General features: G+C 44.4%; 1 protein-coding gene across 1 annotated transcript; it reads left to right on the top strand.

The window, feature by feature from the left end:
• Nucleotides 1-28,371: 28,371 nt before the first annotated feature.
• On the top strand, nucleotides 28,372-71,420 carry srrm3 (serine/arginine repetitive matrix 3; the record flags this gene model as incomplete). The annotated part of the gene is made up of 13 exons (XM_080509142.1): nucleotides 28,372-28,679; nucleotides 42,644-42,745; nucleotides 51,238-51,336; nucleotides 51,911-51,991; nucleotides 52,376-52,444; nucleotides 55,251-55,286; nucleotides 55,492-55,542; nucleotides 55,890-55,997; nucleotides 57,344-57,506; nucleotides 66,450-66,727; nucleotides 66,830-67,075; nucleotides 67,151-67,276; nucleotides 70,470-71,420. The coding sequence occupies 13 exons, from the start codon at nucleotides 28,372-28,374 to the stop codon at nucleotides 70,723-70,725; spliced, it is 1,923 nt and encodes a 640-aa protein (XP_080365268.1). The 3' UTR covers nucleotides 70,726-71,420.
• Nucleotides 71,421-72,089: the final 669 nt, after the last annotated feature.

Genomic DNA, 72,089 nt, shown 5'->3' with positions numbered 1-72,089 from the left:
GTAATCAGTCAAATTTGCCTCAGTCATATGTAAAATTATGCCGTTTCGATTGCAGCATGCTAATGAGGCTGATTAGGCTCGATGAAACAAACTCCCAGCAGATATTCTTTCTGTATTGTTGAACTAGAACGCTGAATAAAGTTCGCCTTTATCTCCACGCGTAGAGACATCAGACTCCGGAGAGTACAAGGCAAAGAGAAAAGAGTGGCCATAATGAGCGAGCCAACTGGAGACCATCGCACAAAGAGGCTGCGGTTCAAATAACAAGGATGAAAACACATACGCAGTAGAAGCAGAACTGTTGTGGGAGCTGGGAGTGGTCCGACACTGACACACGGCTCAGAGCCGGGGAGCGTTCACGGGCTCTGGCTGGCAGCTTCTTTTCGGCCCAATGTTTGGCCTCATCGCTCCCTGCAGACCTTTGCCGGCAGAATTAGAGACGGACGTGCTTGTGGTGAAAGGAGACGAAGGCACATCGGGGTATGGCGCTCCTCGGTGGCTGCCTTTGTTCAGATACGTGTCTTGCTGTCACATATTGGGGGTTTGAGGTCTTCAGGGAGAAAATGTAGATAAAGCAAAACATTTTATGGCTATGTTTGAGTCAGAACATTTGTCTCTGGCAATACAGCGGTGCTATTTACTGCCAGGATCCACTTCTATTAACCAATCTGATAGAAAAGACACACTGACAGCCCTTCTATCTCTCAGGCACCCAGTGGCCATAAAAAAAGCTTTTGTTGACTTATTTTTGTATTTTGAACAGACGTTATTGTGAAACCAGCTTTCTCAGCATTAGGAAGTTACAGGCTTTATAGCCGTCTTACATCAGCAGCATTGGCCGTATAGTCCTTTGATACTGTGCCGTGTTGTTATTGGCTGATAATTGTTTTGGAGCGAGGAAAATGTGCAGTTGGTCTCATCACAGTGGGCTCCCACTTCAAGGGTTTAGGACGAGGATCAAAGAGTGACTGCCACATTCAAGAAAGTGTTTGGTGTCAATGAGTGTTTCCCTCAAAAGTACCAAAGGAGTCCTGGAGGGAAACGTAGCCAATCCCGCACTGCTGCAATACGACTGTGCAACGTCATATTGTTCACAAGAGCATCTATCCATCCGTTCTTCCTTCATTCAGTTTACATTGCATATAAGACAAGGATCGGTATTCGACAGGTCACAAGTTACTCTCGGGGCTAACACCGAGAGACACCCCATCCTTCAAACAGGCATTCCCACTTTCGTCTCTTTTGTGTTCTTCCTTTCTGACTCTCATCTGTATTCTGTCCTTGGGCCTCCAACCTCATCGATTAACCCTACACTGTAGAGCAGATCTTTGGCTGGGTTTAAAGGAGTCAGCTGTCAGGGGAAATTTCATGCCCAATGCCTTTTCCATTAGGGAGAAACAGGAGATTCTACCTCCCCGGGGGCATGTATCTAAAAGTTGCGGAGCATGAATACTATAGGCTCTTTTAAAGCTCACAATACAAATCGGAAAGCGTGCGAGGTCGTACAGCTCACTAGAGGCAGATAGAAAGCAACTCAAGGTTTTATATTCACCTCTCTGCAGCTCACTGATGAATATACAGTTCAAGGTGCCATGAAGGCCTTTGAGCTTTTTCTGCCTTGCAGTTGTTAAAATGGCATGGTTTGTGAGGATGTTACCCATTTATTCAGTGGCAGCGAATGTGATTACCAAACAGAAAGTAGGAAATGTGAGATGGACAAGATTAGAGTGAGTCAGTAGAGAAAGAAATGGGTGTGTGATCTTGTTATTGTCATGCTAAATGTGTTAGAATCTGACTCTGATATCAAGGTGCCAGTTGACTCCAATAGGGAACAGCGAGCCTCCGTGTGATTGGCCGTTGCCTCTGCAGCTCTCCGTGGCGACGAGTTTTTGTTGATAGTTTAGTGTAGGAAGAGTTAAATAATGGAGAATAGTTAAGAGAGAAAAAAGGTCATCAAGGAGAAAAATAATTTCATTTTAACAAGCTGTTGGTGTCACGCAGGGCCTCTGTACTTTCACTGCATGACTGAGAAATCAACAAAAATGTCCCGCCATGAATGTAAACCGTGAACGCGAAGCTCTGAGAAGCATTTCAATAGCAGATCATTTTTGTATGAATCATTTTGCTAAAGGTAAACATAGACATTATCAGCCTGGGGCAAGGATAATTCCCAGCTTATGGCGGTGGTCTATTCTTCCAGATGATTGTGTGGTGGTGAAACAACATCTCCAGAGAGGTTATTTGTGGCTCCCTCTCATCTGACAATACAGAGATTTACTGGCATCTATACGGCAACATCGCCCTCCTGTCAGTCAGGAGCAGAGCAGTGATTCTCCTATGTTTTCTTTGATGTAGCTCTTTATCCACGGATTGCGCTTCTTCTTTCTTCTAAAATGACCTTCAAACCTCCTTGTCATGGTCCACGAGTGAATTCACATTTGCATTTATCTCCTGAACGTTGTCTAATACAACCACACTGCATAGGGTCCTAATACTTAGTCAGATTAGCAACATTCCAGGTGCAAAGGTATGCAGATTCATGTTTAAAGAAGCGTCATATGGTGGAGTACAGGGAGATGTGAATCTATGCAACAGATGTGAGAAATCATAGGAGCAGTACCGGCAGAATTGGGCCAAAGCTTTCCTTTCTTCCCTCCGTGATTCAAGTCAAAATCTGTGTGTAGTATTTCGTCCTCTGTTTCCAGTCTCTCCACAAAGCTGTCGAGTTGAAACCAAGTGCAAAAAGAAGCAAAACGTACACGGTATTCCTTCTGCCTTTTTAATTAACTGCAGCAAACTGTGACTGGCTTGTCACTTTCTCAAATACAAAACGCCGCCGTCCCAAAACGCCAGCGCCTCCAGCTCGAGGACAGACAGCCGTTTATTGAAACATGTGCTCTCAATGCTGAGGGAGGCGGTGCTGAGAGAGCATCCTGAAACGAGATGAGAGGAGCTGCAGTGCGATAGCGTCACAGCCGGGGAGCTGAAATGACCACAACTTACCCCCCGTAGTGCGAGATGGGAAGCGGGCCCCCCTGGAGACGCAAGAGAAGAAAGGGTTTGGATGTGCAGCGTTCGCACATCGCCGTCTATTGTATGAGAAAGAATATCCGCGGTAACTCAGGGCAAGAAGCTGATGATGATAGCAATTGAATATGTACAAAAATGGAGAAACAGATGAATGTGTTCAAAATGAATCCGGGTTTTTGATTACAGCATTACACCAGAACGGAGATTTTTGCCACAGGCACTCAGAGCAACTTTCCCACCCTAAATGTTTTATATTTGGGCTGGAAGACTGCACATTTAGATTGCTGATTGGTAGCAGAGGGGGTGAGACCGAGGCTCAGTGGGGATTTAAGCCAGAGTGCTGGGCAGGAAACAGATGGCATCGGCTGTGGGGGTTGGGGTTGGGAGAGACGCTGTGCCTGGCCAGAGGATATTACAGCGAGCCTGGACACACTCATCTTCTGTCCCACTGCCTCTCAGGGGATTAATAAGCCCATGATGGCTACTGCCCATATGGGGAGCCACAGAGGGGATGTGACAGTGATGGGGAGCGGCTGTGTACCTGGTTCGCCATTTTGTCTTTAAATATTTGGGGAAAATGTTGGCGTTGCAGATCTTAGCATATTTGCTCGTTACAGACGACTGAGGAGGAGTCAGACTGAAGTGGGGAAGATGAGAGCGCTCTGAAAGCTGCGTTTGGTCACGATTTGGTGTCTTTTTGTTGCTGAGGAGACAAAGATGCAATCCGGTGTTACTGTACCTTTTTACCCTCCGCGCCGACCGAAAGGGCTTCGTAATACAGACTCCAGCTTTCTGCTGTCACTATCGACTGCGTCTGGAGCTCCGCTGGTGCTGGTGACATTTCATGTATTCTCATATCACCTCTGGTGCGGCCGAGGGCTCTGTCTAACCTTTGAGGCGCCAAGCGGTAGCCCAGTGGTAAAGCAGAAGCCAGCTCACCTGACCTTTATGATTGCTTTCATAGGTTCGCTCTCCCCTCGCTCCTTCTGGCTCCGGCCAACCCTCTGTGTTCTGGCTCCACCGTTCCCCGGTGTGCGGTGCTGGCGAACTGGATCTGCTGCTGTCCTCGGCTCCCCAGAGAGCTGGACGCCCTCCACAGCTTGTCTCCGGGTATAGGCTTTCAGACGAGGATGGCAAAAGAGAGCAGACACTGCAGCTCCACTCCCAGACAAGGATAAGGGGGGGGGGGGGGGGGGGGATTGATAGCTTTGCTACAAATAGGCCAGGGACTCCTCTCCAATGAGCTATGCTCCATATCACTGGCTCTGTGAGTGTGTGGGAGTGTGTGTGTGTGTGTGTGTGTATGGCTAACACTGTCCTCCCAGCTCATGAAAAAAATAAATGATGTTCTCCTCGCACAAATGCCTTTAACGTAAATAAGATATAAACATATAAATCACACAAATAATCAAGCTACGTGTGAGTGATTTAAATATCACAATGAAAATAAAGGGGGTCGTCTGCTGCTGAAGATGAAACCTCTTAAAAACTGTCCACTTTCTCCATCTTTTCTTCTTTTTTGATAACAATCTGATGCACATAAAACACGTTTTTTTTTTACTATTCTGTCTTTCAACATTGTCAGAAATTCCTCTTCACACTTTTGCATCAGAGCAACATTTAATATTCTACATAAAAGTCATTCACACCGGCAGTAGTGCAATTTAAAGATCTATTGAAGCAAATGTTTAAATAGATTCATGCATGCTCCTTCCCCCAAATACAAATAACGAAGTATGAACTGAAGCTCCACTGTGACAGGTGAGGCGCCAAGCTTCTTGTCTCTGATAGAAAGTGTTCCCGTCTGCACCATTTCTCCAAATATAGCTTCAGATGTCTGTTTGATGCCTATGTGAGGATTCCTGTGTCTCATCCAAAGAGGCTCAAAGCATCAACAGGTCTGCTGTTATTGTTGGGACCGGCAGTTTGTTGTCATTACTCTGACTGGTAGATGATTGTATTTGTAGTGCAAAAGGTTGCTGGATGCTTGTTGGCTACTAATGTTTAAGTGTCATGTTTTTTTTTGTATGGCATTATCATTTATGACACATAATTAAGCCGCGTCATAACCTGGCAAATTAGGCAATGCTGAAAAACTCACTAAAACATAAGTGAGAGTCATTTCTCCGGCTGGCAGCAGTCATTATGTCACCATAAACAAATCCGTATTTGCTTAAATCTTTATGTTCCTATTAAATTTCCACAGATAGGATTTAATGCTTAGCATCGGTTTTTGGTAATTCTGTCGTCATAAAGTGGCCGCTGTGGCTCATTTGGTAGAGAAGGTTGTTGCAGGTGTTCTTAAGCAAGACATTGAGCCCCAAAATGCTCCCAACACAGGTTGAGCACCTTATGTTGAAGTCGGTGTGTTTGAGTGGGTGAAAGTGATAAGCAACGGGGCTGCTGAAGCTGTGGAAAAAAACTGCCACTTCAGTGAAAAATCCATTCACCGCAGAATCCAGTCGATCCCATCATAAGATACTCCCGACCTTTACACTCCTTCAGCTCACGAATCTACATCTCTAAAAACGACCTTCATATGTCAATTTTAGTGTGAAAAGTATGACATTCACCCTGGTATTTTTGTGTTTCAGCTAAAATGTCAGATTACACAGAGGTGACCCCTAGTCGTCGCGGTGCAGACTGGAATGAAAGAGCCACACAGATCTCTGCATGAACGCACATCATTCCGCCCTGAACGACCCCGAGATGGAAAAGTGAAGAAATTAACTTCGCTAGGCCCCGATTGACCAATTAAAATACATTATAAATGTCCAACAAAAGTCAGTTTTAGAGGGTTATTACATGCATTACAAAAGATGGTGTTAATGTTATTCGAATAACCTCCCGACATAATCACTTTCAGTTAGTACACAGAAACGATCCTCGGCTGCTTCCTCTCACAGTCTGTGTGAATAACAAACTGTTGTTTGCATCCAGGCTGGGGGATTAGAGCCGGATGCCTCCTCAGAAAAAGGTGCCTTAATCCTGCTCCCAGCTCGCAGATTAGAAGCCTCTGCTTTTTGAAGATTTTCCCCAATATCAGCTCCTACCGCAGGCATGTAAACACATTTCAACACTGATTAGCCTGCAAGCAAGTGCGTTGGACCCTCCCTCCACCAAAAGGCAAATGAGCGGAGGAAAAAAAAAGAAAAAGAAAAAAGAAGCAGCCTTCATGAGATATCAAAGGAATTACTGTGTCCATACATGCATGTATGTATCTCCTCCGGGTGCAGTGCAGTGGAGCCTGCGTTAATTGAGGAATATCTGCCGCTTCGTAGCCCACTAGCACGCAGTTCCTTCTGACAGATGGCCTGAGGAGATGTGAAATGCGAGCAGGCATGGAGAGGTGGGATGTCCATTACGGCATCGCTGTTTGCATCGTGTTCGCTCTCCCTTTTTGCCGTGACGGCGGTGTTTCACGCAGATTAAGATGTTAAAGCACAGAGAAGAGGCAGGTGACCCAGCTCACCTTGAATGGTTGGGAAATGCTGTTTTAATTTTTTGCTTTTGTAAACTCTCCTCCCTCCAGCTGCAAGGCGTGTGCACACGTGTCGCCGTACTGTCCTCAGCAGGGCGCCGATGCGCCTGAGGAGCTGAAGACAGATGGTCACCGGCGACACTTCTGTCAGCGCGTCCTCGTCTCCGACTCTTTCTGTTTTTCCTCCCTATGATTATTTTTATTTGTTGTTGTTTTCTTGCCGCGATATGCGCACGAACTTGAGGTCACAGATCAGAGATGATAGCGGTGACCCGCCTGTTGTCTCAGTCCTCCATTAATCTATCAGCTCTTTCACCGCTCCCTCCTCTGTTTGACATTCTCTCCCATTCGTCCTATCGCTGTCTCCTACTGTGTCTGTTTCCAGCCTGTCAATATCTCTGCCAGATTAATTTTGTTCTCATCTGTGCTTGTTTGGTGCCGTTTTGTTGACCGCGCTGTCCACAGGCTCTGTGCACGTCTATGTCCATTCTTGATAAATCCCATCAGAACTGGGCCCCCCCTCCTTTTTTTCCCAGGTTGAGCTTGATTTAGTGCAAACCTGCTACCCTCTGGCGTTAGTTAATCACTGTGTGTCTGCTCGCTATGAGGAGAATTCTTCCTTATCGCGACAGCCAGTGGCCCTATCAGCCCCGTGAAGGCAAGAAGAAGGGGTGAAAGAGAAATACACCATCAAAGAACCACAAATATTATTGTACGGGGAGAGGAAACGAGAGAACCTCGCCCTAATCACTCTCCTGCGGTGAAGCGGCAGCCAGCATGTCTGATCTGTCAGCAGTCTGCAGCACTGGCTCCACAGACTCGCCTCCATCCCCGCTTCTCCTCGCATGCAGAGCGGGAATCCAGAATGTGCGGACCAAGCACAGACGCAGGGAGGGGAGATTGCACGGCAGACGCTGCAAATGTGGCAGGCGAAATATGTGCACAGATTATAATCCAAACCCCGTGGGTCTCTCCCAGATAAGACCCGCACACCCAAGTGTCAACATTTCAGAGCGTACATTCCCAAATACCTGCTCCAACTGCACATGCAGGATATGTTTCATCAGATCGATCCTGCTTCTAAAATACACTCATGGTGTTATCTGTTTGTTGCAACCTCTGTGGTTGCTGTTATCCTGATGCATTTATGTTGAATAAGGATATATGCATTACATGGTTATGAGCCTCATGTAATCACCTCAGGATATTGGAAATTTGAGTCGACCTGATAGATGAAATTCTACTCTTTGTTTGTTTTGGGACTATTAGCAAGTAAATAGTATGCATAACTTTATAGCTGCTGCATAATAAACTGTGTGGATACATGGAATGCTTCAGAAATAAGATTAGTATATCTTGAACTTGGGAAAAAAAAATCATTATATTGTTTCAACATTAATTCTCCACATTTTCAATGGTGTTATGTCTCTCCATGCACTCACTGCTTGAATTCATGTGATGCACATTTGGTGCCAATCGAATCTGCAACAAACCCGCTCTTTAAACGATTCCACATAAGTGTACTGAATTAAATGAAAGTAATGACGATAGGAAGCCTTTAAACGACTGTATGGGTGCTGAAGTGCAGTTAATAAAAAATATGTGCCGGGTCAGGGGTCTCCAACATTTACGACCAAAAGTAAATTTCCCTCCACTTTCCCCTAAATAAAACTCGTCTGGAGACGGAAATACATTGAACCGTCCTAATAACCATAACACAGCGTGGATAAGGAGTTCTACCAATTTGTGAGTTTAAGTATTCATCAAATTGTTAAACTGAATCAAGAGTCACTGACATCATTTGACTGGTTAAAGGTGTTTTAACGGTTTTCGGCATTTGAGCTTTTAATGGTTTCATCTGTTCTACAGATTATTTACGCCCGTGTTTGCTCGTGGATCTCTAAGAGCCTTTAAAAGACTTACCCGGTGACACTTGTTCCCCTCTCATATCACATCTGGTCCCTTATTGTCATGGGAGCAGGACCTGGCTCCTTGATATCGCCAGCCATCATCTCTAATTGGAGAGTGCATGCAAATTCCAAGCCCCTGTTTATTCTCATAGACGATTACATCCACAGGCAGCCAGCCGTGAAATGGAAACCTTTTTGCAACAGGGTCATGCAAGACTCCTCAGGAGAATTTCAATGGACGGGTTGCCTCCCGTGGTTGCCGCAGGTGTGCGACCAATGCACAAGATATGCTCTGCTTATTTATGTTGTGAGACTCACAAAAATGACCGCAGGTAATACGCAGGCTTTTTCCCGTCACCGGGCAGCCACAATCAAATAAATCACAGCTACATACCAACAGGCGCCTCGTGATTTCAAGAGGCGCACAGAGCGCAACGCTCTTTAATGGACTGACATTTTGCCCCGTGTCCCTTTCCAGATGGAATGGAGCCTCCGCTCTCTGCTCGATTTATAAAAGTGCTACTGTCCAAATTAATTTGAGCTGGAATGACGGGGTTGCCTTGGAGACACGCAGAGGCGGCAGCTCGCTATTGTAACTCACCTGAGCTGTCAGAGGAAAGGCCGCCTCTGCATTTGTGGAAATGAAAAGAAGCATTTCATTGTAGGGTGCGGTGAGGAGGGTGAACGGTAGGAGGAAATAGTTAGGATTTGTGATTGCCATTGATTTGTCAAGGTCCACGGGCCTTCGGAGGCCTTTGTTGCACAAAGCACACAGAGTTCCACACTGAGTCACTGGAACATCAGAGGAGGCGATTTGAAGCCCTTGAAATCTAATTTTCCCTCTCAGGGTTTTTACCATGAGCAGTGAGCTCCTCCATCAACATAATGCAGGTGACATCTCTCTTTTCCTCCCTGTTCTTCTCCTTGGCTTGAAAAGAGTCAGGCTCAGTGAAAACATCTCATCACCAGACACAATTTAGAGCCTTCTGAACGAGAGTCCGGGAACAGTTGGTAGACTGCTTTGTGTCTCTCAGCTATTTTCTTCATTAACTATTCTTGTGATGAATTGTTTGGTCTGCAAAACATCTGAAAACAGTGAGAAATGTTCATCTCGATGTGCCAAAGTGATTTCGTCACGTAAAAACAGCAAATTCGCACACAGACCTACTCCACATGCACTTCATTGAAACAGATTCCCCATCTATTTGTCCTCCGTGTCCCTCCAGGGTCTCATACCATCTGAAAAGCTCTTGTAAAAACACTTGATTTAAAAAAAATAAAATAGTTTGCCATGTTGCATAAGAAACAGGATCAACCCAGTAAATCACATTGCAAAAATGTTTTCACACATCTAATTAGTTTACATGACATGAAGCTCACTGAGATCTCCACTTGCCTCCTTTTTGTGAATCTTTATGTTTTCACGAGACTGGACAGACGTGACAGAGCCAGTGCTCATCGACCACCAGAAGTCAAACATTTTTATCCACTTATTCATACATGTGTTGTTGCATCTCACTCAACCATTTATTCGTCTTTCCATCCATCCATACATGCAATCATCATGGAAATTTGGCTTTATTTTCATAGCACATTTAACCTCCGCAGCGCTCTCAATGCACTTAACATAATCCACCACATTTAACCATTTATGCACACACTCACACAATATGGGGTTTAGTGTCTCTTCTGTCCAATGACATTTCAACACATGGTCAAGAAAGCGATTGGAAGATAGCGCACCTGTACCAACTGAGCCTCATCCATCCATCCATCCATCAGTATTGATCACGTACATAAACCCGAGCCGGTGGCGTCATGCAGTTATAAAATCTGAGGCTGTTGCTATGCCTCCTCGCTTTGAAGAAATGTAAAGTATGCATGTTGTCACACTGTGTGTGGGCTGCACTTGTTCACAGTGCTGATCAAGGAAATCTGCCTAATGAATCATATAGCACTCATTCTAATGAGCTAATGTTGCTTCGTCCCGTCTCATCGCTGTGCTATACCTCACGTCCCTCTCGAGTTTCCATGCTGGGAAAAGAACTTTACGCTAATTAGGAGGAAATGCAGGTTCAGCTTGTTCGATCAGACACATTCTCCTGCTAGAGCTCGCTGGTGATCCAGGTGTCGCCGTGCCGTTGCAGGCTCGCCCTGACACGCCGAACATCTTCCTGTGTGTAGCTGTCGCGCCATCCCCATCCCATCTCGCTGTTATCCAATTAACTAGCTGTCTGTGCAGCGCCACCAGCGTTCTCTGTGCACTTGCTTTAACTCTGACAGCCGTTGGTTAGTCTTAAACGCCTTTGTGCAAACTGCTCCTGTCAATACACTTCCAACGATGTAGCAGTTAGCAGTAAAACTCGCTCCCTGAAGGTGTTTCGCAGGAAAAGCTTTCCTCTTTCCTTTTGATTCCCAGTTTTTAGCCGACCAGACTGACACTTGCTTTTCCTCCTCTTCCCATTAAATTGCTCCAACTTGTCCAGCAAAGCCCGTGAAACTCATCTTGCATTGTTATCCTTTTCTCTCATGTATGGAATGTCTCGTTCAGCTCACACTTTTCTCCTCATCCTCTCCTTTCCTTTGTCCAGAGAGGAGCTCGTTCAGCTTTGCTGTTTTGGCCAGCGACACCACTGATCCCACACCAGTGTGAACCTGAACAACACCTTCTTTTATCTCCCGCTGTTTGAAAGCTGTCTGTACACAGTGCATGTGATTTGTGGCTGACAGCTGTGGATGCCATGACACACCAGATCGACAAACGACCCATGCCTCTCTGTACCGTCTTTATTTCAGCCACCGAGCATTGTGATCCGGCGATCTGCGTGGGCGCCCGTAATGAAAAGAAGAACGGTCTCTATAATTTACTTGATTGTGGGATTAAATCCATCTTTATGGAAACTGATGTAAGAGTTGATGGTGCCTTTGTTACATTTGCAGAGGAAATGATTAACGAAGAGTGAAGCTGAAAAGAAAAGTGCTTTCGTCCCTTCTGTCCCTTTTCATGAGGAGTCTTTCAAGCCTCTGTGCTGTGGTTGTGTCAGAAACTCTTTGGGAGAACGTGTTTTTAAGCCAACTTGAAAATTATCAGAGACGTTGTTGTGCTTCAAATGAACATTTTTGTCTTTGATTACCATAGAAACCTGTGCACAGGACTTAACTTACAAGTACTGTGGAAAAAAGAAAAACACGCACACAAAGTATAATCACAGTTAATACAATGACAGCAACTCCATGATCAGATATTGTCTAATCCTTTCATTGTGATTCTGTTAAATTACTTCAATTCATGAAGCCTGTTCAAACCGCTTGTTTATCTGCCTGTTATTTTCATCTCCTTTTACCAAAAATGGAGATGTATTCTCTCCACTTTAAGATGCTGCCGTGGAGGCGTCCGGCGAGGCATTTTCACACGCTGTCCTGTGATAAATGGTGTGTGGTTACCCTTGTCTAACCTGGAATTCACCAGCAATTTCTTTTTCTTCATCCTCCCTCTATTTTTAGCCATCCTGGGCTGTTCCTGTGCGGGGGACTCTTGTTTTCTGCTATAAACTCCTGTGACTGTGACTATAGTGCCACAGGTCAGTTTGACAAGTATCAAGATGGCCTGTAGGAGAGATGAATTTAAATAAATAAGATCAATCCCCGGATGGCTCAACAGCAGGTGGTTATTGATCGCTGAATTGATTCTGGGCTTAGTTTTGATCAATGTTAAGACCTTGAACATTATGTGCTGAGGGGGATCCCAAATGCTCCAGCACTTGTATTCTTCACTCCTCAATATATAACTGCTTGTGATCAATGAAATGCCAACAAATGGTTGTATTTACTATCTATTAAATTATATGTCTTGCTCATAGATCTAATAATGCACCTTATAGGGTGAAAATGGCAGGCCCGTGGCGACTGGTAAACACGTTTTAAGGCCAGCAAGCTATCTAATTAGTCAGTACCAGAGACGGGGCACATATGGACGGCACGCACACGGCGGTGGCTATAAATAAGAATGCAGCATCTCAGTCAACACACCAGATTTAATAAGGACTGGAATGCATTGTTGGCTTTTTTCCATTTGGAGTCATATGTTACGATCCAGCAGCAGATGTGACTTATTACAGTCTTATCAGGGAACGAAGACGCCGATGTCTCTGCCATCAACTGGAAACATCAAGCGTGAGGTGAAGGCTCTGATCTGAACCTGTCTATTTTCATTTAACACATTCACTAATTACCCTCTGCCGAGTTTTTTCAGCTTCCTTTTGTGAAAGAATGTTTCCCCCACGATGACTTTTCTCCTAACCGAGTGCGCTCACTTTGGTGATCCCTTGGCTACTTTATTGCTATATTTGGATTTGGCTTATTACCAAATCCCAGCAATACTTTTGGCATTCACAACATGCCAAGGTGCCGTATCAGTCATATAGCTTACAACTTGCCTCTGTTTACAATCTGCTGGAAATGGAATTGGTTTTCCATTCATGTTTCAGTAAAGTTACACGTGCAAAGTATAACGCACTGAAAACACTGAAAACACTTCACACGAATGTGAGAAAAAGTTAAAAACAGGTACCTTTTTTTCTGGAAAGTTGCATTTTATTCAGAGTGGAGACAAAAAGATTTCATAGAAATAACAACAGGTCATCTGCATAGAGGAGAAATTTCTGTTCGACTCCAAATCTGTTGACTCTTTTTATGCTGGGATTTAATCTGAGAGTAAAGTTGAGTCAAGCAAGAGAGGAGAAAATAGTGTGAATGAGCGTTCTGGTTCTGAACTGAGTCATGTGACAAGAGTGCAACAGTTTGACATTTGTAATGAAGGTTTTAACCAAACCCAAATGTCTGTCTTCACTGCATCCAGTGAAATTACAGCACTTATGACAGAGACTATTTTCTTTGTAGTTCAAATGTCTGAGCGATGAGAAAGATGTGGCTTTGTATACTGTTATACTACATCCATCCTCAAGGTCCTCAAGGGGATGTTGGAGGAGAGTGCGCTCTAAAAGAAATCGAGAGATTTCACTTGAGATCCATCTTTTTTCTTCCTCTTCCAACTATTTATGAATCTCCATTGTGCTCACACCTTCAAACAGCATGTTTTGATTAATAGTTGCCTTTATCTCAAGGAAGCAGAGCTCCGCTTCTTTCTTTCTCACTGTCTTCTTCTATTGGACATTAATGAAGGTACTGCTTCTTGTTCAAGTAGAAAAGTGCTTTTCTTTATTGAAGTTGGAATAACATGGTGCAGAAAGGAGACAGTAAAATACCAAATCAGACCTCACTGTTTGGATTGGATATGGTGACGGTGATGTTGCTTCGTGGCTTTACTGTAGTTGTGTTGCCTTGTGAAACACAAGGAATGTTGGTTGATATCACTAAATGTATTTATTTTCTAAAGATTGACTATGTTTGTGTTGAAAAAAATCCACAAAAAATCCCTGTCTAAGTTTTGACATTTTACAGAAAATTATTCCTCACTATGTTTATCATAACAATTATTGCATTAAAGGTTATCTTTAGATTAGAAAAGCAAAGAGCATTATTAAAAAATTCTTTGTGACAAAATGATTTGAGTCAGATGGGTTCACTGCTGCTGAAGCGTTTGCCGTCTGAGCTGACTATAATTACAGCTCATAGCCTCCACTGTTGCAGGGATTTTTTTTCCCCCTCTGTATTATAATATTGCCCTCTCTGTCACATTGTCGGAACCTGCTGTTTGTGCAAAGCGGAGTCTGTAAATCAGCTTCCAGTGTCCTTTTAGCTCCTTGCCGTTGTAATCGTAGATGTAAAGCACCCGTTAAACAGCGAGCCAGTAAATGCAGCCTCTGTGTCATAATTCCTCTCATAAGTACACAGCTGTACCGGGGCCTTTTGTTTTCAACTGCTGGAGTAACACTGTTGTAAACCGAGAGAAAACAGAATGACATTTGGAATTACTAAATCGCATGACTACTGGAGCTCCGAGCAAGCAAGAAATTATTTGATAGATTCCTCGATTGGTGGCAATTAATGAGAAATGTCATCAGTGTAAAATGTTTGCATCAAGCATTTGAACCCAACAGAATTGGGTGTTACCTCCTGGGGAGCGGAGTAACAGAATCATTTGGTTCATTCACCTGGAGCTAAGAGCCGCAGTCCCGGCTGTAATTAAGCAGAGGTTTGAGTTAGTGACTCGTCAGCCTGCTCCAATCCCGTTCCGCTAAAAGCAGCGGGAAGGCAGAGGAGCGTTGCTGGCGGCTGGTTAATTTTGATCTCGGAAAGACGCGAGCGAGCCGACCTGTATTCAGGAGGCTGCGGTGAAAAGATCGATTCGTCTGTGAACTCCTGGCAAGTCTTCTTCCCGTCACGATTGAAAAGAGGCCCATTGTCTGAAGCTTGAAGACGTCTCGCTGTCCCTTTCTCCTTCACTGGTCGAAGGTGATGGTGTGGGATGAGCGAAGGCACCTGCTGGAGGTCTGCGGGAGATGGGGGGGTTGGTGGGGTGGGAACCATCATAGTCAGGGAATCGCTAACCGACTGACATCACTTTGTATCAGGGAGCTGATCGCCATGCGCTCCACAGTGCCGTGTCAATTAAACCGCGGCAGCCCAGGCAGGTGGAAAAAGAGGACGGCCTCATTTTGTGTGCCGCAGCCGTCTGGAGATTGGCTTCAGATCGCTGCAGGCACCGACTCCATTCAGCCCAGCTCTCGCTCTCCCTGGCTCAATCACCCAAACACAGCGGGCAGGTGGATAAGAGAAATATTTCATCCACATCAATGCCACGTCTTGTGGCGTCTTCAAAGCCTCCAGTGTTCAGACACGATGAAATGGGTGGAGGAGGGGGGGGTGCTGCGACAAATTCCTCGGAGCAGGTTCAAATCTGACCAGGAAAGGCCGCCCGTGATGAAAATAGATTTCTTTCTTTGAAAGGATACGCATTCCTCACGGGGAAATGGCTTCTGTAGTCTGAGACAACAGGCGATCACCGTCTTTGTGTCATTGCTGTTAAGATTGTTGTTCGTCCAGTGGCATGAAAAAGCCTTCGGTCTCACACTGATCTTCAAACAAAGCTTGGACTCAGTGACTTGCAGCAGAGCTTCCGCTTGGACCATTCCATCAACTGTGGCAGTTACACATCCCGACATCACTTTACAGGCACACTGTTCTTTTGTTTGTTTGGTTTTTTGGTTTTTTTTGTTGTTGTTTTGTTTTAGTAAAGTAATAGGAAGTTTCTTTTCAAAGCTGTTCAGGTTTCCACTGTTTTAATTAATTTTTTGGAACAGCTCTGAGGGTCATGCAGGTGAATCGTGGTGCAACTCACCTTGAGGTCAGCAGTGGCTTCTGCCATCTACGTTCAGAGGTCAGAGGTTACTTCAATTACCGCTTCTTGGATTTTTTTCCCCCTTTTGATGTTTTGCAACTTGTTGGTTGAGTCATTGCTTTGCCTTTGAAGTACTTGTAGAAAGTTATGCTGCGGTTAAGTTTCTGCTCGCTGTCACATGCACAGAGCTTCATGATGTCAGAAGGTCACCTATGGTAGATACTGGAAAAAAGAGGAAGTTTAAATGCAGATTGCAGCACTGACTGACTTTGCTGCCACTTTTTTTTTAACCTTGCACTCTTTTGAAGTGTGTGAAACCTCCAGTCTGGGTGGTAAACTTCACCACTCACGCTGTGACACCGATAACTCCTCCGTGAACCTTTGAGGAAGGATCCCTGCCACTTTAAAGCTGCCCCGTACTGAGAGCGTGCCTCCTTCTTCGTACTTTTTAAACAAGATTTTCACTTTGAAGTCGACCCTGACGCGTATCCTACAAGCGCTCCGGCCTCTTCACCTCGTTGACGGGCCCGGCTGCGTATTAAAAGTCTCTGAACCACAAGCTGTGGTTCGTTCAGATCATTATCATGCAGGGTGGGCATAATTTCATGGAAGTATCTCTGGATGAATTATTGTAGCTGATGAATTTTGTGAAGTTCAACCACTGGGAAATAGTTCAGGAAGATGAATATACATGAAAATGAGAATAATGATGGTGGGAGATGGGTTGAATCCGTGAGAACACATCGGCCCCTGAGTGCACACACAGTAGCGCCGGCTTGTATGGGGATGAGCTTATGTACGTGGAGTATTGATAAGTTGGTTGGCATGGGGAGTGCATGGGGCAGGCTTATCTCGAGATGGCTCTCTGACATCCCCAGCACGAGATGGAGACCAGAATGGAAGGTAGGGCACAGTTGAGGAAATTGCTTTTATCTCCTTCCTTGAAAAAGAGAGTTTAAGTAAAATAAAATAATTTTACTTAAACTCCGCTATCCGCTGCCATGGAAGTACGACGAGTCACGCGCAGCGGTTCACTGAAGTTTTCCGAGTGTCGCTTTACCCTTGGAGATTGGATTGCTGTTCGGAACAAAAGGGACTAATTTACCGCTTTATTCCCAAAATGCAATAAGCGCATTTGTGATGCCTTATGGTATTTTGTTGCAGCTGGATTTCCATTTCAGTCTCAGCAGCACACTGTGGCAACATCAGGAAAAAACAACAACAACAAAAACTGCTTTGCTAGCTGAAAGAACATTGAAGCTTATAGTAGCGGAACAAAATGCCAAAGCAACTGATGAAACCTGAAGCGTAACTTCAGCCATATCTGCTGAGGAAGCGAATTTACGCATTAGAGGCTGAATCCATTAATACGCCCAATGTGGACAGCGCTGAAAAGCCATCTCACCTTTCTGTTTTAAAGCTCATTTAAATTTCAATCTCGAGGCGTGCACGTGTCGGTACGAGGAGCCACACCCGTCACTTTGGTGTGAATTGCGCTCTGTGGGTTATTTTTCTGGGATGGGAATCAGGAGAAGAAAGTGGGAAATATATTATGTATGATATTATTTACCAAAAGTGATCACATCAGCGGAGGAGCGGTGAGTTGATTTAACTGATGATTCACAGTAGTATCGTCCGAGATCTTGCAGCCTTTTTAAGATAAATATTTAACACCCCCCCTCCAAAAAAAGCCTCGATTTCACTGGCAGTCCTCACAAAAATCCCAATTGTAATTGCACCATATTTTGGGTAATTGATAAGAGATGCAAGTCAGGGAGAAATGTTCCATTCTTCAAGCTGTTTTCTTCTGAAAATGAGTCCTGCAATCACCAGCTCTGATAATAAACACGCTGCAGATTACAAAAACAGCTGCAAATGTTCCAGTTCTCCTCAGCTTGATTTAATTAGTTCAAACCGTGGACTTCAGTAATGTTGCAGTTATGAATACATAAGTGATTATTGCGGCGCTTACACCCGACATTGTCGCTGCAAATGAAGCTACACGAAAACACAACGTGTCCTCGATGACAGTTACTTTCTGCTGCGGAAGCTTGAACAAAGACACGTTTTTGTTTTTTTTTGTTTTTTTAGATTGTTGAGTGTAAAGAAGATCACTACTATTACGTTTTGGGTAATTTCTTTTCATGGCATCATTTCTTTAGACTCCTTTGCCATCTGGTCCCACATGATGCGGCGTGGAGACACATTCAGTCAGTCGTGTTATTGGTAATAATGTCGATGATTAATGATATTTTAATATACTGTAAACTTCCATTGACGTTTGTACTCATTATTATGGGCAGTAGATTGCAATTTCCTGGATGGACAGGCTATCAAATGGATCAGAACAGACTTTTTTTGCTGTTTGCTGTTGTCTTGCATATTGCTATCTTGGCTCACTGGTTCAATATCTGCAAAATTTCAGTTGAAGTTTTTCGAGACCTTAAAGATTTCTGATCTTCTGCTGTGTTTGCTAAAGTAAAACGCTCCTTTGAATGCGTCTGAAGCGAGAGCGCAAAATGGAAGTGTCTTCAAATGAATTGTTTGACACGTAAACGCAGCAGCAGTGCCCACTAATACTGGCACCCTTGAGAATTTGGTCACACAAACACAAGAGAGTCACCAATTTGTCTTAAATGCATGTATTTAGGTTGAGGGAGAAAATCGGAGTCACCAGAGATCATTCATTCAAAAATCAAAATGAGTGATATTTATAAAAGCAGTCTGTTAAGTATAAATAAAGAGGATGGAGCTTCTGTCAGGCGGAACCGGTAAGAAAGATGAGTTGGGATCAATAATCCTACGTGATCGCTTTCATGTTGGCACTTCCCGTCTCTCCTCCTGAGCTCAGTGCAGTGATGAAGACGAGTCGTGACAGGCAAGGACCGACTCAGCGCGCGAACACATCCCTCCACCTACCGGTGACCCCGCTAATCACATCAGGAGTGGTCCTATGCTAATCAGTGCTAAACTCACAGGAGACGCTGCACATGGCAGCCGCGCTGGAGCTGGAGGAGACTCCGACCCGCTGGAACAGGCATTTAATGACAAACTATTTCAAACCGCGCTCCGAGGTCGAGCCCGTGTCGCTCCCGGCCGAACTGTGTGCCAGGATGAGCCCAGATGTCACGGTGGTGCACAGCGGCTCTGTCATCCTCCGAGGTGACACACTGTGCCCCCCCCCCCCCCCCCGTCTTTAAAATGGGACGCGTTATTTCTGTCTCTGTGTGTCTGTCTCTGAGGGTGCCAAAGATGTTCCACGAGCAAAAGGCCCAAATATCTCTGCCACCTTCGTACTTAAACTCTCTATGCCTCTGATGGCGCTCATTAATTCGCTCCGTGTTGATGTTGTCTTGGTGGCAGATTATGCAGAAAGTGGCTTGATGCTGGTGGTGTTTCTCTTTTTTTTTTAATTCTTTTTGCAGAGCTCTGCTGCTGAGAGGGAACTCTTTGCCGTTCTAAACGCTATCTCTGGGATTCTTTAGCAGCATCAAACACAGTCTCCTGCAGGCGGCCCCCCCGCCTCCCCGTCTTACTCCGATCTCTTTGGTCTTCAGTGGAAATCGCACTTTTATTTCCAAAGCAGCACCACACGAGGAAGTGAAGTAGTTCACAGTAAACCACTTCTTTTCACTTTAACCCCAGGTCTCACTAAATAGAGTCAGTTGAATGGTGGGCTGTGTCTGGCCATGGAGGGACTAAATCAGAGTGGCTGTGTGTTGAAAACATGCCAAGTCTGTCAATAAAAGAATGAAAAAAGAAGACAGACCTGAGCTGCGCAGCGCCACAGTGATTCCGTTTTCTCTTGCGAGCTTTCAAAGCTGCAGCGTTTAAATTAACCTCACTCCGAGTCGTTAGCGTCCCTAATTATTTTTAAATGTCATTCTCATCATTGTGTGTGTGTGTGTGTGAGAGACTCCATCAGAACAGATGCAGAAATGTACATTGATGTCAAATCCATTCCTATTGGACAAGCATGGAGCGTCTTTCTGATGTGGGAAAATGAGCAAAGTCAAGAGGTAACTATTGCTAAATGACACTCTACGTCCTGTCGGCAAAATAATCACCCTCTAAAATTCGAGTAAATAGGACAAAATTAAAGATAGTGTCATTAAAACACAGTCATGCAACAAAAAGTAATTAAAAAAACCCATACATCACCCATATTTGCTCATACTAAATGACTCTTTCCGCATCCAATACAGACGCCATGCACCTCTACCCTCTGCATCCTTGATGACCAGTTCTCACACCTCTGTTGCTCATTTTGCATGCACCTGCCATCTAACTAAAAAAAGAAGAAGAAAAAAAAGGTGAGGCCGCTTGTTTCCCCGGCACCCAACAACAATCCAACGTGCCTGGAATGAAGAGAGCTGACCTTGAGAGGGCTGCACACATCCTCCGGGTGCCGGAGTGCTCAAAACAAAACACAAGCTTCCAGCCAAGGGGGCAGATTATTTCAGAAGGAGGAAAGGTGTGATGGAAAGCAGACGATTGGACGGGGGGGGGGGATCACTGGGTGAGCAGACTCACTACGACGTGTGCACTCAGTGGGTCCAGAGGGAGACAGCCACCCAGGATGCTTTCACAGCTACTCCCTGCCAGTCTCCATCAGGGTCAGGCCCCCTGCTACTGCCACCCTGTAATCATGGCTCGGGTGCATCCAGCCCTGAGTGAGATCCAATCGCCGGAGCCTTTGTGCACAACGCAATGCTGAACGCACGGGTGACGGGTTAGAGAGGGAAGCAGAGCCGACTTTTTTTCCAGACAAAAACCAGTCGCGCCCCCTTCTGCTTTTACACATTGTCCTCCTGTGAGGCGCAGCAGCAGGAATAAAAACACACTTAAACAAGCCTGATGCACATGTTGTCTTTGTGTTCTGCAACATCAGGTCCATTAATATGTCAATACTTTTAAATTAGATGACAGAATAGGAAGCGGAAGGGAGGAGGTGGGTCTCCAATGATTTGTCAGTAATTTAGATACATGTTTTACCTTCATTATTGCTGCTGTCAGTGCCTGAATGACACAAAGATCAATAGTGGCTAAAAAAAAAGAAAGAAAAAAAACGCTTTCAGCCAACTACAGCCCCGGATGCAAAGACAGTCTGTGCTCACAATTCCCCGGGTTGATTTGTAGCAGCAAATGAAAAAATGGGATCGATTGTGTGGATTGTCTTCTCTCACAGTCATTTATATATAGTGCTGTATGTGCACTATTTACATTGCCAGGTTTATCAATAGCAAAGGTAGAGTACAGATGGCTGTGCATATGTTCTGTGTGGAAAATAAAACCCCCGTCCCTGTGCTCATACAGTCGCTGAAAACATACTGGAGAGCTCTGATGGAGCAGACCTGCACAGATACAGCACTTTACAATAAGCCTGTGCTTTTAATATGAAAGACTGTGGTAATGGTAATTTAAAAAGGTTCTTTTCTGAGTAGCTGTTGGGTCAGGGCAGGGGTGTTTCAAGTGTGGGATGATGGGCTAGAAATGTTACAATGGCCAATGAGACATATCCAAACTAAAAATGCTGTAGGAGTTTAGGTCATGAATGTTGCTCTTTGTATCTACTCGTACATTGGAAAAATAAAACCAAGTCGGATGAATTTTCTCTACTCAAACTCAAAAAAATTCCCACTAAGTGACCTGCCTTGTGCCTCGACCAGTCAATTGGCTCCCGTGGGTTTATATTTAATGTTATGGATGCTTACACAAACAATCTGCCCTTTCAAAAAGACACAATGATCTTAAATGCCAGCTAAGGATGAGAATTGATGCTAAAATTCAGATAATGATGCCATTAACAATTCTGTCTGCATTGTATTTATACATCATTTAATTATTCATCACAATCTAAACCATGTTTAGACCGTATTTTTCGACCGACATATAACCGTTCTGCTCTCTTGTGCCTAAAGGATTATTAGCCTTAAAGATTTTCACACGACACGTTGTCACATGGCAGCCTGGGCAGCGTAAACAGTCTTTTCCCGGGCTAATGCAGACATCCTCCATCTGAGCTGCAGCTTTAGCGGCTGTGTTTCCCATTAAATAGTTAACAGGAGCTGCGTTGGAAGGCAGTCCTCATTTGAAATGGGATAATTTCTTTAGGACTTTCTCAGACGAAGGGCAAAGTTAACGGTACATCTGTAGTGATCACGGAGCGAAGCTGTTGTTTAGCGCAAAGACATATGGCTTAAACATACGGCTGGTGTTGCCCTGATTATGAGTTATAATGACTTTATGCTGATAGCAAACTGCACAACCATCAGTATCTTAGCAAAATGCGAGGGGGTCCTCCACTCCATGACACAAGTCCTTCCAGGTGTTTTTCGTCTGACCGACTCCAGCTGCTCTGGTCTTTGATGACCGCATTTACCCAGTGAGGCGGGGCGGCGAGCCCCGAGCGGGTTTTCGCTTCTGGCGTCAAGCTTCTCGGCACCGCGCCAGGCGTAACACAGAAAATAGCAGGTGGGGGGGGGGGGGGTTTGACTGGGACGCCATTCCTGTTAAATGGTAATGCAAGTGTCCCGAGGCGAGCTCAGGGAGGACAGAGACCTCCCGTAGGGCTGAAGGTATGAATTTTCGATATGAATGCGGGGTCTCACAATACTTCTGACTTTTCGGGTTTTAAGCAGGAGTTTTCAGAACAATTGGCATGGAGATAACTGGCTTGAGACGGCCAAGCATTCATGGCGACGTCACTTTTTGACCTTTCGATATCGGCTCTTCCTGTCATGTAGCGTTGGATTATCCACCCACTAATAGGGAACGTGAGCTGGGTTTAGACCACGGTGAGAAAGGTTAGTTTCACCCTACTGATGATGTGTTGTTGCAATAGTCAATCGCTCTTTAGGTTTTTATCTTCTTCCAACATGGCCTTGATGTCAGCTGGAACCGTGAATAGCCATCAGCTCTTCAAGGTAGACTTTTTCATTTCGTCTCGCTCCGTCCAACTTCATTTTGATTCAGTCGTCAAGCACAGAAATGTCTGGAACTCGTTGTTGGACCTTAGTATTAGTTGGTGTCTAATTTCACTGGTTTGATTTGAGTTTTACCAAAGATGATGAGTGGATTATTTGCCACAGATCCTGGCAGCAGATAACCTGAATAGAAAACCCCTACAAGTAGGCTGAGTAAGTCATTTCGATGGGTAAAGAATCTGTGTTGCAGTGTGCAACAAGTAGGAAGAATCATTAATACTGATGTACGATACCAAAGATTTTCTTTCGGAGCCGATACTCAGCAAAACCAACATTGATCCTTTTTTTAAAAAAAACAACAAATAAAATTTATAAAAAAAGCTTGTCATAACAAAATTGCACCACATGAACAAATGACAAAATTGTACAGCCTGAGGTTGCAAGATGTGGAACCACATATTTAGTGGAATTTTATGTAACGTAACTGTGTTGAGTACTGATTGTGTACATAGGTTTCTCAAAGATTGCACATAGTGTCGTTGTTGTTTTCACAGCTGAAAAATATCAAAGCACAGTTACGTTTTTGAGCAACAATTTCGCCACCATCAAACAGTCACCCGGGACAACATGCAGCACAGTGCAGCCGGGATTATTGTACAGATGCAGTATAGATTCCTTTAACATGCAGAAGCAGTAGAGAGAGAAAAGATGGTTCTCAATTTCAAAATCTCGATTAAATCGCAAGTTAATCATTGGAATCATTAGACGAATCGATTGAAAATGCTTAGAATACGTTTCCCATTGATTACAACAACGTCAACTGGTGCTATTTGTGAACGATTTCCAACTCTAATCCCAGTAGATTGCAGCTCGGTGGAGTACAAAACAAATTTGATCATTTTACAGAAATCCCATATCTATGAAGGAAAAAAAAATCACTATAATCGCTCTGTGGCTCAAGACCAGACACCCTCTGCTCCAGTGTCTCATTAGCCTAACGCAACATTAGATTCCTAATGAGACTGAGATTTTTTTTTCGCTGTGCGGCTGCGGTGAATATTATCCTTATTAATAGAGCTTTAAGTGCGTGATCCATCTCGAGCGTGTATCAGATGAGTCCGCCCTGCGTGGGCTGCCAGCCACCGTGTAATTGAGAGATCAGGATGCTTGCATGGAAATTACACAAACCCTTCAGTATTTAGCGAAGAATGGCACCTCGCGTATCCGCCGTGTCCAGATGACGAGCGTGTTGTTGCTGCTGCGCTTAGGTGTGAACCTGGCAGAAGACGGGCCTCGGCCGTGAGAGCGTCCAATCAAGTAGACAGCAACGAGAGAGAGAGAGAGAGAGAGAGAGAGAGAGAGAAAATAAAAGAAAGGAACTGCGAGCAAAGGTTAGGAACAGACAACAGGAAGCGCCGTCTCTCACTCGGTGCAGAGAAAAGGCAGGAGCTAATGGCACTTTCATTTCTACCAGCAATCAGTGTCACAGCTCCAAAACGGAATATTGAATGTTCAAGTGCGTATTATCTCTTTGTGATTTGACATAACTGATGGTGACACTCAGTGCATGTGGCTAAACAACTTCACTTTGCATAATGACTAATTACTGACACTGTTTGCCGGGATGTGACAGTCTTATACGCCCTCGCAATAATAGCTGAAGAGGTTGGTGCCCGCATTAATACAGCAGCCGCAGATAACCTTCAGTCCCTGTAGAGGACTCGCAGACAATTAGCTCTGCGCTCCGCTGTCTTATCAGCTCACTGACAAGTCTCCCTTTCTGCTCCCACTTTCTTCCACCCCCCCCCCCCCCCCATCACACAATTAAATGATTTAGTTGTTTTAACTTGAAAGGAAACAGATTTCGTGGCGGGAACAAAGGGAAGGACTGTGAAATGGGTGTGTTCGAATAATGAGGCGGCAGAGGCAGGCTCACATCTAACATCGTGGAGAATCTCATTCGTGACGGGAAAGTCCATTTTCCGCAACACTTTTCAGGACGATATCTTCACTTGGTTTAAGCTCATTACAGCTGAACCTGCCTTCACTTGTGGAGGAGGGAGTGTGTGGGGAAATGTGTGTGTGTGTGTGTGTGGGGGGGGGGGGCATTACCTGCAGCCACACGGCCGACCGGGAGACGATGTCCACTGCAAACCTGATTATCTGCGGTCGTCCCCTCTGGCTGGAGGAGTCAGACCTGAACAAGGTGGCTTAAGGTTTCAAAGTGTGCGTTTGATGGTATAAAAACACGTATTTTGGATCATCAATGCTTTTAGTACCAGTTTCGACGGCTGAAACGGCACACACTGTTACATCAGGCTGAAAGCACTCACTTTGCACAAACTCAGGGCCAAACTCAATCATCAGATTTTCTTTAACCCCAAATTCCTGAGTTCAGTTGAAGAAAAGTTCAAGGTTGTGTGAAATAGTACGATCTTTTATGTCACATGTTCAATTTGATGTCATTTTCCTACCGAGAGATGAAAGATTGAAAATACCTTGTTCTTTATTTGCTTGATCATCCAAAACGTTTATTTTGGTTTGGCTGCCGAGGATTTTCTGACCAAAGGCCACGCGATCGCCTCGTCTTTCTTGTTTGCTGTGATGTTCAACTGGACTCCATCGTTTGAGGCTTTTAAAGTCAAGGTCACTGTGACCTTGAGTAGTTTTATCAATATGACAGCTCTGAAGGAATTCCTTCAACTTTCAGAAATATCATGAACTGGTCATATTTCAATTGTCCAAAATCCCTGTAACCACGTCTGTCCATCACACCCTTATATTTCCAAAACATTTTCTGAAAATTAAGTAGATTAAATTTTGCCACCCAAACGTCGCTGTGACTCCACGTGTCTGTGAAGATAACATCCCTAAAAATACAGTCAGGAAACCATCAATTATCACCAGTCTAATATATTGAATGAATCTCGACAGGACATACATTTATTGATCTGACAAGACAAAAATGAATTATTGCATTCGTTTTTATGCAGAACTTGAATCCTAAAACATTCAATCACACAGACGGACACAAAGCCGGGCAGCTGCAGCTCCTTGTGGGACAGCGAGACGTCCTCCAAGTCACATGATGTGGCGTTTGTGTCCAAATGGCTTTGGACGAGGCACTGAATCCGAAATGACTCGAGGGGATTGAATTGCATAAATGTGTGGGTGAATGTGACCAAACCTGAAGCCAATTTGAAGTCGTACGTTCCAGTTCCCAGACCGACGGTGAAGCCGCCGTGATGAGGGGAGAGAGACATGAGTACGTCCATTTGACCTGATTCAGTTGTTTTGATGGTTTGGCGAGTCGGATTGGAGCCTCTTGTGGGCCAGTTTAGGTCCACGGGCCCGATGTTTAACACCCCTGCTTTAAAGCCTCCGTTTTCTATGATTTTTCAGTTCTCACATGAGAGAACATTGTCTTCAGTGGCAATGTTTGGGGAACACACTGTATTTTTATTGCATCTTAATGATGTACGAGTGGGAAATCACCCCCTGTGTCATACCACAGATGCTTCTGTGTAATTGAAGTATACGTTACAATCAATCGTGTTGTTTCGCAACTTCTTTACACCTCACACGTTCCTGTGGTTTTGCCAACGCTCGCACAAAAAAGTAGCTCCCGTCTACCTGAATGTCACTTTAAAGTCCCTCTTTCGATGAAAGATTTCCTCCCCACAGTCTTGTGCAGATGAGCAATTGTTGTCGTGGAATATCAAGTGCTGATTTACTGTATAATAGATTCAGAGATGATGCCTCCTGCTGTCCCGCCACCTGTTCTGTCAGCCGAGAGCCGTGTCGCAGCGCACGCACGTCCACGGCTCGTTTCCAGGCGCACGCCGCTTCAAAACACAAGCGCACCCCTTTTAACCACGACACAGAGCGGCTCGATTGTTGCACAAACGGCCAACCACTGTATGAGGCCCGAGCTGCTTGTGTTCTTCTCAGCGATCCGATGTTAGAAGTCTGTCCCTGTAGCTACACTAACAGTGGTTAAAAATGCCATGCTCTGCCCCTCGGTGAAAAATGAAGCCATTAGGGAGGAGAGAGAGGAGGAGGCCCGGGCCCAGTGAAACCCTTCCTTCCTCTACTCCTCTACGATCTCCACCATCCTTATAAGAGCAATTCATTTTGATCAAATCTTTCCACGCACTTCAGTTCTACCCAATTTTGGTCGTCGTATCACGACGGAAGGACCTCGAAACCAAAATCTCGCAGAATTTAAAGACATTGCAGTGAACGTGCTGCATCATAAATACATTTGAAAACAAATCCGGATTATTTTCTGTTATATGTTTCATTCAGTAAAGAAAAGAAAATTGATAAGTAAATACATTTTCAGACATTTTTATCCTCTAAAATACAAAGTAAAAAGTTTTTGAGATTCTACATTTCAAAATAAGGTCCACGGGTGAAAAAAATATAGAAAAAAACCCATCTGATCTTATTCATTTATCCATCTTCTATCTACACAGCTTTTTCCAATCTGGACCGGGTGCCGATTCATCAAGGAGCAAATACAGAGAGATGGACATAGTCGCTAATATTGAAATTTACTTCTGTAGTCAAATTAGGACCCTTTTTATGTTGCAACGCTTCAAGTGAAAACGCATTGTTTTTGCAAAGAAACGACACAGACACAACGTTGAAAACGAAGTCGTTGGCATGTCAGACCGTGAGTTGGTGCAGTTTGTTTGAAATGAAACCACACACATGCAGAACACAATAAACATGAACAATGATGAGACATTGGAACAGACAGACAATGAAGTTGGACTTTTATTACGGTGACTGTCAACTATAAAGCTCTCAGCTCCCAGGAGAATACGGACTGGGCGCCATCATTGTTATTATCAATCTACTCCTCGTCCTCTCATCTCGAAAACAACAAGAAAATCATGAAAAACTCAAAAAGTTGAACTGTCTTCATTAAATTTTGAATCCAGACAATTATAGCAAATTGTATCGCTTCAGGTTTTTTTTTCTGTAGTTCTGTAGCTTTTTATTAAGATCTGAGAATTCCTCAGGAACTTTTCCCGTTACTTTTTCCCGCTCTCGTCTCGTCCGCGTCGTGTGTAAAGTCCACAACCTTTTTACAGTCTGCAGCTTCTCTTTGCCTCGGCGGTGGAGACGGCTCTCCTCGTCACCTGCCTGCAGGCGCCGCCGGGCCGTTGACTCACGAAGCAGAAGTTGCCTGCAGCTCCGTCCCCCGGCCGCACATGTCCGCGTGTACTCCGGATCCCGATCGTGTGTGTGTGCGTGTGTGCGTGTGTGTGTGTCTGTGAGGCGAGCTGCTCAGCCCAGGCAGAAACGCCGCAGCCTGTCCAGAGACATTAGCATCAAACCGTGCACCTTTTCCGGCTCACTGTGGGCGCAGGCACTCTGTGGTACAGACAAAATTGTGAAATGTGTACGTGTGGAAAGATTTGCCGGCAGCTTTGTGCTTGTCAAACCAGAGTCTGGGGAGGACTCCATGCAGCTCTGCGCAGTGAAAATAAAAAGATACCACGGTGTGCGTTCTGTGGTCGATCACTCACTGTGCAGTAACAAATTGGCGACAAACTCCGGACGAATGAAGCCTCTTAAAGAGATCTGACATTAAATCTTTACTATGAAGTGAGAATATGTAAGACTGCCAGACTCCACTGCCCTGCTGGCACTTTGTCTCCTCTCTAACCTTCAGTCTCTCCATCATCTGTGTCTGTGCAGACTCCTGTAACCATGTACGATGCGGCGAGGATGCCATCTCCTAAGGACGGCGCGAACGGTGTGGCCCAGCCCGTGGTTCCCGGAGCCGGAGCGGGAACGGCCGCCGGGGCGGGAATGCCGACGCCAACCGCAGCGCTGCAGGCGAAATCGGAAGAGGGCCAGGCCGGTACGGAGGAGGAGGAGGAGGAGGGGGAGGAGGAGGAGCCCAAAGCGGAGCCCGTCCTGGTGAAGAAGCCACACAGAGAGATTCTGGACCACGAGAGGAAGAGGAGGGTGGAGCTGAAATGTATGGAGCTGCAGGAGATGATGGAGGAGCAGGGGTAAGTAGATCTTTGGCACAGGAGTCCAAGTCAGTCATACCTTTACTAAAAGCAATAAATGTTGATTTAGGATCCATTTATGACTGCGCCAAGATTCGGCTTTGGAACGGTGTGTAAGACTCTCAATCTGTTTTATGTACGTCGTTTCCCTTTAGCTGGAATATATTTAAGGCCTGTATCCAGTGTGCCACCCCACAGAAAAGTTTGAACACTGAGACTGAAATTAGGATTACAAGGATTATATTATAGGATTATAAATATTTATATATGAAATAGGAACAAAGTGTATCTTTATGCTATTATCCTGTTGCCACTCACAGAATGTGGCATGCATGCCCCTCATAACCACACCTACAAACATTTGAAAACATCCAGAAAGCAGATAAATGCAGCTTTAAAGACTTTCTAAGTACGACTGTCCAGTCACATAAAGATTGTGACACATTGATAACCTGAACTTAAACACAGTCATATTGGAGAACTGCCAGATATAAAAAAAAATATGAATTATTGTGATTATTATGAGGGTCAGAAACATTCACTCTTTTCACATTTTTGGCAATTCTGCAGCCCGTTAAAATCAAGTTATTTTAAACCCTGTTGTTGTCAAGTGAACAGGGAAAACTGAACGAAGAACTTTTTGAAAACGCTCCGACTCTGTGTGGAGGCATTAAAAGCAACTCAGGTTTCACAGTATAACACCACTTGGTGTATTCTGAGAAAATTTAATAAAGGCAAAGGTCTTTTCTCTATTTTTAACTTGTTGTGACTCAGTGTATGAGACTTTTCTTTCAGACCAGCTCAAAATATGTCAACAATCAAGTGTTTAACAATCTGATTTCTAAATCCGGTACCATCGATCGCTTCATTTTGTGATATGATTCCAACATTTTCTATCATGTAGAATATATTTAGACATGAATTTATTATACACTTGGTAAAACCTGCATACTAATACATACTCGAATAAAACTAGAATATTTAATACATCATAATTATAAAGGTTGCAAAGAAATTCTGATAACCTCAAACTTAATGAATGTACTTTTATAACAGAATATTTTAAGCAGTAAAAACCTAAATCCTATATGCAAGCATGTCACGTATTCACTTATACAAATCGGTATCTCAATTTATTTGAACATGATTCAAGGAATGCTCCATCTAATTGACTGAGTTCCACATATAAGATGAAAACACAGCTTTTTATTTGGTCTGGGGCCTCTGTCAACTCAAATCATTTTAATGGACAGATTACAAAAAAAGAGAAAGTGAGTTTTGAGGAACATTTTATAGTCATTGACAAAATAAATAATCATAAATGTGTATTTTTTCCACATTTTAGTTGAAATCTCAAACATTTCATTGTCAAGCGATTTACTCAACAAAGAGAGTGAAATGTAAAAATGCATTTATTATAATTTTTTTTCCCCAATGAGAGACGCCTCAAATGCTTTGGCTCCTCATATCTTGCGTCATTTCTTTCTCCTGGTTCTGTTTCAGTCTCGTCTCTCCCATAGGAACGTTTCGGTGCCACAGCCAGCTGCTGTTCTGTGCACTGCACTCCCAACACCAGTAACTGAAGATAGACAAACATGTGGCGGATAAAAGCCACATATTTCCCCCAGGAGCTGCTAGATAAAACCCCAATTTAATAGAGGGGGAATATCGCCCCAACTTTGGCCAGGTGGGCACTAATATACTTCCAGTTCAGTGATAGAGACGCTCAAAATATGCCAAAGTAGCCAATTATTAGTTATGGCCGGTTTGTGTGGCCAGAAAAAGTAATTTAGGACAACTTGTCTTCTCACAGTGAATTCACACTGGGAATGAATGCTGCACAATGTGGGTTTTATTGATGAAGTTGCACAATTAAAAAAATAGAGGTGTTCAGGTACAATAGAGTGCTATTTTGCCCGTTTTTGCCACATTGATCAATTCATTTCATATACAAATGTAGAGAAGAAGTCAGCAACACATATATATCAGACAGGGGTGTGAGTCGACTGGACCGGTAAAATGGTGCCATAATAACCTTGAAATACGTGATGAAAATGGCGATATGTTCGTATTCGTTTCAATCGCAGTAGAACATGTCAGAAATGCAACAATACATACACTGCATATAAATAGGATCGATGATTAAACACAAGTGGAGGGCAGCTTGCGTCGACAGCTGGATCGACTGAAATAGAAGTGGAGCAGTTCACACAGATGAAACATTTAAAAAAAAAAAAAGAATAAAGAAGAAGTGTTGCATCTGAATTTAATAGGTGTTTAAATATGATGCCAGCAGCAACTGCTGTAAAAATAAGCCAAGAGAAAAAGTTAATCTAAGAGATGTTATTATCTGGATGAATACTAAAACACCTCATTATAACCTGTTGGTCTGATCGTATTACCTGCTGTCAAATATTCCCAATTTGCCTCGAAAACAAACCGCTTTGCTATCACGAGAAGTTTCTTTTAAAATTTAAGTGCAATTTGAACTCTCATCATCAATCAATGAATCATCATCATCAATCTCATCTCAGCCCTTCATCGCAGCTGCATTCTGATTTCTTTTGTTTTTCCAAGTCCTTATCCTGACTGCTGCATCTGAATCGCTGATATATGACAGCAGTATTAAAGCTCTGCAATGCAAAGTGATCAGTTTGAGTTTTCAGAATCATAATCATTCATTTGTCTCTCCCACACGGCTCCTCAATGGATGACAGGCTTTGTTCTCCACATTCTCAGTAATTGTTAAAAAAAAAGATTTTTTTTTAAAAACAGAAAACAATAAAACATTTTCATTCCATCACTGAATGAGTAGATGTCACTGTAAAATACCAACAAAACTTAAAAATAATAATAATAATAGACTGTGCACTTCAGTGAGGAAGCAGGTTGACGGGTTCACAGTCACATGCAAACATCATGATGTGCACACATACGTGTGGAATTTGATCTATGAACTAGACTCACCTCTGACGGACAAAATATAATATTGATTTAGCATGTTTACCTCCTTGAATGTGGAATATCGAGCAAGAGTTCGTGGTCTGAGGCCCCGATCATCATCACACTAGCAACGAGTCGATTTATCGCTTTTTAAAAAAAAATCACAATCACTTGGTTGCTTTTTGTAGGTGTCACCACTTACCCAAGTGTCCTATTTCCCAAATTGACTCAACTAAAAAACAACCAAGTCCCAGGAGAATGCGGACTGGGAGCCATGCCATTCTGGAGGAACAGTAATTATTCTAATTGTCAATCTAGAAAACTATTTACTATGACTGCGGTGTGCATGCACAGTAGCGGTGTTTCTGCCGCCTACAAGGAGATATAGCATCATCAGAAAGTTATGTTTTCCCCCATTTATACAGTTTTGAAGAAGTTGAAGGGTTTTCAAAAAGCTCCACCTTCAAAAAAGTTGCCTTTTCAGTGACTCCAAGCACCGTTGTCGTGTAAACGGACACCCAAAAATGCAACGCGTGTTGAGAACCGTGTCGGCTAAAAACTATTACAACGCTTCCACCAGCCAGCCAAAGCAGGTTTCTTGACTTATTACTGCTACAGCATCCCCTCTGAGCCATACATGGAAATGTGAACATTTAAATACATCGCAGTCCGTCTACAACTTTGCCTGCGTGATACGGGGGGAGATTTCTCAGAAGGAAACCAGCAAACACAGAGGAAGCATTTAGCTTGATAGACAAGGTTTGAGTTTGATTGAACAACAGGCACAGAACACCCCCGTCTATTCAAATACAGTAAAGCAGCTTGAGAAGGCAAACTGCACAGAGCTGAGTGAGGATGTCAAGTGTCATTACCTTTTCCACTGAAACCGCTGTTGTTTACCGTTTCCTCTCTATTCCGTCATTACGGAGCTGGTTGGAGTTGGAGCTTTGAACGCTTTGACAGCTATGTACCTGTAGGGGTGCCGAGTTCACAAGCTGCACCAGCGCATTGCTTTCAAAATCTGTTATCTGCCACAAGTCCTTGCCATCACAGCGTGAGAAGAGAGGTAGAAGAAAGAAAAGCTGTCGCTAAAGTGTGAAGGGAACATCGCGAGGTTTCGACTTGAAACAAGACTTCAGACATTCTTAGCGACGGCATATGGAAATTGCATCTGTAGGTGTGATCTGTCAAAACAACAATATTTTTGTTTTATTCTTCTATAACAAAAAAAAAATAAAGAAGTCTGACTCTCATGAGACTCGGTGAATTGAAATGCAGTCCAAACGTGGGAGGTTGCTCTGATCTTGAAAATATTTGTTTGCTGGCAAATGAAAAGGGTTCAGTAATAGGTGAAGGGTACCTCGGGGAGTATTTGGGCCGAATGCAGGGTTTTTCCTGCTTGGCCGGGTGCCCCAGTTTACATAATTGCCATCATTCACAATCAGCAGCCTGGCGAAGGATCCTGTCCTTGCCGCACTTCTACAGGTGGCGCAGATCCTTCCCATATATGTGCACCGGGGGATTTTACACCATCTAAACTGTCCTTGAGACAAATTTGTGAGTTCCTGAGTGAAAGAAATCATGCTGGGGAGCTTCGCTTTCACAAGTTTGTGGAAAATAACGTTTTCTTATAACTTTCCGAAGTGAAGAATCTGAATGATGATTTGTAAACCATTGAAAATGACTTTGTTTGAACAGATGGGAGCAACTAATCCTGGTAATCCCTACAGAAATGATCGTGAAATGTAGTTCAGCCGCAGTGATTCAGATTTTATTTCAAGCACGTGCAGAGGCACGGTCCTGTGCTTCACTATCCTACAAGTATTGGAGCTGGCAAATGTACTCAGATTTACTGTGATCAAGTCCACACCTGAACCCTTGTGCAGGAAAAAAAGCCCGGACAAAGCAGAAGCACTAATTCAATCACTTTCTTATTTTATATTCATGAGCATTACAGCAACTAAGTTTAGGGTTTAGTAGCTGGAGTTGATCAATATGCCTTCAGATACATTTGACCTCCTTATTGTTTTTCCAAAAACAACGAAATTTGGAGGAGTTGAGCTCACAGACTTCTCCCAATAGAGGATATTGTATCACAGCCGTCAATAATTGTGTAGGCAAAATGTGACTCACATAAAAGAAGAACGCTTTGGGAGGAACGTCACTGGTTTAGATCTCCCTGCTGGAGGGTCACCACTGCTGGACGCCTTCACACACCGTTCAGGCTGAGTAAGGAAAGACACCCGGTGTAAATCAAACATGATTTGTTGGAAGGAGCAGTAAAGTTACCTTTCTTTTTTTTTTTTTCCCCCCTCACCAACAGTTTCTCTCATAAGATGATTGATGGGGGACATGATGCAGTTCACCATCTGCTCTATCCTCACTGTTTTCTGCTTCACTTTCAGCCTGAACATCACATCCTACACAAACCTCACTTGTCTTACCCAAGCTCTGACTATATTGTCCGAAAAGCCGGTACTCATCCATCAAAAGTTTCCACGAGTGTCTGACAACAAATCTTGAGTCAGATTCTGTCCTCGATGGAGGAGATATTGAGAAACAATTGCTTTTGTGGCATTAGTACTCTTGAGCGACAGGGACTAAGATGATCAGACAACCTTTGTTTACAACTTTTGAGAAGAAGGCAATCGAAAATCAAATAAGTGAAGGATTTAATGATTAAAAAAATATAGATTTTGTCTGAGAAAATGCCCCTTGAGATCGAATAGGAATACAAAAATTGGAAATTGAGTTAAATGCTGCATAGAGACCTTGAACAATAAATAAGGAAATGTGTTCAGTATAATTCCCCCAGTGTCTCTGGATATATAATATTCTACTATTGGAGAGCCTGTTCATTTCATTTTCAACAAGAAGAATATACAAACTGTATATGAGATGAGCGGCAGAGTTGTGGGAAGTCAACATATGTCAAATATGTATGATGGCCAGTATCGATTGCTGTGTTTACATATTTACATATAACACTGGAGTTATTCTGAGTGCATCATTACGTAATGTCATCATGTGACGCTTCACGCACACCGTTTTAAGAAAAATGGGAGTGGCAAAGCATGAATGGTCAACCTATAAGACAAAAGAGTTCTCATACATGTCATACTCAATCATAGGGTGAGAAAGTTTCCTCAGTGTTCAATTTGTCCAGCTAAACATATGGTATCACGTCACAAAGAGCCAACATCACAGCTCTTTGCTGTTGTTCTGCCAACTTTTAGCTAAGCAGTTTATTTTTTTAATCTCGTACTCTTTGTGTCAAACAGCTGGAGGACAGACAGTTGGTCAAACTGACCCCGGCACTGACATTCTGAGCAGAAGAAACAATTGGTTCAAAAATATAAGTGCAAAGACCTGAAATCACTCCACCTTAGGTACAACAAGGTATTTTTACTGTGCTACATCCCACCTCCAACACTTGAACTCTGCAGCGCTCCTGTTCATCTCTGAATAACTGCTGTCAGAGGGGTCGCCATGGAGACAGCCAGACAAAGGGCACACACACTCTGATTCAATGTAGTTTTTCTCATTAACATGACATCCAGCACCAAGTTAGGAAGAGCCACGGTAACGGCCGAGAATGCAGTCGGAAAAAAAACCCCCACAATCTCTGGTGGATTTGCACACACACACACACACACACACACACACACACACACACACACACACACACACACACACACACACACTGCTGCTACTCGCAGGCAAACTCCCGCCTCGCCGAGACCGTAATTAACGACGAGCTCCGTGATCCCGTGTCGGTGTGGAAAAAAAAGTCACTTCCCCACTGACACCGCCTGACATTTTGCTCGCTTCACATTTGTCGTTTACAGAAAAAGCTGGTTAATCCGAGGGAATAGCCGATTCAAGTGAATCAAAGGCGATCTGATTTGAGTTTTCTTTTCGTTTTGGTTGTTTAAGTCGAGATACAAGAGGTGATGTGTGCGCTTGAATACCAGAATGTAAGACCCTTCCTTCTCGCCGATGGAGTGGGAGTGTTTTGATAAGGTGGGGCAGGATTAGAGGCCCCCTTTTTCCCTTTGGCTCATTTTTGTCCCTCTTTGCTTGAGTGTGACTGCTCTTGTCTGGCTGTGGAGCCTCATTAAGGCTGTGGGATAATGGCAGTGCTACAGCAGATTGATGTCACTGAACAGGAGCTGCTGGTAGACTCTGACCAAAAAAAAAAAAAGAGAGAGAGAGAGAGGGTGAGAGAGAGGGGCTTCACTGTTGCCATCTGTCAAGGTCCACTCATGTGCTGGCCTGGAGTGGATGTCGTTCGTGGTTTGAGAGCGATGTAAAAGAGCCATGATGTCTGGTGGAACAGTGCGGCGGCGGCGGCGGCCAGCAGCTTGGCTAATGATGACAGAATACGAGAGGAGCCCGACACATGTGCCGAGCGGCTCTGCTCGCTCATCCTCGTGCCCGGACTCGCTCGGCCAGAGTGTTAAAGCTCGGGACGGACTCAGCTCGCCTTGTTAAGCTGCACTAAGAGGAGGGGGGTGGGGGGTGGGGGCGGGGTGGTCATATTTGCCACCCCCGCCTCTCCCATTTTCAATGTGCCTCTCTCAGCAAGCGAGCACGTGTGCATGTGTGCAGGATTAAGGGGATAAAGTGGGGGATGAAACACGGGGGCAGCGAGCGAGCGCCGTGCCAGGCATTAGACACAATTAAAGATGGAGGCTGGAGTCTGTTTTCATTGTTGTGGATGGAAGCCAAGACCCTCAGCCGTGATGCCGTCTCCCGACTGTCGGTCCTGACTCGGGACATCGGGGAGGATCAGCCTGGGAGTGGGTGCCAGCCGTCGTCTCTAACCCTGCCAGTATGGGAGTCGACAACCCCCCCCCCCCACACACACACACACACACACTTTGCACTCTGCCCCCAGGCCGTAGTCTAGCCGTGCCCCTCTCCAGAGATAAGAGCTAGATAAATGGTGATGGCCTCACTGTGGGAGCCAATTAGACCGGTTCAGCGATTAAAGGAGTGTGTTCGTTCTGCCACCCGAGGCATTGTAGCACTTCCTCCCCCCCCCCCCCCCCCCCCACGTTCATTGGTGTATCGCGTGCTCCCCCACTGCAGGGAGCATAGCCATTTTATGTATATTAGATTGTCTAGGAGGGGGTGTTACATACATCAGACCGTTTATACATGACATCTGTGTGGAGGGGCATGAGGCATGATGTGTCAGAGGGGCTCTAAGAGGATACGGTGCATGAATGCAGCACTATCAACACAGTTTTATCGACCTCCCCTGCAAAAACATCTTCATAAATTGAATGTTTCAATATTCCTATCCAACTTTGGGCTTCTTACAACAAATCAGCAAACCAACGGATTCACATCTCAAGGGCAGCGCTGCCTTCAAGGGTCCGGGCTGTGTTTCAGGGGTGTTTTTCCTCGTTAATTAGGCCATAATGATTGTGCATATAGTTTGAGCTCCCGTGGTGTCTGACGCTTTTCTTTCTAGCGATTTAATGAGTTCTTTACACAGAGCCTTCACTCAAGCTCCACTGCAGGCAACTCAGGTCTGCCCTTAAACACACACCGGAGAAACAGACCCTTCAAAAATATGTAAAAACAATTAAATAAAAAATGAGCTACTTTTGCTTGTAACAAGTGTAACAAGTTTTTTTTTTCTTGAATTAAAATATTACACTTAGATTTTTCTAGCAGATGTTAAAATTCGCATAAACATTTTGAGAAGTGATTTCATAACCCTAACCCTCATGATAATTTAAAAGAAGCCAAAATAGCAATAATAAATGTCTTTATTTTCCACTCGCAGTTTTCCACTGGCCTTAAACATCCCTTGAAGCCAAAAAGTGACTGTGATATGTAATACTGCCTTAACAAGTTGTGCACAGTCCCATGTAAAGCAGTTCTTTTCCAGAGGACAAATTCACGGTGTCCTTGTCTGTTAGATTTAATTTTTCTCAAAGGCAAAACATTTTCATTTGAAGTAAATCCGCACAGTTTGCTGCAAGATACACAGACAACCAATCCGATTTACTCTCATAAATCCTCCAAGTTTATTGTTTGAAATACGATCATCGGGCTGTTAGCGGCTTAAATCATGATGCAAGAATGAAGAGGGAATGTTGCTTGGGAGGTATGATTGTTTGATATATTACAGTTTGCTGCAGAATTGTGAATCAGTTGTGACTTTTCATTTGGAGAAACTTAAAAAGAAATCCCCCCCTAGATACAGAACATATTTTGCAGAGAAATAACGAGTTGACCCTAAATACATTAAAAAAAAAGAAAAAAATGGTTGGCCAAATCTGGATTTTCAGTTGGCACCTGTGTTTACACATTTACACACACATGCAGGTTGGCTTCTCAGCCGGAACGTGAAGCTTTTGTTTGTCCACAGCAAAAACTGTGCCACCTCCTCTATGCATGCGCAGAACTGGTTGAGCACCACTATTCAGAGCCTTTTAAATAATAAGCACAAGATATTAGCCTTTGTGCTTCACCAAACACAAACAAAAGGTGTGTTGCACAATGATTTTCTGTTGTTTGTAAGTCAAGTACAGAGGTCTGGCCCGGTGCAGACGAGTAAGACCCAATGGGGCTAAATTTGCAAATTACGTGCAGGTAAGTGCCCACAATGGAATGGGTTTTCCAGGCACAGGAGAGAATTGAGACAGAAAGAGAAGAGGTTTATTACTGCCGCATCTCGGTGTTGCTTTAGTAACATCTGCAGTGACACTTTTTGAATTACAAGAGATGCACGTGGCCTGAACCTTATTAAGAGAGCTGTTCTCAGAGCCTTTGAGGGTTAAAGCACAGCGCTATCGCTGCTCTGATGGAGTTTTTTTTCTTGAGAGCCGAGGCCTGCGTCATAAGACGATAAGCTGCTATCCAAGAGGACTGAAAATTGGAGGAGAATGATCTTGGGAAGACTGACCCATTTTATACATTGTCACTGCAGGGCTCCAAAACCAATATATAAGGTCCGTACCAGACAAAAACACTTTCAAATCCTGTTGTTACAGCAGGTCTTAGAGAACATGAGCAATCACAAATGGCAGATTGCGCTGCTCCAGCCATTGATCTGCTTACACAAAGGTGGAGGTGAAAGGAGCAGCTATATAAAGTGCTGCCCTTTCTCTCTGGGCTATCTGGTTATCTGTTACCTAACTAGAAAATCTATGACTGTAGAACGAATCAATTGAAAATCCCCTCCACTCGAGATAAAAAACCATTCCACTGCAGATCTCGGCAGGCTGTTTTTATTCTGCCCCGTGGAACAGAAACGTGGGGGTGTTCGGGTTTCGGCTTAGCGCGTTCCCCTCCGCCGTTCAATCTTTTCAACTACACCAGCATCGCTTTCACTCAGCGCTCTCGGGCGCAGGATTGATGGCTGCAGACTTTCCAAGGTGTGCAGCAGCACCCGGGGACGACTTGCGGAGAGGAAAAGCTGCTCCGACATTAAGCACAAAGACATCAGCGGCAGTCAGAACGAGCGCTCACACGCCCCACACATCGGCGCTCCTCATCAAATCGATGGCCATCAGTGTAAGGACGATCTCGGGGCCACAACTATTCATTTTCCAGGATGGCGAGTTAATAGAGGGGGGAATGTGTGTGTGCTCGGAGCTTTCTAATTACTCCAATCAGCTTCTTTAATCGTGGTGATTTTTCATGGCCCGGGTTGCGGAGGAGCCCCCCCCCCCTGCTCTGATTGATGCCCCCCATCCTATCTGTCTTCACCCGAATCTCTGGGATTTTTTGCATGATGCAGGCAATCAGCCTGGGCTAAATGGGCTTCATTTGGCTCCACTTGACTGGCTTGTGAACAATCCCACCTTAACTTTGTGTGAATGCACACACACAGACGCACATGCACACACACATGTATGCTCAGCTGAACATTAATTTCAAATCAGCGCTCGCTTCCCAGTCTTGCTGGGAGTGACCGCTCCAATCAGCCGCCTTCCCAGCAGCACGTCAGGCCAGAACAGATGGCGTGTTAGGCAGAAGGCTGCTACCTTTACAGAAGTGCTAATTAAATGTGCGGATGAGAGATGTGTTGTTTCTGCGTCCAAATAGCTTCTGACAAACACCCAATATGTGTCCATTTGAGCGCATTGATTTTGAGCCTGCTATGGATTTTTTTCTTCCTTCCAACTTCTCTTCGCCACGCAGCGCAGAAATTTGCTGTTGGCGAAAGAGGAAGCTCTCTCCTTTCCTCAGCTTCTACTGGAGGGGGGGGGATTCTCGCTGCTATCGCTTCTGAAACCTTGGGCTTTTTGTCAAAGCAGCACCACTGCTGCGCACGCAGCTTTTGACTTTGGTTTGAGCGCTCGACCGATCAAACGCAACTTGCGCCTCACGCTGTGAAGCCATGCTGAGCTTCAGGATCAAGCAGTTCAGTGAGAGGACAGAGAGGGAGAGAGAGAGAGAGGCGGGTTGATGATTGTAGGGGGTCTACTTCATGACTTCTGACCTCTCCTGGCCTCCTTTAGACCGAGGGTATCAGCAGTGCTGGCACTTGCGCCGTCACGAGCTCAGTGTAAAGTAGCCGAAGCCTCGTTTGGCTCAAACCCGTCACGCGGCCGACAGTGTGCATCGTATCTTTGATCCTCGGCGAAGACAACCCAGGTGTCAGAACTGTCGGACAGCAGCTAAAGTGTGGGGATGGCTCGTGCACCACAACTGAAAAGCCATGAATATAAAGTGCACGATGCAGCCTCCATTGTGCTGAGTTGACAGCTGCTGGGCTGATTGCCGTTCAGCAAGACTCGATGGCGCTGTCACGCCCGCCGGCTTCTTCTTGTTTTTCTCTGCCGGGCCTTCTTCCAGTGGTCTCCACTCTCCATCACACTTCTCCTAATCTCTTTCTGCACTCCGTCAATGCCACGATAGCAGCCGACTCGGAAAGCGCGATAGGGCCCCCATATTTAATCTGAGGAAAAGCAAACACCCTCAGACTAATGTTATTGCCATGCTGAAATGAGTCATTGCTTACTTTACAATCCTGCATATGAGAGCAGTCCAATCATGAGCTGAGAGTTTGAGAGACAATCCGTCACCATAGAAGAGTTTGACTCGTGGACTGTCTGCCCGGACTTAGATTTCTCGTATAGGAAGATTAGATTTCAGATGTTATCATGAGAAACAGAACCACACTTGTTTGTATTCTGCAGTCATTTCTTTATGTCAAAGCTCACGAAGGCCCAAATTAGACAACAGTGAAGTGAAAACTTCTGTTGTGTTCTGATTGTCTGTTTACAAAACAACAGTGCTCAGAGCTACTGACAACACAGCTTTTCGAAAATGCTCTGTGGAAACGGGGGAAAATGCAACTTTTTTTTTAAACGCCATGGATAATAACAACAATGTCATGATTGTCATGATTTTTTAAATCGAAAACATAAACATTATGAGTTTTATTCGAAACGTTGTCATGTAAACACCAACAAGGCCTTAGATGTATGGCTGTATGCAGCCATCTAAAGGAAATGAAAAATAAACCAAAACGGTTTCCTGAAGATATTTAAGGAATCTGCACTTGTATTTTTTTTCCATGAGGGGAGAGGTTGTGCCTTTTTAGGGCCGTCACACAGTATTTCTGGCTCATATCACAGTCAGAATAGATGGTTTGGTTTGGTACACACTGGTGTATGTGGATCACACTCACTCCTACAATTCAACAGGATCCACCTTATAATGGCAGACGAGAAAACACCTTGACTTTCACTCTTTAAATAATGCTGGACTACTCCTTTATAAATGTAGCTGCACTCAGTGATACACTGTGGGTTCCCCAGTTTCATTAATTGCAAGTGGAGCTTGTACTTTATAAAGAAATTATTGGGAAAAAAAAAAAAAAAACCTTTATAAGAAAGCATCTCCAAAGTTTCATCTTTTTCATTTGACTGTGAAAGCAGGACATTCCCACTTTCTTGAGACGTAATTAGTGGCTTCGCATTGGAGCCCGGTCTGAGATCTGTAACTGTTCAGACATTACAGTTTATTATTAATGGCATTGGCTCCCATTCAGTCTAATAGTGAGCTCCGGGGCCTCTCTCTCTGTCTCTCTCTCTCTCTCTCACAGCTTTATTATTCTCCTCCCTCCATCCGCCCCTCGCCCTTCTTGTTTCCCTGCCTCTGTAGCTCATTACAGCTCATTACCAGAGCCTGAGTGCAGCGTGGAGAGGGTTTGAGGGTGGTGTGGTTACATCTGGAGATGGGCGCAGCGTACAGTGCGGTGAAGAGGGTCCATGTCCTGTCAAGTACGTGGCCTTGCACAAGCGATCCTGTGAGGGTGTGCAGGGGAGTACGGGACTTGTTCAGGCAGCCTGCTTGCAGCATTACCGCCTCTGCCGCAGAGCTGTCAGCACTCCTCACGGTGGCTCGTGTGATTCACAAGCTGAGGGGATGTAACCCATGGCTCTGAATGCTTTTTACCTTTCCTGCTCTGTTCGTTATGTTCTGTCAGATCACAGCGAATTTACAATGTCACTGATTATTTCAGCTGCCGAGCGCAAGGGTAGCAAAAAAAGAAGTAAAAAAAAAAAAATCAGTTGTGAAAATCAGAAAGTGTGTATGCAAATCTAGCGCTTGACAGAGAGGGTAATCTGTGGGCTGCGGCCCGTGGTGTTCTGGCTGTGTCAGCTTGTTGACGGAGCCTCATGCTGCCCCACAGTTGCTCTCAAGTCAGCGAGTTTCAGCGCTCACTTGCAGAATGAAACATGACACAGAGTGCGGGCCCTCCAGGGACCCGAGAGGTCGACGGTGAGTCATCAAAACCTACGAGATGGTGCCGGGCATCATTTCCCCACAGAATGAGGACGATCTCTGCCTTTGTGTCCGGACTGTGTGTTAGCTAGGGGGGGTGGGGGGGGCGGTCGCGTGGCTCCTGTGTGCAGCATCTGACAGCCATGATGGATGATAGTTGGCTTCACCGCTGCTGCTTTTTTGAAAGCTTCAATTTGGCATTCGCATGCCGTCACACTAAGGACCGAGCGAGACTAACTGTTGTGTGTTTGTGTCCGCAGGTACACAGAGGAGGAGATCCGACAGAAAGTGAGCACGTTCAGACAGATGCTGATGGACAAAGAGGGTGTCATCACCAGAGAGGGCTCACACGCACAACCAGTGTAAGTTTGACAATGTGCAACATCAAGGGAAATAACGTGTTCCACGTGGATCATCGCACTGAGATCATGATGGGCAGAGAGATCGTTCTTCATCACAACACTCTCTCTGTTTACCATATAGTCTGATTTATATCAGAATACATTCTCTGCTGTGTCTCATTTTCTCACACACAAACCATCAGAAACTCATTCTGCTGTGATGGGAAAAAGAAATAGACAGAAGAAACGAACCCATTTTCGCTCTCTTCTGGTTTAACCGGCCCAGTAAAAAGGGCCTCCAAGTGACGGCAGTAAAATATTGATGATGTTTGTGTGCTTTGATTGTTTCTAGTAAATTATGTGAGAGGGACAGAGGAGGGCAGAGATGACTGCAAACGTCTTATCTCTCCCAATATATACAGGCACGTGAACATGTATGTTTGCAGACAGATGTACTAATGATTTGACATACAACCCCAGCATGCGCCTCAGTTCATCAGGGACCGAGCAGCTCTCAGAGGTCAATTTCAACTCCACATTAGGAGTTGAGAACAATTAATCAAGCTCAGTGGCTGAAGAAGACGAAAGAGGGGCTCAGAATAAAATTACTCGGAGAAAATGTGCAAAGCCGGTAGCTCATGCCAACTAGAAACAATGCACTTTTCACAGCTGGATAAGGTGGGATCCATTATTATCGATGTTCTGGACGAATCCAAGCTTTACCCCCTTGTAAAGATTAATGGTCTTGGTCATGGAACAATGTGGAACAATCACTACTGTATCAATATTTTATCTAACAGACGAGTGTCATTCCTTCTTAAAGTACATAGAAATGTTTAGTATACAATTTCTGTTCCTGTAGCATTTTGCTTCTTGGCCTTGGCAAAGACATTTTATATTAAGAGATTTCCTGGTAGAATAAATGAGAAATAAAGATGTATTTTAAAAATCCCTGTAGACGAAACAGAATAATACAGAAGACATATTAAGCTGTTGATATTTAGCATTTTATATTGTAAATGCTGCCATTAGTGTACAGTTTTGGTTTCACCGTCATTCAGCGTTGAGGCCTAAACCTAGAACTAAGTAGTCAGATGTTGGTCCTTTTCTAAAATCATCTGTGGGATGTTGTGCTTAGCTAACAGTGCAGCGGGATTGTTTGACACTCACTGAAAGATGCACATTCAATGTATTTGACAATATGGCAGGATTACTGTTCACCCCCTGTAAAATGACGCCATGAAAAAAGGAACCCTCGCAGTGAGTCAGTGGATCAATTCCAGTGAAATGGATGACAGAAAAAACAAACAGTTACTTCAAGTCCCCATGAAATGAAAAATGCACAACTTTTATCCTCTGTCTTGTTGTTCAGTTATCTTTTGATTTATAAACCTCATGAAGTTGATGTCATCTCTCTTCTTGTGAAGGGCTGAGTCATCCGAGCTACTTGTTATGGCGACCAAATGTTAAATTTATCAATATAAAGAAACAAAACGAATAAAAAATCTGAGTTTTTCATTGCCAAGTCACAGTTTATTTGTCCAAATTTGTCATCACTGTGAATAAAATACTATAGATAGATAGATAGATAGATAGATAGATAGATAGATAGATAGATAGATAGATAGATAGATAGATCGTTCACAACCTCTCTTCACTCACTCACACTTTTTGTAACTCGTACAGCAATTCAAAAAGTTTGATGGTAAATTAAATACAAAGTGATCAGAAATGCTTCAAAATGAATAAATCTAATCAAACCAGACAAGAATAAATATAAAACGCGAACAAGGATTGATTTTAAAAGAGGTCGTGCGAAATGGTCTGCCTCTCTAATAATGTCTTCAGGCAGCCACTTCCACAGCACACGGTCCATAATTGCAGAAGTGCAATAAATTTTAATTTGAATCCTTCGCTTTTTGACTGGCAGTGCCTTTATCCGAGCACAGAGAGAATGGTTAAACCCCGGTGCTTTGAAAATAATCAGCAGCATTTTAAAGTCTATTCTGAACACCGCTGGAAGCCAATGAGGCAAAGATTGGCATGATAATTGTCAATTTGTTTAGCATTAAGTCTCGTTCAAGCATCCAGCGTGAGGTGGGAGGGAGAGCGAGGAGAGGTCTGAGGCGAAGCGTGGATCAGGTGGAAGCCATCAAGAAAAAAAGAAAAAATAACAACAAAAAAACCAACACAGAGCCACACCCACAACTTTGAAAAATGCTGGAGATAGCAACAGCAGGTTGGAGGCGAGGTGGTCCTCCTGAGTCACTCCATCACATCGTGTGTGTGTACGACGGAGTGAGCGTGTGAATGATGGAGAGAAGCGACGGCGACCCGGCTTGCCGCCTGTGGACTAATGACTTGTAATGACGCTGATGCTTCCTGTCTCACAGACACGACTGATGATTCTCCCTCCTCTGCACTTCAGCCGGTGTCTGACATTTAAATGAGGAGGAGAGGCCGAAGAAGAGAGTCACATACACACACACACACACACAGAAAAGTAAAGTAGCATAAACTCTTTTTTTTTTTTTTTGTGCCCAGAGGACGCAAACGTCTAAGATACAGGAAGTTTTGTTTGTTTTGCTTCTCACATTAGTTCACTCTCAAGGGCACTTCTGACTCAGGTCAATTTGGGACGTCTGCACGCGCCTCCAATTCTGCAGCTTTCCCTCTCCGGGAACGCCTTGATGTGGAAAATTGAAGAAGCTGGTAATTTTGCAGGGTTGTTATCCTCCCACTTCTCCTCTTCATCCTCCCCACTCACCCAGGCCGTAACCCCAACCACACACACACACATACACACAGAGAAAAACATCAGTACATGTGAGCATTGTAAAATTTTGTTCAGTGATGATATACCAATCTTAAAAATACATTCCATTGATTTGTTGTTACAAGTTTGTGAAGAGTGAAGGCGGGCAGTGGATTGTGTATTTGGAAAAGCCGCAGTGGGACTTTGGTGATTGGAAATAAACAAGCAGCACTTTTAATTGCTTGAAAATGTAAACTCATTTCTCAGGTTTTAGACACAAGGTGGTGCATGCTTTATACTCAGACAGTTTTACTAAATCGACTTTACAAATTCCACTTTAATAGAGAATTACTGAGCCAGAACTCCTGGAATTTCTCCAGTCCACATGCACACACAGAGAATTACAATTCTATCAGTGTAGGGCCTTTTTTAATCGATGTAATACTTTGCCAGGTTTTTTTTTAATTCTGTTCTCAACCATTATAACCTTGATCCTAACTTATTCTCACTCTTTCTACACACCAAAAATCTACAATGGTTATCACTGACGTGACGCATTCTTTAGTTATCAGAGTTGTATCTCTAGAACCTCATCATAAATACACATTAAAACTATTATTTAGATTGATTTCATCCCCCACCATGCATGTTTTAACCCACAGGTTTCTGTTAATATCCTAACACATAAATACGACTGGTTCTCTGTCTGGCAATTGAATGGGCAGTCTGTGTTTGGTGGCTGCCAGGAGAACGGGTCTTGTCTGAGTGTAAAGTTTGTTGGAGGAAGGATTAAGATGTATTATGGCGTTGGCTTGTTTTTGAGGAGTTGAGCTCGGCCCCTGTGTTCTAGTGAAAGACACTTTGATAGCCTCAGCATACCAAGACATTTAAGCAGCATATCAGGACATTCAATTTCATGCTCTCATGCGAGCCAGGCCTTCTCGTCCCACATCAGTGTCTGAACTCATAAATGGTCCAGAATTCCCATAAACAAGCTCCTAAACTTTGTGGAAATCCTCCCAAGAAGAGTTGAAGCTGTTATAGCAGAAAATGGTGGACCAACATCTTATTAAATCCTCTGGTTTCAGAACGGGATGTCACTCAAGTTCATATGCGTGTGAAAGCAGGCGAGCCAATATTTTTTTTGCAATATAGTGTAGATGTGATATGTAAATGAATGACTTCTACCTCCGTCGTGCTGCAAATGATCCTGCCGCCCCGAGCCTGTTTGACTTTGCTCTCAACTGGGAGGTTTTATTCCGAAGCCGCGTTTCCCTTGGGGACCGGTGGCACTGACAGGCCCGGGCCCCTCAGCTGTAGCTTAATGCTCTCATACACCGGCAATAAAGCGCCTGCAGTGAGCGTGGATGTGCTGGCTCATAACTGTTCACCGGTGCCCCACATCGATTTCCCGCAGAATGGATGGCAGAGGAGGCATGCACAGTGTAAAGCCTCTGAGCCCGGTTGGCTTACAAGCAGACGACGACCCTCAAAATCTGATGAAATACCTCAAAATGGCCTGTTTTCCTCGGGAAACGAAGGCCGCATATGTGATTGGACTAGCGGCGGATCTGCTCTGTGGATTTGTGTCGTTCGGCACTCGCTACATGGAGGTCGATGGTGGATTTGCTCCATTGTGCTCCCCGCACAGTCGGTACTTTAAAGCAGCTGCGGCACTCTCCCCTGATCCTCGTGAATAGAAGTTAAGTGGTCCATCCTCCCCTCCGCAGGAGCAGTGGAAATATATCCAGGCCTTCAGTAGCTGTCTCTGACAGGATATGAATGAGCTGCCCCTTGGCGTGCCGCAGCGCTCGGGAGGGCCCGGCCACAGTCCGTCACTGCCCCTTCCTCAGCATGGAGGCTGAATCAGGGGGGGCTTCCTACTATAAACACAGGGACAGTCGCTCATCTGCCTAACAGGCGCGCTGTCTGGACTGGACAGATGCCTCCTGCACGTTGGAGCATGGCATCAATTAAGAGATTACAGACTCGATGGGGGAATGAGTTGATTTATCACTAATGACTAAGCACAGGGACCACTAGATAGTTTGAATTGTTGTTAATTGCTCTTTTTGGCTGTGCTCCTCAGGCCCTGCAGGGAATCTGCTCTGAGGGAAACATGACACGAAAGCTGGCAATTAGAATGAGCTTTTTAGAAATGCCAAAACTAGACAATGAATGTGAACTGGACAAACGGCAACAAACACTTTCTCTGACAAAATGTGATTGTATTTTGTCATTTAGAAGACTCAACACATCTTCAATTCTGCTTTATAATTCATGGTCATGGGATGCTGGAGCCGATCCCAGCCGCCATGGCAACTAAATCAAATATATTTAAATACTTAAAGACTTAAATACCAGCAGCGACGACTAAAAATCTGATAAACAAGTAGTAATGAAGTGCTTCAATTTCAATTTTCACAATCATATTAGCTAAAATAAATAATTTTACTTAGAAATCACATATTACAGTATAACTTTTGATGGCATACATAATCAAATTTAAATGGATTTTAAAAGGTTTGAACAGTCCTCCAAGCACTTTATACTGTTTATCGCATTTACCTATTCACGCACATTCACATACCAATGGAGGCGGCTTCCATGCAAAGTGCTCAAACCATCTAAAAGGAACTATTTGGAGTTCAGTGTTTTGCTCAAGGACACTTTGACGTGTGGACAGGGGGAGATGGGAAATTCCACATAGAACCTTCCGATTAAGAGATGACCTTTCTACTAATAGAGCAACACTATACTTTCAGCAGTGTTGAAATGCATGCATTGTTGCATTTAAAGAGTATCATTGAGCATCATTTAATGTATAATTTGTTTAAATCCAGTGATTTCCCGCCCAGGTCCGAAGTCTGTTATTGCCCCAGTTGCTGCAGATGTGTCCCCCGGTACAGCGCACTTTAAATGAACTGGTCATTATCAGGCTTCCCCCATCAATGCAGTTTAAGTGCATATAGTCGCCATTGAAAATCAATTTACTGCCCTATCTGATGCAGACCGACCGACTGTGAAGTCTCATGTGTTGCACTATTGTTTATACAGTGAACTGCGAAAAGCACAGCGAACAGTAATGAGCACTTAAGTGCAGCAATGCAATAGAATAGAGCAGAGATTTTCTCCCTCCTTGTGCTGGTTCGATGCTTTCTGAATTGAAATATATTAGTAAGTCTGTGAGTTTGCAAGTGTAAAATGGGCACAAACGTGATATGGCGTGTAAACACGTTGGGAAGCTGATCTATTAACTGGATGCACTGAAGGTCGCGTCTGACAGATGCTGCAAAATAACTCAAAATATCCAATTAGTTTGCCTTTATGACTATGTCTCCCAGATCATGTGATCTACTGGGAGGAGTGTATAATAATCGCTTAATGTACAGTGTGATTTACTACCTCGAAACATCTTGCTTTCAGTAGCTACGACTAATCTTGTTGCGTAAACAGACACTCAAAACGAAACGAAAGTTTTGCGTTTTCACCTGAAACATTGAAAGTGTTATTCTACAGTTGATGTCATGCTGCTTTATGGATAACTATCCACATGCAGTGGTGTTGAGATTCACTCCAACCGCCTTGTTCAGCCTGAAGGTCAAACCTTCAACTTCTCACCTGGAGCTTTTCAACAGCTGGTTAGTAACAAGATGGATTTTAAGGAAGTTTTCTCTGAGTAACTCAAAGAGAGATTGATCAGAGTAAGTACTTCAGTGTGACTCAATGTTAAAAAAAATAAATAAATAAAAAAAAAAACATGTTTGTGATAAAACGAGTGTCATCAGTGTATGTGTGTGAAATGTCAGCCTCTAAGGGAGTGTTCTCCCATACCGCGAGAGGTTTGTAGGAGCCCGGCTGCTTACAGCTGGCTTCTTCCCCTGCCTCGTTTTTGTCACACCGGTTGAAATTAACATGATTTTTGTAAAGCGTGTCGACTCATCAGAGCTGCTGCACGTGTGCACTTGTGGCGGTGAGGTTATTCTGCCGGTGCCTGGGCTCCCTGCTGTGCCCAGTGGTGCTCAGCCAATTAGAGGCCTTGTGCTGTGCTCACAAGTCCTCTCCGCCCTCTCTTTCTCTTTCTCTCTCTCTCTCCCTCCCTACTCAACATCGCTTATTTAAGTCTTTTATTTTAATCTGACGCAAACATTTCATCCTATGTGTGCCGTGTTTATGAAGACGCTCCGTCCTGTGTTTCCACAAGTCGCCTCGCTCTCCTCGTCTCATTACTTCTGCCTGTTCTCATCTCTCTGCTTATAATTGAGGCTGCACGCTCAATCATGGAGGTTATGTCTTTGTTTTCATCGCTGCGATGCTGTGCCACATGTTGAATTTGCTGTGTATGTGAACCCAGAGCGCTGCATGCTGAGTTTGTGATGTGGTGCAGAGAGGCGTGACAGCATCGGGTCGTCCTTCATATCGCTCTCTTAAGGTCAGATCTGATGGAGAGAAGAGGGGGGTGCATCCATCTGTCAGTATGCAGTATGAGTGAGAAACAAGTGGGAAGATATGAATCCCGCAAGCTGAGCTGTAAGAGTGTGAGAGCGGCGGGCGTGAGGGATTACAATTACAAATGTCAGTATAGAACTTGAGTCCCGCCGGTGTTCATTGGGTTGGGCTCGAGTCAAACACTCCTTTACAGAAGGTGGCGATAATGTTTTGTAATATGAGGTGACAACCACAATCTCCGACTGTAGAAAAGTTTTGTTACACATGCTGATCGAGCGTGGAGAATCGCAGGTACCACGCAGAATGAAATCTGAATTTCTTTATAGCCCATTGAGGATAATGATGCGTTTGCTGCAGTGAAACACTGAAATCCTTTCCGCTATCAAAACTCAAGTGAAACAGATCGGTTTTATTTCATATTTATTTCCCTATCCTTCCATCTTCTATAATCCATCCATCTTTTGTTTCCAGACCGTTCACGGCGACAGGGAAGGGGGAGCCTTGGAGCCCCCAGGTAGCAAAAGCATTGTCTGTAAATTACAGAGACAAAGTGATAACACTACGTTTTAATGCAAGACAATGCAAGTTGTGGTTCATTTTTCATCGTATGTCACAGCAGCAGCACAAGCCAGCCAGCAAGTATCAGGGTCCAAACATGAACTGTCAGTTTTAAGGGGGTTTCAGGTTCTGTCACTCATTTCCATGATATGGACCAAATAGCTCGGCATCCCAGCCAAAGCTCACATCTGGTTGGGCACCAACACTTCATAATTCATGATGATCATTGCAGAGTAAATCTGAGCTGGAAATGTCTTGTGATATCAGCGATATAATGAGGACAGACCAGCATCATGTGTCGGCCAAGGCTTTCTCTCTTTATAAGTGATATTGTGTAAGTTAAACGTCAATGATACATGAAATGTGTTTAAACATATTACCGCATAATATAAAAACATACTTCACTTTGTCAGGTATGTTGTGAAGGACTTTGTCTATAATGTCTCAAATGTGTGGCTTCAGTAGTCTTTTTCTCTGGACTCAAAAGAGTGGTCCATTATTCTAGAAATCATATGTGAAAGGGGTTAAAGGAATGCAAAGTGCCTCAACAGCCTGGCGGCAAACTGAGCTGCTGCATGTTTATTCAGGATTATGTTCAAATATATTTGCCCCAACAATATTTAAGTTCCCTATTAAGAGCCAAACTTCAATTTAGTAAATTCCTGGTCTATTAACATTTCTTCCCACAAATAAAAAAAAAGTTTTTTCCGATGGAAATTTTCCAACTTTGAAAATGTCTTTGTGCTTCCAGCGTCAACCACCTGCACTACCCGCCCGACGAGTACGAGGACGCCGAAGTCGTGGCCTACGAAGACGGAGACTACGAACACGGCTACCACAGTGACAGCAGGTAGCCTGGGGAGCTTAGAAACACACACACACACACACACACACACACACACACACACACACACGCATTGTGTGCAGAGCAGCTGTCGCCACATAAGCGACAAATTAGCTGGCAGTGCCACGGCTGCATGTGTTCAACATCCCAACATATAGACTAATGTGATCTCAGGATGAAGACATCAGAAAGGTTCAGGCACAGCCATGGCCTCCACGTAGCAATAAACACCCATTATTATTTGAAAACCATCATACAGATGGTCTTTGGGGTGCCGCCGTCTGTATGTGGCACTTTGTGGACAAGATTAAGTGTCATTTCCTCCAAGTCATTTGTTGTTGGGATGCGTCGACCGCGTTGCGTGAATATTGCGCTACGGCTGAATGAACGGAGGAAATGAGAAAACACAGTTATCGTCTAGTTATCGACGCGGCAAATAACTGTAATCTGAAATGGAAAAGTAGAAAATGATTATAATAGCAATCACTGGTGGATGAGTCCAGCCATCCTGACGCTGGTTCTCTCTCTCTCTCTCTCTCTCTCTCTCTCTCTGTTTTTCTCCCGTCTACGGCCGATTCAGGGTGAAGAGGAAATCAAGCAGCTCTCCATCCCCTCGTCCGAAGAAGAGGAAGAAGAAGAAATCAGGCCGTCGGAGGAGCCGGTGAGTGGAAACGGCTCCCGCTGATGAAGTGCCTCCATTTGTCCTCTGCCGACAGAATTATCATTCCTCCAATTACCTTGGTGTGAATGTTGCACAAGAGCCATCAGATAGCGAACCTGTGGGGGGGAGGGCGGGGGAGCGACCGCGAAGCCCGTCTTCCGTTCGGCTTTTTTGACGAGGTCAGCCAAAGGTGGGAGAAAGAGGGTGAGGAGGCGAGAGAATCAGAGGTGGAGAATAGAGCAGACAAAAGAGAGCGGAGAGAGAAGAGAGACGAGCTACTGGAGGATGACACCGCCGTTTAGCAAAACACAAAGGCACAAACCCCAGTCCTCCTGGTCGTTCTGCAGTCACGGTACGCCTGCGTCTCTTTCTCTCCATCAACAGGTTCGGCAGCTCCTCGCCCTCCCGCAGAGAGAAGAAGAAGAAGAGTGGGAAGAAACACAAACGCGACAGGTGTGTGTGTGTAGGTGTGTGTGTGTGTGTCACATGTCATCATGAGTGAGAAACCTTTGACTTCTTCAGAGTTTGTCCTCACAGCGAAGGAGGTCGCGCACAGGTTCATGTTTCATTCATAGGAAACAGAGAGTTTTACTGAAATCACTCACATTTCTCAGCTGGATTCGTTTTCCTCTCGTTGGCGGCAACTCGTCAACTGTTCAAAAAGAAAGAGGCGTGAAAGAGGGGGCAACAGGTGCTGCACAGGATTCAATTTGATGTGCTTTGCTGTCTCAGAAAAATCCTGGAAAAGGAAACAAAGTGAAGCAAAACATGAAAAAAAATGTAATAATTGGAACCGCAATAAAACACTTCAAGCAGGTCAATGCGGGAAGAGAAAGCGGAGAGGAAAATGGATGCATAAACGGGGGAAAGGTAGAAAAAACACAGAAAGAATCCAGCAGAGGAAAAGAAGGGAAAAGAGGGCAGACGTGGGGTGTAAAGAGTAGAAGGAAGAAAGGCAGAAGGAGACATAGAGAAGAAAAGACAAAATCAAAAGACCGTGATATTTGAAAAGATTTTAGTGAGGCTGGAAAAGAAAAAGAGACAATGGAGACATAAAGAGGGAGGAAAGTGAACAGATGACAAAAAAAATGCGGTAGAACAAAAGCATAAGGAAAAAGGAAAGTCCCTTTTGTCGTAGAAGGAACAGGAACAAAGATACGAGAGAATAAAAACGATTAAAAATAAAACAAATAAGTAGTAGTAAAACTACAATAAAAGGAAAAAAACAGATGAGTAAGTAAGAAGAATTAAAGAGTCTGTTAAATGATGGAGAACGGAAGTGCGAGTATGAATTGGAACAAAGCTGGAGATTAAAAAGGAATAAAAAAAACTATTGAGATGAATAAAGGACGGACAAGAAGGAAGAGAAAATTAGACTGAAGCAGGACAAAGGAAAAAAGGACAAAGGTCGGGTTCAGGATGAATGAAAGGAGGTGAAAAAAAGAATGAAAAGGAAAAGGTTAAAGATGGGGAAGGTGCAGAGGAGAAATGAGAAGAACTGCAGAGGACAGTAAGATCCAGAATGAAAGCACGGGCTGGAAGGAAGACGGGGGGGGGGGGGGGGGGGGGGGGGGGGGGAATGAAAGCAGAAGAAAAGAAAGATGCCCTTCCTCCCGACTGCGAGTGGAGCGGAGGCTAAATGTGCTGCTCTAATAACCCAGTGTGGATGTTTGGTGCGCGAACACAAGAAAAATGAGCCTCTCTCTAAATAGCTGAGCATCGCTGCACCGACCCGCTCTGCTTTCCCAGCCCTCATCCATCCACCTCCTCCCCCCCGAAAGCCCCCGCACCCCCCCCCCCCCCCCTTTGTTCTGCCTCCCTCCCTGCTTCACAGCAAGGATGCTCTGCATTGCAGGTACTGTTGATATATGAATAATGTATCGGGGGGGTGGGGGGGGGGGGGGGGGGGGGGATGCAGGGTCCCTCCCAGAGGAGATAATCTCCTTTGATGCTGCTTTTTAAGGCTCCTCTTAGTTTGCTGAAACTCTCCAGTTTCTCCTGATTACATCTCGCTTTCGGTTGATAAATCCGAGCCTCGTTTGAGCGGGGTCGCCCCCCCCGGCGTTTGCGTCCTCGCCTTCGGAAGGCATGGCGAGGAGGATGAGACCAGAAGAATGATGAAGAGTGTGTGTCCCCCCCGCCACCCCGCCTCTCGCAGAGCGGTCCCCGGGCCGAATCCCCTCCAGTGGGGGCTCTGACTCACATACATTACTGTGACAGCTTTATTACTCCCCTTTCTTCAGCCCAATCTACACACTTTGCTCGCTCCCACTCTGCCGCATGCCGTAGGTGTGGAAAAACAGCAGGGGGGATGTAGGACTCTTCAGGAAAATAGCTACAACTCTCGCCGAGCGGCTCGACTAATCACCATGGAAACTGCAACCGGGGTGAAAGTGATATGAAGGTGATGTGTCAGTCCAACGCCGAGGACTCTGCGACGGCCGGCCTCCTCAATTATCACTCTCCCGAAGAGGGGAGTCATTAAATGAGACTTTCTTCCTGCCGTGTGGCTTCCACGGGCAGAAATTGAAAAAATATGGCGGCGTTGAGCTGCTGCGGGTTGCAATCCGGCTGAGGGCGTCTCCCGGGACGTCTATGGATGTATGCATGTGATTCAGATTGCAAGGAGAGCACGTCATTAAAACAGCGGGAGAACATGCTGGAGTATTCCCTCCAGGGACAAGCGGGAACTGAAATCTATCTGTCATTTTGCATCATATAGAAATATCCATCCATCTTCTATAACTGCTTCATCCTGGGCACTGGAACCAATCCCAGCTTACTATGAGGGAGAGCAGGATCCACTCTGGACATGTTTACAATCCAACACAGGCCCGGCTCGTATTTGAATCCACAACATTCTGGCTGTGAGGCGAAATCGCTGACCACTGCATCACCGTGCGGCCTCCAATGGAATATATATCATTTAGAATTAAGTCTGTACAACAGAAAACATTTCAAATGATTTACCATAAATCAAATACAAGCCATGATGCTTTACAGCAGACACACAAACTATACAAGAAATGAAAGCAGGGACTAATATATATCGTTTCACACATAGATATAACTGCAGCATGGTTTTCCTTTTTTACATGTGAATATAATATGTATTTTTTTTTTTTTTTAAATAGAAAAGCAGGTGTTGTAATTTCCTGACCTGTCAAATGACTCATTAGAAAGCTTCCTCATTTAAGTTATTTCGGTTGATGTTAGGTTGTCTCACTAACATGATACTCTATGATTTCTCTTTTTTTAGATCCACGTCTGGCTCCAGGAAAAAGAGGCGATACAGGTGTGTATGCAGCAGTAAAGTGAAGCATCTTATTATGCCGTCGCCACTCCTGAAAGCTTATTCAACGCCTGTTATGATCATTTCTGCCCGTTGATTGCTGTTTATTGCGACGGCGGTGCGATCTGCGTGTAGGTGAGCGGTTCACCGCGTTTCCCCCGCTTTGACGCGCCGCACTTCATTATCTCGCGTGTGGCTTCTGTTTCAGATCAGGAAGCCCGAAGAACAAACACAAAGACAAGAACAAACAGAAGAAGAGGTGAGACACACACGGAAACACCACCTGGAAACCTCGACCACACGGGCGCCCTCATTTCCCCCGCATTCCACGGCGTGTAGGAGTAATTCAGTCCCGTAAAACAAACAACGGGCGACAACTGGAATCACACTCAGCCTCTCGTAAATCCTCCACCCGGTGTTCCGCTGCCATCATCTCAGCCTCATGCGGCATGTGAACGAGCATAAAGCAGCAGAGACTGACTTCTGAGCTGGGCCACGGCATGCGTGTCCCCATGATGTATGCACGCATACACATGGCTTTTTTTTTCCGTGTGTGTGTGTGTTTGCGTGTGTGTGCGTGCGTGTGTTTTTCCCTTCATCCGTCAGGTCCCCTGGAGAAACCCCCAGCAGGAGTTCACAGCGCCAAGGCAGCTGCTGCAGCTCTCGAAGTGCCTCCCTGTCCTCCACACGAAGCACGTCCAAATCTCCCACCAGGTACACACACAACACACACACAACACACACACACATGCCGGCTGTCACACACTGATATTGCCGTAGCGACAGCGGCGCGGTTGCCCTGGTGACTGTCAGTCTCTTGCTCATTTACTCCGAGCCCTCGGGGGATAGATTAGGATACAAATGGGGCTCCTCGCCATGTCTCATAATAACCCCCATTAAACGGCTGTGATATCTCACTCCGCACTCGTGTTCACTTTGATGAAAAAAAATAATCATTGTTAGTCACACTGTTAGTCACTTTATGTCTCGTGGACTTCTGCAATTTTTCTCTTTTAAAAGCAGCCGTTTGGTGAGCGACATGGCACATTTCACCCCGGCTTGCTTGAGTCAAAGCGTAAAAAGTTTCACTTTGACCTGGAAGTGAAGCGAATATGACTCTGCTGTATTAATTTATTTAATTTATGAGGTCTGAAGACGTGACGTCGCACAGATATATCAGATGCACGTTGGCGCCTGTTCACACAATATTTGCACACGTCCAGTGATAGAAATTATTGATCAAGTTCATTAAAGACTAGAAATATTATACTTGTTTATGTGGTATTAAGTTAAGAACATTGTGTTTATCTATACTGATGATTTCATATTATATGACTCAAATGGAAAGAGTAAAAAGTGCCAATAAAAATATTGGAATTTTCTACTTTTCAGAGGAATTATCTCTTGTACGTGCCTGTACATGTAGAAAAAAAAAAGAGCCACTTTGTTTCCGGGCCGTCGCACCTTAATTACATTATTTCGCTTCTTTTCTTCCTCCCCGCCATCTGTGTGATTGGCTGGAAGGAAAAAACTGGATCATTTTATTCCAACTCAGTTATAATGATGCAGCTGTGTGCACCCAAACTGAAAAAGGCAATTAAAGGTATCACCTAACTCGCTAATTATTAACTGTAATCAAGAAGTCATTTTCAGTACGTTGTGCAGTAAAGTTAGATCTGTTACAGTAACCTGGAAATATTGAGTGCACTTGTGTGATGATGCTGTGTTGTTGGTGTTTTTTTTAACTTTCTGCCAATCAGACACCAGGAGTTCGTCGTCATCGGGCAGTTTTGAGTTTTTTCTGAATCTATTATCCAGCAATTCTCCAAATGAATGTCAATTTGCAGTAATCCTCAATATGTTCCGCAGCCATTAGCACTCCAACTTGACACCGATCTGTTATCTTTACAGCTTGTTAATACAGGGATATTTACAGAGGGGGGGTTGTATTGTCAGCGGTCAAAAACAAATCCAAACTGTGCTGCTCAGTGGACGAGATAAATCACATCGCAGATATAATTGGCTCTCATTGTAACACGAAGGCGACCCTCCTTTCTCAGGCTGAACTCCAAGCACAAGACGGACGGGCAGAAGGCGGCGGGCCCCTCGCTGTCCCCCGGCCCAGACGGCCCCGCGGCGTGGCACAACGGCGACCACACCCAGCGCGGCCGCAACGGCAAGGCCGGCAGACTCAACCACGGCGAGGCCGAGAAAGGGAACGATGTACGTAATCTCCTCCACTTTGCTGCCTCTCCCCCTCCTCCTCTTCCTCTTCCTCCCCCTCCTCCTCCTCCTCCTCCTCCTCCCCTCCTCCCTCTCCACTGGTATCTGCAGATATGTTCTAACCATCTTCTTAGCTCCCGAGACATTTCTCTTTATTTGTTGTTTTCTGGGTCACCTCCAGACCACTTCTGATTGGTTATTCAACGGTGTGATGTTTGACATGTGAGACTCTCCTGTCCTGTGTGGGAAAACTTTGCCGCTCCCACTGCTTCCTTTCCGGCTCACTGCGACTCCTCTGCCATCCCGTTTTTAGTTGTTGTTGTTGTTGTTGTTGTTTTTCCTTTTTTTTTTTTCTTTGTTGTTGTCGTCTGCCAGTAACTGAGAGAATAAAGGTGGTAGTGTTTCTGTTCAGAGCACAACATGAGCATAGCACACCTGGGGTGGAAATATGAGCCGCACTGGTACGTGATGACTCCTAATGAGTCAAAACAGGGGAGGGAATGAGGTGTTGTTTCTTCCCGAGCAGCCACCCGCTGAATTACGAGACAATTTCACCAACTAAAGTTGAGTCAGGAACAGGTGTGGATGCTCTGAAATAAAAAAAAAGAAAAGTCCCAGTCATGAAGACATATCAGAGAAAACGTGTCAATCAGAAGTGACAGATGAAGTCTTAATCCTCTGGTGTTGCATGAGTCGCAATCAGATGTGTGACGGTGCTTTAGAGTGATAGAAATCTGCCATTCCTACTACTAATCCAATTACTTAATGGAGAGCCGCCATGACTCAATCAGACCCACGAGGGGATTTGAACCAGTGTTTTCTGCTGACGCACGAGGAAGATTCAATAAGTGCACCAGCAGGGGAGTTGTACTGTGTGGGTTTGCTGTGTCATAATGAAACATCTGGAATGGTAGGCAACTTTTTCTACTCAGTAATTCAACCTTAATGAGAACTTTTTAGACTCAGTAAGTGTCCATCCATCCTGGAATGATGAAAGTTATCTAACTTGTTGAATGTGTCACATGTATGTGGTGTCAGGTGATTATTAAATGATACTTGAAGCACATCGTTGCTGGCTTATAAGACAAAAACAACAAATAAACAGCCTAAATAAACTCTTTTGAAGTTATAAATATAGTCAACACGTTATCGTGGTATAATGAAATAACTATAATATGTGTAATTTAGAGGTCAGGCTTTTCATTATAGAGTTATGGCGGAAAAGTCAGTGTGTCTCTTTCACTCACACACACACACACACACACACACACACACACACACACACACACACACACACACACACACACACACACACACACACACACACACACACACACACACACACACACACACACACACACACAGTCTGAAAGCAAAGAGCCATTAGTGAATCTCAAAGTCTTAATACGTCTAATATAATTTTCTGTGACATGACAAACACAAAACAGTTTTATTGCTGCTTGGTACGAACATTAATATCAGCGTTCATCAAAATTAGAATCACTCATCTGTCGCTCTGCCTGTACGAGTGAAATATTTGAAATATTGTCATTGTATTAAAAAGACAGAAAACATAATTGAATAGAAAAGTCATAATGACTCTTAAAGATGATCAAATATTTTTTTTTTCAGAATGAAGAGAGTTTTCAGAGCAGACAACAGATGATTCATTCAGCTTTCAACCTGAGCTGAAGGATAATCAGCAGGAGGAATCACAAAGTTTTATTTAACTATATTTTAAAGGACAACCAGAGGCAATTCAGCAGCGATTATTGTTAGAGAGTAAAGGTGTGCGCACACTCTGCAGGAACAGAGAAATCTCTTGGAGGCTGACGTCCATCTTTTCTTGTCCTCAACACGTCATCTTGGCAGACCTTCGGTTTTACATGAGCGATCAGAAACAAGCCTCCTACGTTCTGTTTCGTACAACGATAAAATGTTCCAACCGGAAATTACTTTCCCTTTATGACAGACTTGGGGGGGAAAAAACAAACCAATTTCTCTGTTCTTGTCGAGTGTAGATCCACTTTCGGAGTGTCGGAGAGCTTTACTTTACTTCATGAGCAATCAACCAGGTTTTACTAACTATGGCACAGTAAACTCAAAACCTACAGCAATTCATCTTTGACTATCTTAGTTGAACTCCTTTTTATCCAGGCTTTTAGGACTGCAGCTCAATCTAAAACGGCCCTTTTAGAGGATAAATCTGTCAGCGCGCTGTCCTTCAAATAAAAATAAAAAAAACAGCCTCTCAAACCCTGAAGTGCTATAAATCATAAACTCCTCCTGCTCGATGGAGAGCTGCTCTTTGTTTGTTTTGGCACCTTCTTCTGTTTCTGTTAGTCTCTGGTGAGCCTAAAGGGGCTTTAAATCACTCTGTGTTATTACGGGAACGGGCTCAGTCCTGCATCTTTAGATGTTTGGTGTGATGGCGCGTTGTTTTTGGAATGAAACGGGATGGAGGGTGAAGTGAGGTTTGTCTGTTGAATCTACACGGCCGCCAATGTCTACTGATTCCAACTCTACGCTTGCATGTGTCTGTGAGGTCTCTCTCTCTCTCTCTCTCTCGCTCTCTCTCTCTCTCTCTTCTTATTTCATTCATTACTGTTTTGTTCTTTATCGGTTTCATGAAATAAATGCCCAAATCTTTCTCTCGTTTACAAAAAAAAAAAAAAAAAAAGCACTCAAATGCTTTGGAACTGGACCAAGTTGGTTAAACTGGGTATGTGTAATAGTTTTCTTCTTATCAATACAGTTTTTCTTTCTTCTCAAGCACACGCTCTGCTCAGTGTTAGATCCTCTTCTCCTCCAGGCGTCTAACAGCTCCTGCCAAACGAAAAAAAAAAAAACCCAAAACAAAAGAAAAGAAAGGAAGACATAAACCAGCAGGGGTTAAACACATGCTCCTCTCTCTGACCGCTTTACTTCACCACATCGGCCGTGCATGTTGCCTCGAGGTGGCAGTGTCTCTCCTGCGTCCACTCAGTGCTCAGGAGAGAGGGGTGTGTTAGATCCTGTGCACTTCAGTGACAGAGGATCATGCGATTGGCTCACTTTGATGAGACGCTGACACTGAAAATTGATCAAACTCAAAAGTGAGAGTGGGAACCAGAGGGCGGCTGCGTGTGACGGATCCCCGATGTAACCCGAGGTTTGATTTCACTGCAGCAGTTGTGTGATTCAGCAGCTCTGAGGGGTTGTTTTTTTTTTTTTCCTACCTGTCATCTCTCAGTTTGTGTTCCTGTAGTCGTCCTCTAGCCCGGTTTGGATGTCTGGTTCACCGTGTGGGACGCCGTCCAACAGACGCCCCCGCAGGAGGGCGGCTGAGAGCCGACCGGCTTTTATCAAACACGCCCGTCTTTCTTCTTCAAGTCTTTTTCTCTCAGAAAACTCAAAACATGGAGCAACAGAATGACTTCATGCTGGAATCTTATGGGGAAAAAAATCCAAACTTCAAATCATCTCTGCCAACGCAAACCTGAATACTACCGTCCGCTTGCACTGTACAAGCGTCAATTTCCTTACTTTCTGTACATAGTTTCATTCATGTTTAAGTTTTTATGTGGTTAATGTGAAACTACACTAACGAAATAGTCTGATGTTTCCCATATTTAGCATTTAATTAACAAGTTCACACTGAAGTTGGATCGAGTTCATACTCAGTTGCAACAGCAGAAAAACAAAGTCGGTGTTTGGAACCTTTGTTTAAGTTAAATTAGTTTTACAGAAATAGTTCTGTAATTGAGTTGATTAAACATGACATTTAGCACATTGTACTATTTTAGTCAAACTGAGAGAGGAAGACATGAAAGTGTCTCAAAATACAATGAAGACAATCTGTAATAACAAATTCTTAAAGGTGCAGTATGTACATTTAATTCGTGCATCTTTTCTTCATTTTGCAGGTTAGAAATTGCATTTATTTAGCTGTCCACTGACTGATATTAAGAAGTGATATAAAATGCCATATGCAACCACTAGATGTCACTGTATGACAGCAGAATGCTGCTACAGTATCACAAAAAAAAACAACCTTTATTTTACTGACAGGGCAAGAAAAATGTCTTGATGACTTATTCATCAGTGAAGCTTATTTTTCAGATACGAACCGAAAGCTGTTTTGCGTTTTGAAAGCAATGCGACATGGTACGACGCTGCAAGGTCCCCGTCGAGCCTCCAGGAGGCAGTAATGAGTCTGATTCGACACATGAGCTCCATCGGGAATCAGCGTTATCTGAGAGGAAAGACTGGCAGTTTAAAGACACGTCGCATTTCCTCTCTGCGTCTCTGCGGGGGGTCGTTGGTCGCCGCCTCCTCCACGCTGGATGAAAGCGTCCCAGACGGGGCTAGGTCCTCTTCTTCTTTATCAACGGATGTCTTGTTCACACGTGGACTTTTGGGAGAAGACACGCACATTTATAACGAACGTGACTTTTAAAAAGGGACCCGAGCCATTTTGAAGCGTGTGCGCTGCCGACTCACAGCAGATTTGACAAAGCTCCTGAAGCCCCGCCCCCCTCCCTCCTCCTCCTCCTGCTCCTCCTCCTGCAGCACCTGTTTGTAGTGATAAACAAATAGAAAAGGAAAGCCTTGAAGAAAGACGGGCTCACGTCCAAAAAAAAACAAAAAAAAGAGTACAGAGGTGCAACGCTGCTGGAGAAGACCCAGGACAAAATGTGACTGGGGTCCCTTTCTAATGTGCTGACTCTTTAGTTTGTCCATCTTAGCAGTGACTGAGCCTTCGTCCTCCTCCTCCTCCTCCTCCTCCTCCTCCTCCTCCTCCTTCACTCTTTCACCTCCTCCACCTCTGCTTCCTCTTGATCTGTGTCCTGTGTCACATCTCACTCTTCTTGTTTTTTCTCCTCACATTATCTTTCACATTGGTCAGCTCTGCATGCTCTCCTCCTCCTCCTCCTCCTCCTCCTCCTCCTCCTCCTCCTCCTCCTCCTCCCGTTTTGATACAAATATGGCTGCCTTCGTACAAGCGAAAAAGACCAAGCAACTCATACAGCTCTTAGATTCATCTCCTTTGTTTCTGGTTGGGTTTGGTTCTGACTTCCATCTGGGCTTTTTTTTTTTCCCTTCTTTCTTTTTGTTGTTGTTGTTCTTGTTATTTTCCTCCTCCCCCTCCCTCTTCCTCCCGCCCTCCTCTTCTCTTTTTTACTTTCGACTTTGAGTTTTCTTCCTCCTCAGTCTCTGGACTTAATATGCAGCTTTTGATACTAAAAGAGGTCATTGTCTTTTTCCCATTTCGCTGCGGAGAACATTCCTTTCTCCTTTTTTTCTTTTTTTCTTTCTTTCCTTTTTTTGTTGATATTGCATACGTGTCACTGATTGAAATGGAAGGTAGGTAATGCTTTGCCTACGCACGTGATCTTTATGCAGATGAGAATGTGACAAGCACCCTAGCCTGAGTGACGTCAATGTTTCTCTCTTTTTCTTTCTCTCTCGCTCTCTCTCTCTTTCTCCCTCTCTCTCTTCTATTGTTCACCAATGGTATTTAACCAAATTAATTCATCAATTATGATTTGACTCGTAAAAGATTGGATTACGTAGAGCTCTGGTTTTCCTCTTTCCTCCTTAACTTCATTCTGAAGTCCAATATCCCGTCTCTATCTTCCAGGTCCATTTCTTTCCATTTTGTTTTCTTCTTTTCTTCTTTCTGTCTTCTGGTAGAATGCATTCCTGTTTGTCCAGCATCTCTCTGTCTGTCGGTGAATTAGTACATCCGTCCAATGATTTTTCTTCTTCACCAACATTGATTTTTAACAACTTGTCATAAGCACCAGTGGCTGTGTGTTCTCTTATTATTCCACCTAGTTCTCTCTCTCTCTCTCTCTCTCTCTCTCTCTCTCTCTCTCTCTCTCTCTCGCTCTCTCTGGTGGAGATCAGCTCTCCTCTCTGTAAGAGTCAGTCGGTGCTTTTGTCGTCTACCTTCTTAGAGCAGTTCACACGATAATGCATGCAGAAAGAGCCAGCTGTGTTTGCTTTCATACCGACCAAGAAAAAAAAGAAAACTCTTCTTCTGGCCTGCTTACAATGAGCGGCGTCTCACTGTGCATCACCACTTCCAGTCCCCAAACTCCCACTGAACCGCCGATCCGAGTGCTATTTTGGTCGAATGCTTAAAATAGAGGTTCTGTGCAGCTTTAAAGGACGAGGCCGCCGCTGCTCGCTTTACTTCTCACTGTCAACAAATGCCTTGAAAAGACCAAAGACAAGAGAGCGCGAGTCTGTCGATCAATACCTCCTGCTTTCTCACACACAAACAGCAAGGCAGGATTTAATGTAGGGCACTATTATTGAGTTAATAACAACCCGAGTCAAATATAGTAGCTTTATTTTCTAGTTTAGAGGAACCACACTGATCAGTTTGATTTCGACTGGGTCAAACTGTCACAATGATAAATAGCTTCTTAATGAGGCCTGCAAATTATAATATAAGTCGTATAATAAGTCTAAATTCCTATCAATGAAGTAAATTTTATTCGCATTGAGAATAGAAATGCAAGTTTCAGAAACAATCCAAAGTACATGGGATCATTGATTGCTGAGGAAAAACAGTGAAATGATAATTAAACAGGAAAACATGTAGTTAAAATATTGTACATATACATTTAAAGTGTATTCGAGTCCAGTCATCATGCAGGGACACATGCTTCCTGACAAATGAATTGAAACTCGAAAGAAAAGCGTCACGTTGGGTTTCTGTTTTGTAAAATGCTGGCATGTATGTGACATGCAACTTCCTGATAGACCAAATAAACAGCTAAAGTTTTGCCCTTAAAATGAGCATCCAACAACCACAATGTGACTCTTACATTAAAAATTAAAAATGAACAAAGAAGGTTCCACGTTTACTCTGAATTACCAGGCTAGTGGTGTTTAATAATATAAAATTAAGTAAAATAAAGATGGAGGTCAATATATCTGATATGATTGTTTTGTTTTTCCCAGCTATTTCCTAGGGGGTCTGAAGCTTTTAGATCCTCCTAATGATGCATTGCGACCCCCAGTGGACCAAATAGAAACAGCAGGGAAGTTACTCATAATTTTCATACTTTCCATTCAATCAGTAAATGTATGGAATTAAAGTTTTTTAATTATACGTTGACTCAGACGTTTTGCCTGTTGGGATCAACATTAAATGTGTTTTCTTCAAACAAAATACAACAGTGCAACAAACAATATTCACATTTAGACCAGTTAAATATAATATTTACATATTTTAATCATAGTCTATCACCTGTGCAGTCGCAAGAAGATATATTATACATACATACGTACATATTCTTAGCCAATGTAAACTCAAATATAAATGAAAAAAGAGTTATCAAGGATTAATTTTGATAATAGATCAATACAGATATATATTTGTATTTGTTGCATTGTGGCTCTCAATAACAACGAGCAGATTGATACTAAATTGAGGATGCAACATGCACGAAATGCAAAACAAAAGAGTAAAATCCAATTTGTGCAGGTGAAATTTGCAAGCAGCTTTCTTCAGAACGTTTTGTGTTTGAGAGTCAAGTCCAAAAAACGGAATTATTGTGTGACTTCGATTAAAGAAATACACCACGAGTGCACGGAAATCAAACTAAAACGTTTATCAAATGTTGATTTTGGTCTTTTTGTGGGATTTGATGACATACATCGTGATATCTATCTGTAATTCAACAATTTTAAGCATTGCAGAAGTATAGTACTCTAAAATAAGCTTTAAATCAAAAGAGCTAAAACGTTATTTTGTCCTTCTTTTTTTTTTTTTTTTTAAGTCATCAAATGCTCCTAATGTCAGTTAGTCCCAGAATAACCACATTTCCACGACATATTGAAATAAAGACTCTGCTGCAGCAGCTTTCTGCGGCTTGTATGAAGGACAAGTGACGAGAGTGAGGCAGTGAGGCAGCAGTGGAGTCACAGCTGCCCGCTGGTAGAGCCCAATACAAACCACCTGAAGAGGAAAGAAGAAAAGAAGGTGAGGGAGGCGAAGCTTTGCTCGGGGAGCCGAGCGCCGGCCGGGGCCCAGAGGATTGACTCTGTGTGTGAGGGACGCCCTGCACATTGTGGTTCTCCTCTCTGCTTTTCAGTTCTTTTCTATTGATTTCCATGCATTGTCTCATGAGTCACTGGCAGGGAAGGGTTTTGTGTCTTTTTCTCTTGCATTTTGTGAATCTAATGATGCACTTATGTTGCCCCACTTTTCCCTTTTCTTCATACCTTACCTACTAAAGGAGGGAATACCACTTTATTGGTAAGTGGATGTTAACCAGAAGGGAGTTAAACAAGATTAACCATTTGAAAAAAAAAAAAAAAAAAAAAATCTGAGAAAATGGGTCGCTGTGCACATCTCAGCAATTGTCTTCAGGAAAATAAGAATAATCCAGAAAGAGAAAATTGAGTAGCAGACGATTTGTTTTCTGATTCGATTGATTCAATAATTGTGATCTTTATTTTGTTCCTTCCATTTCTGTGATGTTCCGTCAAGTTGTCTTCTCTTTCTGTTCTGTTTCATTTCTTTTAAATCATTACTATAAAAAAAAAAAAAAAAAAAGTCCTCTTTTTCTACTCTACGAAATCTGTAGCTCTGTACTTTCTGCCTCTGCTCTACACTGATTTGGTTCACACTTTTCTTTTCTTTTTTTTCCCTCTCTTCCTCCTCTTTCTAGTTTTTTTGTTTTGTTTTGTTTGTTTTTTGCAATTATGATTTCTTCAACTCATTATGGTTTTGCATGCCAAGTATTGCATGCGCTGCACCATAGAGGACTATTTATAAGCCATATGGAGAAAACCTAGACTTTTTTCTTTTAGATGTTTACCTTCTTTTGGCAAGTACACCGTAGCTCTCTGTCGCCCGCCTGGAAACACTCTGACGCTACTTTTCTCCTTTTTCTTCTTCCTCTGTTCTCCCCCTTGTGTTGCTCGTTGTTTCCACTGCAGAAGCTCCGTCTGCTGGCGGCGAGCTCTGCGGGCGTCCAGACCACTCTGCTGAGAGAGCAGCGGCTCCATGGCGCCGCCGGCAGGAGCCAGGCGGCGGTGGCGGCGGCGGCAGCTGGGGGCGTGGACGGCAGGGGGAGCGCCGTGAGCCAGACGTCAGGGAGGAGAGGGGGCCAGAGGGGCCCCAACAGGGGGCCACACTCCCCAGCTCGCAGCAGCGACTCGGCACACTCGCAGCACAACCACGCTCACAGAGGGAGGGGCTCCCGTCACCAGAGGAAGTGAGGAGGGCGGCGGGGGGGTTGGCGAGGAGCCGACGGCTCCACCCCGTCACTGTGAGCGGACGAATGACGTGATGGGTTTTTCCTGTGTTCCGTCACCAGGACAAAAGGGAGCCACTCCTCCAAACGCCACCACCGCTCCGGGCGAGGGCAGGGGCACCACCGGAGCCCGTCGGCCTCCCCGGGGCGCCACGCGTCCGGCCGCAAGAATGAGGAGTCCCGGAGCAAAGCCAACCTGCGGCAGCGCAGCAGCTCGTGGAGCAGCGGGCGCTCGTCGTCGCGCTCCGCCTCCCGGGACCGAGCGCCCAGCAAGGCCAAGTCGCCCCACAACAGGCAGAACAACTCCAGGTGGGAGGGCCGCTCACGTCACGCTCTGTGCTCGCCGCCGTCCGACTCCAGCTTATGATGTTCTGTGTGCTGCAGAGAGCGGGACAGCATGAACCGCTCCGACACGGACAGCCGAGCACGCCGCCGCTCGCGCAGCTACTCGCCGATACGCAAGAGGCGAAGAGACTCGCCCAGCTTCATGGAGGCTCGCAGGATCACCAGGTAACAAACACCGGCAGCCCGTCCTCTCATGTCCACAGCTGGGACGACGTGCACTTAAAGTCTGCCGTGATTGAGCAGCGCTGCGCTCACGATGAAACGACAATATCGTCATCAAAGCTCCTCCACAGCTTTACACCTCGGTAGGAGGGGCGACAGCTCTGACCCGAACAGAGGCAAAGAGGAAAGTCTGCTCATCAAACAGGAACCACCAGAAACCCGTTGCTCCCTTCCTGCACTATGATGTAGCTGTGTGTTAATGCCAGGCTATTATAGCAACCACATGTGGTTTTGTGCACACAGATTGTGTTTGCGTATCAAAATGTGTCTATGTGCAGTGAGATGTGTACATTGGGAAAATAATTTGGAAGTGCAGAGTGTGTTTAGTGGGTTTAGTGGGTTTAGGCTGTACGCACTCAGACCTTGTCTGTCATTGGTGTTCAAATATTTTCATTGGGAAGCCAAAACAGGTCCAGTGCAGATAATCACAAATTGTGCAAAACAAGGCTTCCTTACGTTTTTCTATATGACGAAATGACAGTAGTAGTGTTACTACAGGACAATCAAACAAAACAGTAAAGAACGATACTGTAATCAACAATAGAGAGATTCAGCTATAAATTGTGTGTGTGTTTGGACTTGCAGGCTGATTTTTAACAAGCCAGGTCCTGTTTGTGATCAGTGAGCTCTAATACAGTGCTCTACAGTGTTAGCAAGCAAAGAACAAACCTTAAGGTGTGTGGAGCCTGCCAGTCTTTACGGAGGGCAAAATGGTGAAAACACACTTACTCCTGCTGGTTGGCACACAAAAAAAGCTCAATGACACACATTTACACAGCAAACATGTTGTACACGTACATATATGGTAAAATATTGGTTTTAGTAATGGATGTGTTTTCCGTCACTTTCATCAACACCATACAGGCAATATGCTGATATTTTAAAAATTCTCAAATTCAATTGAACACATGTATATTTCAAAAAGTTCATTCTGAGTGTCTTCACACTGGACCACCAAACAAACCAGGACGATTCATAATCATTCAGACAGATTGATCAGTGCCTCAACATCCAGCTGCACAGTGAAACTCAATCTTTGGGAAGAAGAAGGAAAATATACAGATTGGAAGCTTTAATACAAAAATACAGGTGAGAAATGTTTCACAGCTTTGAAAACACCTGAAGAACTGGACTATCGTGACATTATTGAGTTGTTTGCCTTCTCATCTGGAAGGCTGTTTGTTTTACTTTGTTTTATAGCTGCAGTTATTAATGATATCAGGTTTCCTTCATCAATGATCATTTATCCATGAATCCTGTGTAACCTGTCGAGGAGCACGGTGTCTACCAGGAGGAATTCATGACATTTGATAAAGAAGCCCATTCACCAAAAAATTCAATCTTTCTTCATTCAGTTTCAATCCTTTCATGTTGTTTTACACAATCTTTCCCCACAGAAAACAGATTCAAGAGACCTGCAGAGCATGCGAGGTGCTTTTACGTTGTCGTGTGTCCTAAAGGTCGTGGCTCCGGGGCAACGGGATGCTGCCCGACTCAGCTGCGGCAGGCTTGTTGCCCTGGTAACCGTTGCCGTGCAGCAGGACCTGAACTCCCGAGGCTCGGCTGAACCGTCGGCGCTCCCCTGAGTAAACCTGGCCCCGTCCTGCTCCTCCTCCTTTGTCTCTGTCCTCTCCCCCACTCCTGAAACTCACACCGGCTGTGAAGTGGCGCCCCCGCTGCAGTTCTGCACTCACGCTTTAACACGGGGAAGCAGAGATTTTAAAAAAACAACAAAAAAACGCTATCAAGGTTTATTTTAAGCGCTTTATTGATTCCCACAGCAGATACAAGAGACAAAAGCTAAGGTGGAGCGATCTGCTGCAGGACGAGGTGATGCGCGCCTCGTCCTGCAGCAGGGATACCCTGATAGCGTTTATCTCTGCGTGCACGGTTGACTCTTGATTTTACTTCTGGGTGTCGGCCTCCACTGAGGAGACGAGGTTCTTTTGGGAGCTAACAACTAATTGCCTTCCAGGAAGCACTTCCAGGGCGGCTATTAACACGGCAATCTGAGCTTCAGCTTCACCTAACTGTGTGTGTGTGTGTGTGTGTGTGTGTGTGTGTGTGTGTGTGTGTGTGTGTGTGTGTGTGTGTGTGTGTGTGTGTGTGTGTGTGTGTGTGTGTGTGTGTGTGTGTGTGTGTGTGTGTGTGTGTGTGTGTGTGTGTGTGTGTGTGTGTGTGTGTGTGTGTGTGTGCTTCTCACCAATTGGTAATTATTTGGCTACAGACTAAATCAATGATTTTCAAAGTGTTTGTCGGTCCTCCAGTGGGGGGCGCCAGAGAACTTCATAGAAATTTGGGCTCAGAAAGAGTTTTTCTTTCACTTATAACAAAGAAATTGTTATTATTAAAAAATAGAAATGGCAAACGCTATGAATTATATATATTTATACAAGGGAAATTTATCAAAACCATAAAATACATTTTAATGCACTTTTACGCAATTTTTCAAGTGAAAGCCCAGCATTTTTGCAATTTTTTTTTTCAGAAAAGTTTCACATTTACATCGCTGTTGAAAACGATGTCTGTCAGAAACGCTGAAAATCATGTTGTTTTTATTATTGAAACCACACACATAAGCAGACAGAGAACAATGAGCCTTAAACATTAATAAAGGGAGTACACTCTTATTCCGGGTGACTGTCCACTTTAAAACTGCTATTTTACTGGAACCAAAGCTATATATAGAACCAAAATTTCTTTATTATGTTAATGTGACAAAAATATTAAATTGTAATTGTAAGTCTTGCCATACAAGTTTTCACCACGAGATGGTGTATTGAGTCTCTTTGAGTCAAAGCAATGAGAATAGGTAAAAAAAAAAAAAGTCAAAAGGAAATGTGTGTGTGTGTGTGTGTGTGTGTGTGTGTGTGTGTGTGTGTGTGTGTGTGTGTGTGTGTGTGTGTGTGTGTGTGTGTGTGTGTGTGTGTGTGTGTTTCACAAGCTTTTTTTAACCCACATAACAGCTCTCTTTCAGCTCCTGTACTGGTCATAAATAATCATAATAATAATTTGCTCTACATAAACCACATCTGTGTTTAACAGCTCACATGTCAGATGTGAAACTGTTCTAGGATCTGATCAGAGCTAAACTGTCCGATGTCCTCCCTCCCCCCCCCCCCCCCCCCCCGTACAGCGCCAGGAAGCGACCCATCCCGTACTACCGGCCCAGCCCGTCCTCGTCCAGCGTGGACAGCAGCCCGTCGCGGTCCAGCCGCAGCCGCAGCCTGAGCAGCTACAGCCGCAGCCGCAGCCACAGCCGGAGCCGCAGCCGGAGCCGCAGCTGGAGCCGCAGCCGCAGCCAGAGCCGCAGCTGGAGCCGCAGCCGCAGCCGCTCCCGCAGCCACCACAGCTACTACAGCCGCAGCAGCTACGACAGCCCGGGCTCCTGAGGCCTGGCAGGAACTCGACGCACTCCGGTCCAGTCAGCACCGACGTCCAACAGGACTCCGCCCCCCCCTCTGCACCGTCACGTCTCCACACTGAGCCCAGAATCAAAGAGGAGGTTCGGAGGGGCAGTGCGCCGCCACTGCTCACATCCTCGCTCACGCAACTTATTCAGACGAATTGGCTGAGCCCAAAGAACAAATCTCACTGTTATGGTTCGCACTTTGTTTCTCATCTTCCACAAAACAACCAAAAATTAATCCATTATCAGCTGTACACTGTATAAATATGTAGAGGTATAGAAATATATATCCAGGGGATAAAAACAAAAAAAATAAAGAAGGAGCCGAGAAGAAGACGCCGAAACATCAACGGAATTTTTTTTTTTTTTTTTTTTCCTAACTTCCATCTCATCGAAGCACAGAGATCAACACACGAACAAACGAGAAATGAATTGGGAAGCAAAAAATAATAATAACAGGAGGAACTTTTTCTAGCTGATGCAGACTGTATTGTATAGGTTGGCCTGTATAGATGTAAACTCTCCTAAGTTATGGCTTTGTAAACTATGCACTGTATATTCCATATAGTTTGAGGAGGGTTGTTTTCACCTGATGCACCAGACGAGACCCCGCCCTCCCCTACTGCCGGGGGAGGGGTGAATGACCTCTGACCTTGACAGTATGTCCAACACCGGGGTGCACAGGTCACAGTGGAGTGGGTGAGGGTGGGGGGGGGGGGGGGGGGGGGGGGCGATATGTATTATGTACTACTCTTCCCTGTTGAAATGATTCTGTTTATTCTGCTGCAAACCTGCGCGAGTGTGTGTGTGTGTGTGCGTGCATGTGTGTGTGCGTGTGTGTGTGCGCGCGTGTGTGCCTGCAGAAAGTCGACCGCAACTATTTATGAATTGAGCGTATTTATTAGTTTATTTATTAGGTTATTTATTGTCTAATTTATTGAAGACGTTCCGAAGAGGACGTGTCCCACCTTTTTTTTTTTTTTTTAAGAGAAGCCTACATGTGTTACACAGCGAACACTTTATTGTGACAGAGTGTTTTCTTGCTGCGGAAACCCGCCGCTGCCCTTCAAATGACTGGGTGGTTGTAACGCCGGATGTTCAGGCGGGCGTCCGCCTGCGCCGAGGACCCCGAGCCTCTCCCTGCATGGAGAGGGGAGCCCGTCAGTCCTGCCCCGCTGTACATTTCCAGCCGCCGTGTTCTTTCAACCCTTCTATGACGGGCTGTGTTTCGATCAGAGGTCCCCTGGTGACCGGCTCCAGTGTGTGATAGCATGCTCCGAGACGACAGTCGGCTCTTGTCTGCAACTTCTGCTGCTTCTGCAACTTGAGCAGCATCTGCAGGGTCTG

Source organism: Blennius ocellaris, assembly GCF_963422515.1.
Source record: "Blennius ocellaris genome assembly, chromosome: 14".
NCBI classification, from domain to species: domain Eukaryota; kingdom Metazoa; phylum Chordata; class Actinopteri; order Blenniiformes; family Blenniidae; genus Blennius; species Blennius ocellaris.
This window is presented reverse-complemented; position numbering and strand designations above follow the sequence as displayed.